At 45.3% G+C, this 72089-nt stretch overlaps 1 pseudogene; it reads right to left on the bottom strand.

The window, feature by feature from the left end:
* Positions 1 to 22084: 22084 nt before the first annotated feature.
* Positions 22085 to 60773, bottom strand: LOC130115256 (zinc finger protein 135-like; annotated as a pseudogene).
* Between the last annotated feature and the right edge of the window lie 11316 nt (positions 60774 to 72089).

The following is a 72089-nucleotide window of genomic DNA, read 5'->3' as shown; positions in this document are numbered from 1 at the left end:
CGTCAACACCTGCGACAAAGCAGAGTGAACACTCACACTACACACACACACACTTCACAGCAGACTGTTACCAGCGCTAACAACAACACACAAGCCCATCAGCAAGAGCATGCTGAACCTCCAGACACGAACAATCAGCGACAACCAGACACACAGCCTGGTTACACCACGAGGTCAGGTCGCACGGTCAAACCAAGACAAATCCTTGACTTATGAATGTTTAAAAAAAAAGATGAAATGTTATTACGGTGTCACATTTAGACAGGGAAGGAAATGTTTTACACTACTTTGTTGCAGTCCAGTTATATAAGAGTTCCACTTTCATATTCTTTCTTATTAAGATTGTATTCGCTCATAAACGTGCTCAACGTGGTCTGTATCTCTGCAGAGAAAGCAGCACTTTTCAGAAAAAGGGAGATGTAATATTTGCTAGTAATATTTGATTTGGTAATGTCCCTTACAGCTTTCCGTAGCGCCACAACAAAGTCACGTGATGTACATAACAACGTCAGTGGGAATCCGGTCGGTGAATAAACACCCAGCACGAGAGAAGTCGTCCTTGCTTTATTAATGTTATAAGTTAACATAGCCAGAGGGCACAGATCATTACAACACCATGTAATGTCCGTAGACGCCTTGTCTTACTGACATAAGAATAATTCAAGAACGAGCCGACTTCGTAGGTTCTTAACTGTGTAGCTTTTACTATCGTTCATCCGACATACAACCTTCATAACATGCGCTTCTAACTTCCTGTATACGTCACACGCACTGCACGTACACCCGTGAGTAGGTCAAGTTAAACACGTGACCTTTCATTCATTACAGTATCTAGTTGGTGAACGTTTTTTTCTTTTTCGCAAGAATCCATGCTACACGGAGTGAGGCTATTGTGGTCCTCTCTTGCTCAGAACATGACCGGGCCATGATAGCTAATCTCTGCTCATAGTTCATGGTTAGGCTCTGCACCTTCTGTCTGCGTGCATCCGACCCTTCTGGAAAATTGGTGTTGAAGCTCGAGTGTTGAGTGTTGAACTGTCTTCTCAAATTATATTCCTTTGAGACAGCAGTAGACTTGTTACACAGCAAACATATCGGCTTTGTTCTGATATTAGAAAGCATATATTTCTCAGTCCATTTGTTATTGAATTGGTGGTTTTCATTGTCAACTTTACTTTTTTTCAATGTGGACAGTGACATTTTGAGGTTGTAATGTTTGCTAGTTAGCAGCAGCAAGCAGGTTAGTGCGGCACACTCACTAGGTTGGCAGATGGTGGCGCACACATAGGGAGCGTCGGGAGCAGTTAGGGGCGGGACAAAGCTGTCTCCCATTGGAGGAGATTGAATGGGAGCACATTCTTGCCCAAAAACAGATTTTTGTTCACAGGAAAATGCATTGTTATTTTTTATGTTCTAATAAAAATTGATCAAAGGGCCGGAAAAAATAATCCTCGGGCCGGATTTGGCCTGCCGGATTTGGCCCACGGGCCGCCAGTTGACTAGGCCTGACATATGTCCAGGAGGAGTCACATAAGGACAGGGTAGTTAAAAGTTAATGGGGACACTGCCAAAGGGCACTGGCCATTTGCAGCGGATGTGGGCAGTGACCACTGTGACAAGAAGAAATGTGTATCTGTATAAAACTATTTGCTGAACCTCTGACAGGCAGCTTCTCTGCAGACAAGCTCGGCTCTATTACATTGTAATAATGTCTGACTCACAGCATCTTCAGGAGCCCAAGTGAACTTCTTCTATGAACAAGGCAAGCCATGACAATATATAAAAGGAATCATTACCTCAGGGGTGCAAGAGTCTTCACATTCCATTGGGAAGAAGGTCACATCCTTCCTCTCAGTCAGAGGTGGCCAAACTAATGTGTCTTTCAGTCCTTGTCTGATCTGCTTTATTTGGCGCGTTCTCCTCCCAAGAACCTGCAATATGTACCCAAAACAGGTAAAGTAGCCAGTAAGTTTCAAAGAGGACATTTTAATTTTAATCTTGATCTTATTTGTTGCTACTCCCTCAAAGATCTATATCTAAGTACTTAAAGGAGAAATGTGGATCAATGTGCACACCTGATTTACAGAACATACATGAGTTTAGAGAGTAAAGCAAAGAACGTGTCTGAAGAGATAAAATTATTGCTTATTCTACAAAGATATTCTAAAATGGCCAGGACATATTTGTTTTTATCCCCAGAAAAGATTCTTAATAATTGGATTATAGTGACATTTCAAACTAACTGTGTTCTTTATTTAGTATCACACACCCCCAATTTTTCGCCACAGCGGCTCATCCGTTTCCATTTCTTCCTGTCTTCTGCATCTTCCTCTGTCACACCAGCCACCTGCATGTCTTCCCTCACCACATCTATAAATCTCCTCTTTGGCCTTCCTCATTTCCTCTTCCCTGGCAGCTCCATATTCAGCATCCTTCTCCCAATTTACCCAGCATCTCTCCTCCACACATGTCCAAACTGTCTCAATCTTGCCTCTCTTGCTTTGTCTCCAAACCATCCAACCTAAGCTGTCCCTCTAATATAATCATTTGTAATCCTGTCCTTCGTCACGCCCAACGAAAATCTTAGCATCTTCAACTCTTCGACTTCCAGCTCCGCCTCCTGTCTTTTAGTCAGTGCCACTGTCTCCAAACCATATAATATAGCTGGTCTCACAACCATCTTGTAAACCATCCCTTTAACTCTTGCTGGTACCCTTCTGTCACAAATCACTCCTGGCATTCTTCTCCACCCTGCCTGCACTCTCTTCTTCACCTCTCTCCTGCACTCCCCATTACTTTGGACAGTTGACCCCAAGTATTTCAACTCCTATGCCTTCGTCACCTCCACTCCTCGCATCCTGACCATTCCACTCTCCTCCCTCTCATTCATGCATAGGTATTCCGTCTTGCTCCTACTGACTTTTATCCCTCTTCTCTCCAGTGCATACCTCCACCTCTCCAGGCTGTCCTCAACCTGCACCCTACTCTCGCTACAGATCACAATGTCATCCACGAACATCATCATCCATGGAGACTCCTGCCTGATCTTGTCCGTCAACCTGTCCATCACCATTGCAAACAAGAAAGGGCTCAGAGCCAATCCTTGATGTAATCCCACCTCCACCTTGAACCCATCTGTCATTCCAACCGTACACCTCACCATTGTCACACTTCCCTTATACATATCCTGCACGACTCCTACATACTTCTCTGCAACTCCTGACTTAATACCACACCTCCTCTCTCGGCACCCTGTTGTATGCTTTCTCTAAATCTACAAAGACACAAAGTAACTCCTTCTGACCGTCGCCATACTTCTCGATCAACATTCTCAAAGCAAACATCACATCTGTGGTGCTCTTTCGTGGCATGAAACCATACTGCTGCTCACTAATCGTCACCTCTCCTCATAACCTAGCTTCTATTACTCTTTCCCATATCTTCATGCTGTGGCTGATCAACTTTATACCTCTATAGTTGCTACAGTTCTGCACATCGCCCTTGTTCTGGAAAATCGGTACCAGTATGCTTCTTCTCCACTCCTCAGGCATCCTCTCACTTTCCAAGATTGTGTTAAACAATCTAGTTAAAACCCCCACTGCCATCTCTCCTAAACACCTCCATGCCTCCACAGGTATGTCATCAGGACCAACTGCCTTTCCACTCTTCATCCTCTTCATAGCTGCTCTCACTTCCTCCTTGCTAATCCACTGCACTTCCTGATTCACTATCCCTACATCATCCAACCTTCTCTCTCTCTCTCTCTCTCTCTCTCTCTCTCTCTCTCTCTCTCTCTCTCTCTCTCTCATTTTCTTCATTCATCAGCCCCTCAAAGTACTCCTTCCAACTTCTCAGCACACTCTCCTTGCTTATCAGCACATTTCCCTCTCTATCCTTGATCGCTCTAACTTGTTGCACATCCTTTGCAGCTCGGTCCCTCTGTCTAGCCAATCAGTACAAGTCCTTTTCTCCTTCCTTAGTGTCTAACCTGTCATACAACTCATTGTTTGAATGGTTAGCTGTATTGTCACAGTAGTAATGCTAACTTGCTAGCCCTTCATATGTACGGATAATATGGTTCACGGATAATGTTTATTTTGTTTTGTGTGTAAGAGCTCATTTTTATTTTGTTTCACATTAAGGATGGTGTGAAGAAAGCGGATGTGAATAAAAACGGCTTTGTGAGACATCAGTAAGCCTCACTATTGTCTGGCTGGGGTTCCCTACAGGTTCCTGCTGACGAACCTTTGTGTTGCTGGTGCTGGGCTCCGTCTGCTGGGTGTCTGTTGCACTTGCATCTTCTTTGTGTTCGCGGAGGTGTCGGCGGTTGCATCGATAGGTCCGTCCTTCTCTGGTTTTGATGTGGTAACTTCTATCTGTGTCTGCAGGCCGTGTTACCATTGCGGGTTTCCAGGATCCATCTTCCTGCCGGAAACGAATTGGTGCACCTACAGGCAGGTGGGGCAGAGGTCTGGCAGATCTGTTATAGTATGCCTATTGGCGGTATTGGCATACCTCTCTCCTCTCACAGTCTGCTGGCACGTGACCTGTGGCTGCAGTTGTTTTGCCATTGCTGGCAGGATCAAACACAGCCTCCGACTCATTAGAAGCTGTGCTGGTGATTTCAGGTTTTCTACAGGTGTGTTGCGATACTCCAGTAGACTCAGGTAGGGGTCTTTGTTCTCAGCCCCGGCTTTGTCCAGTATGCGTTTGGCTGTCTGGACAGTCTTCTCTGTGAGGTCATTGCTGTGTGGATAATGGGGGCTTGTGGTGGTGTGAGTGAAACCCCATGTCTCGGCGAAGTGCCAAAACTCACCTGAACTATAGCACGGTCCATTGTCACTGATGACAGACTCAGTGATGCCATGTCGAGCCATCGCTGCCTTGAGTTTGATGATGACAGCTGATGAAGTATAGCTGTATAGTCTCTCTAACTCAAAAAAACCTGCTATAATAGAATAAGTCTGTGCCTATCACTTGCCATGGTCTCTCAGGTATGGCACGTGATAGCATGGGCTCTTTTGAGTTCGCGCTGCGTCGCTCCTGGCATATGCTGCAGGCTTCCACTGCCGCCTCAATCTGTTTTCCTCATGCCAGGCCAAAACAAGAGATCCCTCGCTCGGTTTTTGCTTTTTTTCCACATCCATGTGACCTGCTGTATGCACTCTATCATGTTCGCCCTGAGCTTACGGCGAACAATGATTTTCTCACCTTCAAACAAGATGCCATCCATTTCAGAAAACTCATCTCTGTGATTCCTGGATGCTGGGTGGGCATCTTTTCTTTGCGTCAGGCCAGCCGGCCAGTGTGGCTTTTCTCAGTGCGGCAAGCTGTGGATCTTGTGTTGTTGCCTCTTTGATTTCTGTCAGTCTCTTGTCACTCACAGGGACGCTGCTGAGGACCATCTGCACCTGGGCCTCCATACCTTCGTGCAGGGCGTTATTGTGGTACTCATTACATTACAGTCATTTAGCCGACGCTTTTATCCAAAGCGACTTACAATAAGTGCATTTAACGTAGGAAATTAGGAGAACTACTAGTCATCAGAGGTCATATGTGCATCTAAACAAGCATCTAAGAGCAAAACCAGTGCTAAAGTAAAAGTGCAAGAAAGAGATTTTTATTTCAAAATGAGTGAATACAATAAGCGCTAAGACCAAGTAACAGGGTAGTAGTTCTTAAAGAGGTGAGTTTTCAACCTGTGCCAAAAGATCGGCAGCGACTCCGCTGTCCTGACATCAGTGGGGAGTTACTCCAGGACAGAAAAGAGCCGTGACCGGGTTGATCGGCAGCAAGGGCCACTGAGCGACGGAGCAACCAGGCGTCCTGAGGCAGCAGAGCAAAGTGGTCGGGCGGGGGTGTAGGGCTTGACCATGGCCTGGAGATAGGAAGGAGCTGTTCCTTTCACTGCCCTGTAGGCTAGAACTAGAGTCTTAAACTGGATGCGAGCAGCTACTGGGAGCCAGTGTAGGGACATGAGAAGGGGAGTTGTGTGGGAGAACTTAGGGCGGTTGAACACCAGACTCGTACTCAATTGACTTTTGTGACAGTGTGTCAGCCACCGGTATCTCTTTTCCGGGACGGTGGAGGATGTGAATGTCGTATATATGTAGTTGCAAGATCATCCTCTGCAGCCGTGGTGGCGCTGCTGCCAGTGTTTCTTTTAAGTATTGCTTCCAATGGTTTGTGGTCTGATTCCACAATCACTCTTCAGCCAAACATATACTCATGGAACCGTTTACAACCAACGAGTACTGCATAGAGCTCCTTCTCTATTTGTGCATAATTCTCTTCTGTGCTGTTAAGTGATTTTGACGCAAAGGCTTGCCATCTTGGAGCATGACGGCGCCAAGGACACTTTTGGAAGTGTCTACTTGGAGCCATAGCTCTTTTTGGGAGTCAAAGTACGCGAGTACTGGGCCTGCATGTTGCGTTATCAGATCTTTCATCTGTTGGAATGCTCTGTCATGTTCGGCATCCCATGCAAATTCACTGTCCTGTTTTAGCAGTTTTCGTAGTGGTGCTTTTACCTCAGAGAAATGTGGAGCAAACCTGGCCAGGTAGGTGACCATCCCGAGGACTGTTTCAAGCTCCGCCTTGTTCCGTGGTGGTTGCATCTCTTTGACTGCCTTCACCGTCTTGTGGGTCTGGTTTTGTGCCTTCGTTTGAGAGTGTATGTGTCCGAAGTTTGTCAAGGTTTAGCCTCACCCCTCTCTCCCTTGTGCGTTTCAGCACAGCCCTGAGGCGCCGGTCATGTTCCTGTTCAGTTTTGCCAAACATCAGTATGTCATCGACTATGGCTGCTATGCCATCAAGGCCTTCATATGTTTCATCCACTCGCCTCTGGAACTCGTCTTGAGCCAAACTAATGCCAAATGGCAGTCTGAGAAAGTGGTTATCTGCCGAACACTGTATTAAATGTGGTCAACAGCGATGACAGTGCTTAATTTTATAGCCCAATAGCCTGACCTAGCATCTAAGACACTAAAAAATTGTGCTCCAGCAAGCTTCGTGGTGACATCCTCTAAAGTAGGCAGGGGGTAGTGAGGTCTTTGTATCGCCTTGTTAAGGGATCTGGGGTCGAAACACACTCTTGAGGTTCCTGTCTTGTGCTTTTCACCCATTCTGTGGGTTGCGTGACCTTGCAGATTATGTTGTTTTTCTCCATGCTGTCGAGCTCGTCTTTTAGTCTGCTGCGTAGCGCTATGGAGATCCTGCGTGGTGGGCACACTACGGGCGTTGCGTCTGGGGCGACACGAAAGGTGCACTCGCCTGGAAATTCGCCTATGCCTTGAAATACATCTGCGTACTCCTCCAGTATGCTCTGTGAGCCAATGTCTGTTCCCTCATTTTCCTCATTCACAGCCATCACTATTTTGACTAAATTTAGGTTACGACACATTCTCATTGCTAGGACCAGCAGGGCATTGGTGTCTACAATGTAGAAATCTAGCAACGTTGAGCTGTCCTTGTATCGACATTTTAACTATGTGCGTTTTACGGTCAGTGCTCTTCCCCGTATTCAGTGAGCCTTATGTGCTGCTGGTTTCAGTGCAATGTTCTTGAGCAGTGTGTGCAATAGGTTTGTTGGAATGGTATTGGCCTGTGCCCCAGTGTCCAATTTGACTTTTTGTGGAGGTGAGCCAATTCCTACCTCTACATAAGCCTGCTCATTGCCTTTGCCTGTGCGCTGTACTGCAGTAAGATTTTGTCTGTGGTGGGAATTTTGATTTGCATGCTTTTGCAAAATGATTGATTGATTTTTTTTTCATTTAATACATTGTTTCCCCTTGGCTGGGCATACAACTTTGGCGCTATGTTGCCCTCCACAGTGGCTACATGCTCTGTTTGCTGTGAGCACCTGTGCCGTCTCGTCGGTGAGGAATGGGCGAATCCTCCTAATATTATAGAGGAGAAATCTGCAGGAGCGTGCAACGTTTGCAGCAAACGACAGTTGGTCATCCAGGATCACACCCAGATTCCTCACAGTCCGAGTTGACGTCACCATGGTGTTGTCAATGGTGATGGCCAGGTCTTGGTGCGGGCAACCTTTCCCCGGGAGGAACATCAGCTCTGTCTTGTCCAGATTGAGCTTCCGGTGGTGTGTCGCCATCCACTCCGAGATGTCGGTCAAGCACGCAGCAATGCATGTCTCTAGTTGTGTGTCAGAGGGAGGAAAGGACAAGATCAGCTGGGTGTCATCGGCATAACAATGGTAAGAGAAGGAATGCTAGCGAATAACAGAACCTAGGGATGTCGTGTACAGGGAGAAAAGGAGAGGACCCAGAACTGAACCCTGTGGAATGCCTGTAGTCAGTCTGCGAGGCTCCGACACAGATCCCCTCCATGTCACCTGGTAGGAGCGACCCGTCAGGTAGGTTGCAAACATTGAGAGTGCAGAGGAGGATCTGGTGGTTCACTGTGTCGAACGCAGCTGACAGGTCCGGGAGTATCAGGACAGAGGGGAGAGAGTTTGCTCTCGCAGAGTGCAGCAATTCTGTCACTGCAAGGAGGGCCGTCTCTGTCGAGGGACCCACCCTGAACCTAGTCTGGTTGGGGTCCAGGAGGTTGTTCTGGTGGAGGTACAAAGAAAGTTGGTTAAAGACAGCACGTTCAAAAGTTTTGGATAGAAAGGGTAGAAGGGAAACCGGTCTGTAGTTTTTGACGTCAGAGGGGTTAAGTGATGGTTTCTTGAGAAGGGGGGTGACTAGCAGTCTTGAAGGCAGATGGAAAGCATCCTGCGTGGAGGGAGATGTTGATGAGGTGGGTTAGATAGGGAAGGAGTTCAGGTACTATAGACTGAAAGAGGGGAGGGTACCGGGTCAAGGGAGCATGTGGTGGGGCGACTGGATGTGATGAGGTTTAGAACCTCGTCAGGGGAGAGGGGAGCGAGGTGGGATAGGGTGGGACGTGGGAGAGGTGAGGGAGAGTGCAGAGGGTGGGATAGTACAAGCAACACTAACCTGGTGGTGAGAAAAGGAGGATCTGATGTCGTTTCCCTTGTCAAAGAAGTTAGTGAAGTCATCATGGAGAACTGAGGAAGTAGGAAGAGGAGGTGGGGATTGAAGAAGTGTAGAGAAGGTTTTAAAGAGTTTCTTAGGATTAGAGGCAGAGCATATGATTGTAGAGTGATAGAATGCAGCCTTAGCAGCAGAAAGGGAGGAGGAGAAAGTGGAAAGAAGAGATTTGAAGTTGAGAAGGTCCTCTGGGAGTTTGCCTTTTCTCCATTTGCCCTCTGCCACTCTCAGGCTCCGTCTGTCAGTAACCTGAATAGTGTGTATATATATATATATATACACACACACACACACACACACACACACACACACACACACACACACACACACACACACACACACACACACGCACACATACACACACGTGTGTGTGTGTAAAAAAAAATATTAACCTTGGATATGTTGCAGCTGGACCTGGAACATTGGAACATGCCAGGGAAGAGGAAAAGAGGAAGGCCAAAGAGGAGGTTTATGGATGTGGTGGGGGAGAACATGCATGTGGCTGGTGTGGCAGAGGAAGATGCAGAAGATGCAGAGGACAGGAAGGGATGGAAACGGATGATCCGCTGTGGCGACTCCTAACGCGAGCAGCCGAAAGTAGTAGTAGCAGTAGTAGATGTTGCAACTGGAAATACTGGTGGCTGAAGGCAGAGTAAGTGTAGTACAAGTTTATGTCACTAGATGGTAACAAAACACCTATGGAAAATAAAGGTATTTGGAAGTGCAGTATATTTTTAAAGATCACTAGATGACGATAAAATATAGTACATGTTAATACCACGAGAGGACGCAAACAAAAAATAATAATGGGGTATAAATTCGAGGTAATTCTATTTATAAATAAGAAGATAATGGGGTATAAATTTGGGGTTATTCTATTTTCTAAAATCAAAGGCATGGTCGAAGATCAAGCCTCAGAATAGGTGTAACAAAGTCATGGCATAAAGGTGTGTGCATCAGGAGGTCAGACCAGTTGCTCCACGGACCAACACGGTATATTGTCGTACCCATTGAGTGTTACTAAAAATGAACCTATTCAAATCATGTTGCGTTAACTTTTTATTGTCTACCCTGCTTTGTTTTTGATTTTACGCTGTCTAATATAGTGCTGCTTGTTTTGTTTTTCCCCCCACTGTGTTCTGTAAGGTGTCCTTGAGTGTTTTGAAAGGCGCCCACAGATAATCATCATTATCAGACTAGAAGGTATTGAACATTGGTTTATTATTGGACCTTGATTGATTGACCTTGAACAACATTGTGTTGAGAAGAAATTCTCCCGCAAGACATTGATCACAAATTTGCAAAAATAACTACAGAGATAGGAGAGCAGAGAGAGAAGGTGGACACCGCTTTAACTCGCAATGAAGAAGTCAAGTCGTGGAGCATCGAAGCTAACTGTGCGCTGCAGGAATTAATGACGGAGCAGAAAGTTATGATGGACAAATGAGACGATTTGGAAGCGAGGTCCAGAAAGAATAACCCACGAATATATGGCATACAGGAGGACGCCGAGTCGAACAGCGACTCAGTTGCACGGTTTATGGACAAATGGCTTCGTGAGGAGCTCACAATAAACACGGACCTCCAGATACAACGCGCCCACAAGAGTTTTGGCACCAAAACCTAAAGCAGGACAGCGTCATAGATCAATTGTCCTCAACTTTCTGCAATTTACTGTGAAGATGTTATTGAAAAAAGCGTGGGGGGGGGGGACTGTTAAACTCGGTGAAAACAGGGTTTACTACGACCATTACTCTGCAAGGACGCTGCGACAATGTAAAGTGTACACAAACAGCAAAAATATCCTAGACATCAAAAAGATCATAGAACGACCGGAATTTCACTCCTACCTAAACAGACCACGGGTGGTCAAAATGACCGCCGGTTTTTAAACTCTATATTCTGTAAAGATAAATACACAATTGAGATATTAATGCATTGCATATGTTAGTATATCTGGTAAGAAATCACTGACACCAAATTTAACATTTTAACAACTTTAAATACTATTTTCAAACAATTTAAAATCGCCGCTGTCCAATGCCTGTAAATACTGCAACGCCTTGGTGGTAGTCATGGTGCGTCTGAAACGGCGGCTGTACCCAGACAAGTTGGAAATAATCAAAAATCAAATTCAGACTATTACTCTGCACTGGAGAACACTAGTGTGTTTCTAGGACAGAGCAATGAACTTCATGAAGGAAATGACTCGACCAACACACGTCATAAAAAGTGACATGACGTGCGCGATGACACGCAAATTACGTGCGGTCATTTTGGCCGCTCATAGTCGTTTTAGGTAGATCTTGTAACTTTTTTGTGCAATTGATCTAAAACTCATTTCAATGTAAACACATGCAATTTTAGCAGCATTGGGAGAGGGCAAGTCTGTATCTTTTTTCCACAAAGTTATTAAACTTTGAAAATCCAAAACGGTCAGTCAAATGACTGTTGGTCATTCTAGTAAGGGAGAAGGCATACGTATCAGGCTCACAATGACGAAGGATCCACAAAGCAGGCTGACACAGGTATTAAAAGTTCCAAAAAGGTTTAATCACACGGGGGTAAAGAACGCTCACACGGGGGTAATGACGAACTGACAACATGAGGGAGAAAACACATGGCTTGAATACAACACATGGGGGAGACAAAGACACACAGATGGAACACATTAGGACAGGACCGGTAATCACACAGGAGGGAAACTCGACAGGAAGAGACATCTGAAGCGAGAGACAAATATTAATACGAATATAAAACAGGAAACACTGGGAAATATGAAAAACACAAAACATGACCTAGGATCTGGAGCAGGTCATGACAGTACCCTCCTCTCTACGGCCAGCACCTTCAGGACACTGTCAGTGCAAATCCCTGATGAGGTCGGGGTCCATAATGAACCTGGCGGGGACCCAAGACCTCTCCTCCGGACCGTAGCCATCCCAGTCCACCAGGTACTGAAAGCCACGCCCTCGATGACGCACAGCCAGGAACTTCCTAACCATGTACACTGAGCCACCATCCACGAGCCGGGGGGATGGTGGGGGTCTGGATGCAAGGACCAAAGCGCTTTCCTTGACTGGCTTGACTCGGCTGACATGAAACTTGTGGTGAACTCTCATGGACCTCGGTAACTTGAGCCTTACAGAAACAGGATTAACCACCTTGGATACTGGAAATGGGCCAATGAACCGGGGAGCCAACTTATGGGACTCAGTGCGCAGAGGGAGGTCTCGGGTCGAGATTCAGACCTTCTGGCCGCTCTGGTAGAACAGTGCTGGTGTCCGATGCCGGTCAGCAGCCTTCTTATATGCCGCCGAGCCCTTGAGCAGGATCTGGCGAGCCCTGGTCCACTGGCAGTGACGCACCAGGGCCAACGCAGAGGGGATGCAGACCTCCTTCTCCAGGGATGGAAACAGTGGAGGCTGGTAACCATAGGCACACTGGAACTCACACTCAGTCCAGAGGAGGAACAAGGTAATGTATTATGTTCGTATTCAAACCAGATGTGATGCTTACTCCACGTTGAGGGGTTGTGCGAGGTCAAACACCATAGCCCAGTCTCCAACTCCTGATTTAATGTCTGTCTTTGTCCATTAGTCTGGGGATGGTGGCCGGACGAGAGGCTGGCACCGATGAGGTCACAGAAGGCCCTCCAAAATTGAGCCACAAACTGCGGCCCCTGGTCAGACAGGATGTTTCTGGGAAAACCATGGAAACAGAAAATATGGTGCAACATAACCTCCGCCATTTCCTTGGCGGAGGGAAGCTTAGGCAGGGGAATAAAGTCAACTAATTTTGAGAAGCGATCAACCACCGTGAGGATGGTGGTATTACCTTCTGAGAGAGGCAGTCCAGTAACAAAGTCCACAGATATGTCTGACCAGGGGCGGTGTGGCACAGGTAGAGGGCGCAGGAGACCCGTAGAAGGACACTTGGAGGACTTGTTCCTGGAACAGGCAGCCACATACTCCTCTACCTCCTTTCTCATGGCCGGCCACCAGAGGTGTTGACAGATGATGAACAGGGTGCATTTAACTCCAGGATGACAGGAGAGGAGAGAGGTATGGGCCCAGTGAATGACCTGCGAACAGAGCACAGAAGGCACAAACAACTGATTTCGGCGACCCCCCCCCCCCCCCAAGGCACAGTGTAGTCTTTTAAAGCCTCTTCAACCCTGTTTTCTATCTCCCATGTGACTGTTCCCAAGAAACAGGCAGCAGGAAGGATGGGAGAATTGGCCTTGGTTTCAGACTCAGGGTTTCAGACTCCAAGGCCATCTTGATGGCTAGTAGCTCCCTGTCTCCCACATGATATTTTTTTTGCTGCTGGGGAAAGTTTTTTTTAGACAGAAAGGCAAAGGGTGTAGTCTTTTGTCTTTAACAGACCTCTGAGAGACGATGGCTCCAACTTCCAGATCTGAGGCGTCAACCTCCACCACCCACTGGAGACCCCGATCAGGAAGGGTGAGAACAGGGGTGGAGGTGAACGCCGTCTTAAATCTCTGAAATGTGGTGTCAGCCTGTGGATTCCAGGAAAACGGAGACTTGGCAGAAATCAGGGCATGCAATGGCACACCAACAGTACTGAAGTTTCTGAGGAACTTTCTGTAAAAGTTAGCAAAACCCAAAAACCTCTGTAACTCCTTTCTTAATCCAAGAGTAGGCCACTCTTGAACCGCACGAACCTTCTACCAGTCCATTTTCACCTCCCCCTCAGACAAAATGAACCCCAAAAATGACACAGTAGAAACACAAAATTCACACTTCTCATCTTTAACGTAAAGCTGGTTGTCCAGCAGGCGCTGGAGCACCTATCACACGTCTGTCATGGATGACTTCATCAGGGGAGAAGATAAGGATATCACCCAGATACACAAACACAAAACAGTTTAACATGCCTCGAAGAACGTCATTAACAAGAGCCTGAAAAACAGCTGGAGAATTAGTCAAACCAAAAGGCATTACAAGATACTCACAGGGACCACTAGGAGTGTTACATGCAGTCTTCCATTCGTCTCCCTCCCCGATTGTAACCAATTGATAAGCATTACGCAAGTCTAGTTTTGTAAATACTTTAGCTCCTTTAAGGAGCGCAAAACCAGATGAAATCAGAGAGAGGGGGTACCTGTTCTTAATGGTGATGTCATTGAGACACCGGTAGTCAATAGACCACCGGAACACTTCCGGGTACCTTGACAACAGGACGCCAGGAGAGGGGGATAGAAAACCCAAGCCGCCAAGCCGCACTGTATTAGATACGCAGCCTAGCCGTAGCTACGATGCCCAAAAGGCCTGCCTTCCTTCCTTTTTGCGTTTTCTGAATAAAATTTGATGTTGCAGATTCTGTCGGCCTCCACCTTTTTAGTCGACACTTTATTCCACGCACAAGCTATACTGGTGGGTGCCACACTTGTGTAGCCTAAACGGACTGATGTCTCCAGTTTGAATAGCAATGCAGCCACATGAGAGCATGTCTCTCCGAGTCTGAAATGGAAGTGATTTTTTTTACTACAGTCATTTCATTCAATATGTTATTTTGAGATGTAGAACTCATTACTTTCCTCAAAAAATGTAGCTATTATTATTTATAGTAGTGTTGGTATTATTAGTCGGCTTACCCTGCTATGCAATCGCAGTGAGCACTCAGAATTGCTCCTGTGCTCCTGGCAGCAACCCATGTATTGTGGGGTTTCTCTGTGACTCTATACGATGGCTTCACCTGGGTCCTAAATACGGTAATGTAATTATAGTGTTCAACAACAGATACCCACCCACTTGAAAAAAACTTGTGAGCCTCCAGTGATTTGTAATTTTTCATTTTCTTCGCCGTGTAAATACCTGTATGGAAATTCAAATCAGGTTGAGGCACTGTGCTCACATTCATTATATAGCCTACATTACTTATACTGAAAGCTGTCGGATTTTAAGGGGAGTAAAGTTAACTTCCCTCCGCCGGACAAGGTGGTTATTCAAACATGATCAAATCACGTCTATTAGATAGGCCTAGCTAACATCAACCATAGCTAGTGTCCCAGTCAAAAGCAGGAGTCAACCGTAGCTACATTACAGGTGCAGCCTAATCTGCATTTCATTTCTGACACGACGACTGACCATTGTTTTGGCTACAACCCCCTACAACCGTGTTCAAACTTGCCGGCTTCTATCCCCCTCTAGCTCCCCCCGCTCTAACGTTCGAACGCGGAAGTGCAGTGGTCTATGCAGGGTCGGAGGGTCTTGTCTTTCTTTCCCACGAAGAAGAAACCAGCCCCTGCTGGCGAGGAGGAGGGCCGGATAATCCCAGTTTCCAGCGCCGAATCAATATACTCTCTCATGGCCTGTGTCTCTGGACCAGAGAGTACAGTCATCCCTTGGGAGGGGCGGTACCAGGCAGAATATCTATGGCGCAGTCATAAGGTCGATGTGGAGGTAGAGACTTGGCCTTAGACTTGTTAAAGACCTCCTTTGAATCCCAGTAGCATGAGGGAACGCCGGAAAGATCAGTGAAATCAGTCTCTTGATATTTTCTCCCAACAGGAGGTGGAGCTGAAAAGTGGCTGGGGAGAACAATGTCTTTCTCAGGAATTCTCACAGGAGCCAGAGAAGCAAGAACAGTTTGTTACCTCAGGAAGCAGGGATGAGAACAATCACCTCCCCGTTCATTATTTTTACCAGTAGACCAATTAATGTGAGGCTTGTGAAAGACCAGCCAGGGGTTCCCCAAAATCAGGGGGTGTTGAGGAGCTTGATAGAGGTGAAAACTAAGCAGTTCAATGTGAGCATCATCAAAGGTGAGACGAATGGGAGGTGTTACAGGGGTGATCCTGCACTGGTGTCAGTGGGATCAGATAGAGGCTGAGGAGACAGATTCGATCATTGGGCGAGTTCAGTGTCCATAAAGTTGGGGTCAGCGCCAGAATCCACCAGGACTGGCTGACTAAGAGTGACAGAGGGAGACATGAGGGACACTGATGGGAGTGAGCAAAAAAAACTTGGGAGGTAGGGAGGTTCGACTCACCATCTTGTTCCGTCGCTCTTGTGTGCCTCCTCTCCTGACTAGAAAGTGTCCCAATTGAGCACAATAGACGCGGCGTCCCTCATATAGCCGCCGCTGTCGCTCCTCAGCCAACAGCCTGGTTCTCCCGATCTGCATCGGCTCCTCCTTAACCGAAGAGGGAGGCTCAGAAACCTCGGTCTCGGAGGAACGCCGTCAGGAGGACGCTGAATGACTGGGAAAGCCACTGAGGAAGAGATGCACTGGTGTTGACCCGATACCGCACCTTGCCACGCCCAGACAGTCTTTTGTCGATAATAGTAGCAACGGCAATGAGGGCATCGACCGCAGCAGGCAGGTCCAGGGAAGCCAGATGATCCTTCAGGACTTCAGAAAGACCGTTAAAGAAAGCATCAGAGAGCAGATTGATTCCAGCCGCTGTCGGCTGCCAGGGTGCAAAACTAGTATAGTCTGTAACACGTCGCTTACCCTGCCTTAAGGTGACGAGGGACCTGGCAGCCTCCCGACCTAGAAATGTAGCCTGAAATATCTGGGTAAGAGTCTTAATAAACAGAACTAGTGAGTTACAAACCACTGTGGGCCAGGCCTCCGCTCTGCCCATGAGATGAGAGACGATGTAAGCAATGTTGGCTCTTTCAGAGTGGAATTAAAGGGCTTTAGATTCAAAACGTAACTCGCATTGTGTCAAAAAGGATCGGCATTTTCCGGAGTCTCCAGAGAATCACTCTCGTTTGGACAAGTGGATGGGAGCAGCCACGAGTGGTGCAGCAACAGGTGGCGGAACAGGACGAGCAGGATCTGGACTCACTCTAACCCTGAAGCCAAAAGCTGTATCACTGGAAGCAGGAAGTGTGTGCATCTTTTGCATTTGGTCGACTAATAAGATCTGAGTCTGCGGAGTCCATACAGTGGCCAGTTCATACTATCAGGGTCACAATGACGAAGGACCCACAACGCAGACTGACACAGGTAATAAAAGTTCCAAAAAGGTTTAATCAGGCAAAAAGGTCGGCGAAAATAATGCTGGAACGCTGACATGGGGTAAAGACGAACTGGCAATTTGAGGGAGAAAACACATGGCTTAAATACAACACATGGGAGAGACAATGACACAGGTGGAACACACTAGGGCGGGACCGGTATTCACACAGGAGGGAAACTTGACAGGGAGAGACAGCTGAAATGAGAGGCAAACATTAATACCAATATAAAACAGGAAACACTGGGAAATATGAAAAACACATAAAACATGAACTAGGATCTGGAGCGGGTTCCAGACGCCCCTCAATAAGATGCGCATACACTGGGACAACGGACTGAAAACTTAAAGCTGTGCAGAGAAGGCAGCCAACGACATGCGAAGAAGAGGATATGAAGTGCGGGACGCGGGGGGGAGATGCCGGGGACCCCCCCCTCCTTGAAAGGCTTCAGGAAACCGGGACCGCGACATGGAAACACATCAGAAGTGACCGGTTTCTGGAGACAGGGAGGCGTGCGAGAGGACGGCTGCAGGAATTCCAGCACGAGGATAACAACGCGAGATAAAAGACTGAGTCGACCTGAACTTAAGTGAGAAGAATAACAGACTCAAAACATAACTCAGGTGAAGGCAAAATTTCAGTTTTGAATGTGTTTGGCTTTGGAGGGTTATTGTCGGCATGTTGGCTTGAGAGGGATAAAAACACAGCTGCCTATGATACAGCTCTAGTGTGGATAGATTAACTCCTTTTGGGCTGAATGTCACAACTAGCTAGGGGCCCTCCCCAAGTGGAAGGCTTTCCCCCTCAAAACAAAATGAGAATCAACGTGAAGGTTGTTGACATCTCTTAGGAGGTCAACTTTTGTGTACATAGTTAAGCTTAGATGTTCTTACCTGTTGTTTATAACGCTGTTAATCACTCAGGAATATGTTTCTGTTAGCCTGTGGGGGAATTACTACAAACTTAATAGACCCCAAAACGACCTATAGATTTTAAACAAGAACAGATAAAGTTTATGTGTTTGAATGTTAATGGGTTAGGAAACCCAGTCAAAAGAGCTAAAATTATGGCTAAAATTAAAAAGGAAAAAACACAGATCATCTTCCTACAAGAAACACACCTATCACAAACAGTGGGAGCTATAAAAGATGTTTTTGAATCCAAATTCCTTCAATTTCTCATGCTCTAATACTCGCGAAAGAGGAGTAGCAATTTTAATATCTAATACGGTTAAATTTGAATGTCAAAAAACAAATAAAAGACAAAGAGGGACGATCTATTATTGCGAAAGGGACAATTGACCAATCAATTATTACTTTGGTGAACATACACTCACTGGCCACTTTATTAGGTACACCTTGCTAGTACCGGGTTGGACCTCCTTTTACCTTCAGAACTGCCTTAATCCTTCGTGGCATAGATTCAACAAGGTACTGGAAACATTCCTCAGAGAGTTTGGTCCATATTGACATGATAGCATCACGCAGTTGCTGCAGATTTGTCGGCTGCACATCCATGATGCGAATCTCCCGGTCCACCACATCCCAAAGGTGCTCTATTGGATTGAGATCTGGTGACTGTGGAGGCCATTTGAGTACAGTGAACTCATTGTCATGTTCAAGAAACCAGTCTGAGATGATTCGAGCTTTATGCCATGGCGCGTTATCCTGCTGGAAGTAGCCATCAGAAGATGGGAACACTGTGGTCATAAAGGGATGGACATGGTCAGCAACAATACTCAGGTAGGCTGTGGCGTGGACACGATGCTCAATTGGTACTAAGGGGCCCAAAGTGTGCCAAGAAAATATCCCCCACACCATTACACCACCACCACCCGCCTGAACCATTGATACAAGGCAGGATGGATCCATGCTTTCATGTTGTTGACGCCAAATTCTGACCCTACCATCCGAATGTCGCAGCAGAAATCGAGACTCATCAGACCAGGCAACGTTTTTCCAATCTTCTATTGTCCAATTTTGGTGAGCCTGTTCGAATTGTAGCCTCAGTTTCCTGTTCTTAGCTGACAGGAGTGGCACCCGGTGTGTTCTTCTGCTGCTGTAGCCCATCTGCCTCAAGGTTCGACGTGTTGTGCGTTCAGAGATGCTCTTCTGCATGCGTCGGTTGTAATGAGTGGTTATTTGAGTTACTGTTGCCTTTCTATCAGCTCGAACCAGTCTGGCCATTCTCCTCTGACCTCTGGCATCAACAAGGCATTTTCGCCCACAGAACTGCCGCTCACTGGATATTTTATTTTTTTCGGACCATTTTCTGTAAACCCTAGAGATGGTTGTGCGTGAAAATCCCAGTAGATCAGCAGTTTCTGAAATACTCAGACCAGCCTGGCTGGCACCAACAACCATGCCATGTTCAAAGTCACTTAAATCACCTTTCTTCCCCATTCTGATGCTCGGTTTGAACTGCAGCAGATCGTCTTGACCATGTCTACATGCCTAAATGCATTGAGTTGCTGCCATGTGATTGGCTGATTAGAAATTTGCGTTAACGAGCAGTTGGACAGGTGTGCCTAATAAAGTGGCCGGTGAGTGTGTATGCACCGCTTATTCTTAGTTTATTTGGACACAGCGTTTACTGAGAAAGAAACGTTTCATAACTCCTAACTGGCACAGTCTAAAGCCTTCTGAAATTCAATTGGTGATGGGGAACATTTGACTGTTGATGTTTACCGTAAACCAACACATACTGACCAGTACTGAAGGTTTGACTCATAATCCACTGGAGCACAAACTAGGAGTCATCAAGACGCTGTACCGCCAAGCTGACAACGTCCCTGGTTAACTGTGGTTATCCTAACTGGGCGTTTGTCAATGCCAGGAAGACGCCCAAACAGTGCACCAGCCAATCAAAGAGAGGAGAAGGACAACAGCTTCCTAAGCGTAAACCAGTGGTGATTCCGTATGTGGCGGGAGTGTCGGAAAAGTTGAGACGTGTATTCTCCAAACACCGTCTCTCAGTTGCTTTCAAACCCCCAAAACACGCTACGCCAGCAGTTGATCCACCCCAAGGATCGGGTACCCCCAGGCGTCTGGGTAGCGTAGTGGTCTATTCTGTTGCCTACCAAAACGGAGATCGCAGGTTGGAATCCCTGCGTTACTTCCGGCTTGGCCTGGCGTCCCTACAGACACAATCGAATGTGTCTTCGGGTGGGAAGCCGGATGTGGGTATGTGTCCTGGTCGCTGCACTAGCAGCTCATCTGGCCGGTCGGGGCGCCTGTTTGAGGGGGAGTGGGAACTGCGGGGAATAGCGTGATCCTCTCACGTGCTACGTCCCCCTGGCGAAACTCCTCACCGTCAGGTGAAAAGAAGTGGCTGGTGACTCCACATTATCGGAGAGGCATGTGGTAGTCTGCAGCCCTCCCTAGATAGGCAGAGAGGATGGAGCAGAGATCGGGACGGCTCGGAAAATGGGGTAATTGGCCAAGTACAATTGGGGAGAAAAAGGTGAAAAATGCCACACACAAAAAAAAAGAAAAAAAAGAATCGGGTTCCCCAGCACAGACATAGGGTACGCTGGTAAGTGTCAGGAGGATTGCCGTGACTTGTACATCGGGGAAACCAAACAGACGCTGGCCGAGAGGATGGCACAACACGGAAGCGCTAACACGTCAGACCAGGACTCCACAGTCTACACCCATCTACAGGCCAGTGGCCACTCTTTCAAGGTTGAGGATGTGCACATCCTTGATCGGGAGGGACGGTGGTTTGAACGGGGAGTCAAAGAGGCCATCTATGTGAAGAGGGAACGACCATCCCTGAACCGGGGGGGGTGCTAAGAGTATATCTGTCACCATCTTACAATGCTGTGATTGCAGACATTCCCAAATCCTTTGTGAATAGTACACATGGCCATTGTAACTAGTTAATGGTCATGGCAATTTGCATATGAAGCTGATCGTTGAGTGATGAACGTATCTGTCAATAAACGTGTCCATATGAACTGATTCAACTTTCTTCGACTCTCTTACCTGGGTTATTGTACATGCATAAAGACATATAAAAAAGGTACACCAATAAAAAGAGAAATCTGTTCAAAAACAAATGCTAGCTTACAAAAAAAATCCAGCTTTTTTACATTAAAGGTGCACAAATAAACCAGACGCACATCTACCTTCTTCCCTGTTTAAGTAGAAACCCTAGGATAAGATAACATAATATGTCTTTATTTATGCACAAGGGAAATGCCATGTTTGAGAGTGTACAGCAACACACACACAACTTAGATAAACAAACATAAAAGATCAGGCATCAGCTAGAAGTTGGGCTTAAAAACAAAGCAAGGATAAGAACAAGACAGTCCTGGGCGGATGGGTGTGGTGTGGTTCAAGGTGAAGGTGGAGGTTTAGTGCAATAAGTTCAGGTATTCTGGGGCAAGAGAAAGGTGGCTGCGGGGGGGGGGCAGAGTGTCTGTGCTTATTTAGTAGTGGTATGGCAGACAGGATGAGGCCGTCTCTCCCTCTATTGTTCTTGAAGTAGGAACATGATATCTCCTGCCACAGGGTAGGCTCTTCGAGCGGGTGTTGAGATCGTGTGTTTTGTCCCTGGCAATCTTTCCTGCTTTACTCACTGCCCACTGCTTGTACAGCAGTTGGAGACCTGAGCACCATTGTTTGCAGAGCTTAGACCTCAGCGTTGTCACCCTCCACAGCTTGCTCTGGTTGGCCTCAGACAGCCCTCCATACCAGGCCAGGAAAGAGAAAGTAAGGAGACTCCCAATATGGCAGATGTAAAAGCTGCAGAGGATGGGAGAGGCTACACTCAGACACCTCAGTCTCCGTAGTAGGTAAATTATCTGCTGGCAGCTCAAGACAGTACTTATTGTGTCGTCACTGAAGGTCAGCCTGCTGTCGATGGAGGTCCCCAGTTGAATATATATACTGAATATAGTATATATATATATATATATATATATATATATATATTGAGATACAGATGGATCTGAGAAAATAGATCTTAATTTTTCTTTTAATGGAAACCATGCCTACTAGTGTGATCATATTCATATTCTGAAAACATTGTACAGAATCATGAATGCTTAAAAGTCCCTAACCCCCTTCATATTCTCGTCACATCTGTATGTATTTTGATGTGTCTCTGCATGTTTCCTCTTTCAGAAAACCCTTTACCACACACGGAGCAACTGAAGGGTTTTTCTCCTGTATGTATTATCATGTTTCTCTGCATACTTGCTCTTTCAAAAAACCCTTTACCACAGACTTGGCAACGGAAGGGTTTCTCTTCTGTATGTATTATCATGTGTCTCTGCATACTTCCTCTTTGAGAAAACCCTTTACCACAGACTGGGCAACTGAAGGGTTTCTCTCCCGTATGTACTCTCATGTGTGACTGCATATGTCCTCTTTGAGAAAACCCTTTACCACAGACTGAGCAACGGAAGGGTTTCTCTTCTGTATGTATTATCATGTGTCTCTGCATACTTCCTCTTTGAGAAAACCCTTTACCACAGACTGAGCAACTGCAGGGTTTCTCTCCCGTATGTACTCTCATGTGCGACTGCATATGTCCTCTTTGAGAAAACCCTTTACCACAGACTGAGCAACTGAAAGGTTTATCTCCTGTATGTATTATTATGTGTCTCTGCATACTTCCTCTTTCAGAAAACCCTTTACCACAGACCGAGCAACTAAAAGGTTTCTCTCCTGTATGTGTTCTCATGTGTGACTGCATAATATATTTATGAGAAAACTCTTTACCGCAGACTGAGCAACTGAAAGGTTTCTCTCCTGTATGCATTATCATATGTTTCTTCATATTTCCTCTTTTAGAAAAATCTTTACCACAGACTGAGCAACTGAAAGGTTTCTCGCCTGTATGTGTTCTCATGTGTGACTGCATAACATATTTATGAGAAAACTCTTTACCACAGACTGAGCAACTGAAAGGTTTCTCTCCTGTATGCATTATCATATGTTTCTTCATATTTCCTCTTTTAGAAAACTCTTTACCACAGACTGAGCAACTGAAGGGTTTATTCTCAGCAGATTGCTCATTACTGATTTCATTGTTCTCTGTTGTGTCCAAACCTGAGTGAGGTTCTTTAGTCTTGTTTCGACCATCATCATTGTCTTCAGTCTCACTTTCACAAGAGTCTGAAGAGAGATATCCATCACTAGTTGGTTGTAAATCACCATCTTGATCGAAGTTACTGGCTGGTTCTATTGGTCCAAAGTATTCTCCATCACTTTCTGGTTTCACCTGCTCAGCTGAGGTGCTGGCTGGAGGCTCTGTCTCTCTTTTCTCCTCAATTTGGCTTTGATGAAGCTGAGAGGATTGAGCTTTCTCTTCATCATTTTCTCTCCTCACAGGGACAGGAGGAAATGACAGCTCGGTAATGTCAGCCTTCTTCTCCAGTCCTTCAAGCTGCTCTTCCTCCTGACTGCTCCAGAGTTTCTCCTCTTCCTCTTTAATGTGTGGGGGCTCTGGCTCCCACTGGTCCAGACTGGGGCTCCACTCCTGCTTCACAGAGGGAACCTTATCTTCAGAAACAAAGAACTGCTGGAGGTCTACAGGGGAGATACATATAAACATTAAGGGAAACTATGACTGGACACCTTTAATAAGATCATGGGCAATGCAATATTAAGTGATGTCCTTTAGAGCAGTCGCTGCTCCATCCCCTCTTCTGATGCGGGGAGGGCTGCAGACTACCACATGCCTCCTCTGATATATGTGGTGTCGCCAGCTGCTTTTTTTCACCTGACAGTGAGGAGTTTCGCCAGGGGGACATAGCGCGAGGAAGAATCACACTATTCTCCCCAGCGCAAGGAAGGATCACACTATTCCCCCCCATCCCCCCGAACAGGTGCCCTCACTGACCTGAGGAGTTGCTACTGCAGCGACCAGGACACATACCCACATCCAGCTTCCTACCCACAGACACGGTCAACTGTGTCCGTAGGGATGCCCGACCAAGCCGGTAGTAACACGGGGAATCAATACGGCAATCCCCATGTTGGTAAGCAACGGAATAGACTGCTACACTATCCAGATGTGACAAAAATCATTTTTGATATTTGGAAAAGAAATGCAGACAAGTTTGAATTTATATTCGAATATCAAGGCTACATACCTGATCTATCCCCTGGCCAGTGGTGACTTGTCAAATATGTTTTTCCATTTGTAATGTAATTGTATGGAGCAGAGAGGGTATGTGTCCTGGTCGCTGCACTAGCACTTCCTCTGGTGGATCGGGGCGCCTGTTTGGTGGTGGGGGGCGGTATTTGGGGGGACCTCCCCCATGCTACGTCCCCTTGGCGAAACTCCTCACTGTCAGGTGAAAAGAATTGGCTGGCGACTCCACATGTATTGGAGGAGGCATGTGGTAGTCGGCAACCCTCCCTGGATCGGCAGAGGGGGTGGAGCAGAGATCGGGACGGCTCGAAAGAGTGGGGTTGTTGTGTCCATATACATACATAATGATGTAGTGTTCTGTTAATGCTATTTACGTTGGGGACCGCTAGGTGGCAATATTGGTTAATATGTTCCGCAATATTGGTTAGTATGTTCCAGGTACTGTGAGTTACGCATGAGTAGAAAGAGAAGAAGAAAAGTGTGTCTATGAAGAAAAAGTGCTAAGTAAAGTACACGCTCCTCTGTTCCTCTGCTTCGTGTGTTGATGTCGGATACTGAACCAACTACACAACAAAGTGGTGACGAGAGTAGTAGTGATGAAGGGATGGCTTTGCTCTCCTTGCAATCTCCTGCCGTGTTCCTGGAGTGCCCAGTTGAACCCGAAAACCGCATTTGCTGCGTGGAAAAAGTTGCTCGAAAATTACCTGCTTGCTATCGGGGGAAGTGACTTGCTAGTTCACTGCTTAGGAACGGAGGGACAAAGAATCTACAGCACCTTGCCGCTCACAGCTGATACCTACGATGGAGCCGTGCAGACTTTGGAAGTGTATTTCACCCCGAAACTGAACTTTGTCGCCGAGAGGTACCGCTTTAGGCAACGAGCTCAAGCTGTGGGTGAGTGGCAGCGCTGTGCGAGCTCGTGAAGAAATGTAAGTTTGGCAATATGGAAAGTGAAATGCTGTGTGATCAGATCGTAGAGAAGAAAAATAATCCTCGTATACGTGAGAGACTGTTAATGGAGGAGGACCTGACACTTGATAGCGCTTTGGAAGTAGCTAGGCGTACTGAAGCTGCTATAGCTGATGCAAAAGTCATTGCTGATGGTGACACAAAGCACGTAGCCGCCATTCAAGTGCAAAAGAAGGCGCGTAAGCCAAAATACAAGACCGTTCAGAAAATGGATGCAACCCACACATGCTATCGTTGTGGTTTAGCTTACCACCTAGCCAACGATAAATCCTGCCCTGCAAAGGACTGCAAATGTAAAACATGTGGAAAGATGGGACACTTTTCTAGAGTGTGCAAATCCTGCCAAAAGTCTGTTAATGTAGTGTCTGTGCCTGATATTACTGTCTTAACTGTTAGTTCTACTACTGAAACAGCTGCTAAGCTAATGTGTACTGCTACTATTACTGCACCTACTACTGCACAGGCATGTACTGTTGAGTTACTTGTTGATACAGGGTCTGGTGTTTCTATGCTGCCTGAGAATGTTTACAGTGAATATATTGGTTCAAGTAACCAAAAAAGAGGAAGGCCAAAGAGGAGGTTTATGGATGTGGTGAGGAAAGACATGCAGGTGGCTGGTGTGACAGAGGAAGATGCAGAAGACAGGAAGAAATGGAAACGAATGATCCGCTGTGGCGACCCCTAACGGGAGCAGCCAAAAGTAGTAGTAATAGCAATTTTGGTTCAAGTAAGCTAAGTGAACCTAGAATGCAGCTTGTTACATATTCCAGAGAGAAGTTGAATGTGCTAGGATGTCTTAAAGCTGACATTACTTACAAGAGTGCCTCAACAGACTTTTACATAGTGAAAACAGGGACACCTATACTAGGTGTGGACCTGGGGACTGCTCTCCAGCTACAGGTCAAAGGAGGACAGTTAATACCTGAGACTGCCAATGTCTGTGCGATACTCCACCAAACCGAAGCTCCGCCCACTACCAGCAAACAGAAAAGTGAGACTCCAGCTGCGTTTGGATCTGCAAAGGACTTTGTACACAAAGTGAAGGTACGACCAGAAGTGAAGCCGGTACAACAAAAGCTTCGACGCTTATCACTTTCAGTCCGTGATGCCATTTCCGATGAACTCAATAACCTGGAGGAAAATGGGATCATTGAGAAAGTTGATGCATCTGAATGGGTATCCCCAATTGTAGTCACTAAGAAGACAGGTGGCATACGCATGTGCGTCGATTTGAGGGAACCTAACAAAGCAGTAGTCGTTGACAGCCATCCCTTACCACTGACTGAGGACATACTGTCTGAGCTGCGTGGATCTGTCATGTTCTCTACCCTGGATCTCAAATCTGCATACCATCAACTGAAGCTGCATGAAGAGAGCAGAGGGCTTACTGCTTTCATTACGCATGGAGGCCTGTACCAATACTGCAGAGTTCCTTATGGACTGAGTTCTGCCCCTGCTACATTTCAGAAGATGATGACAACGATCCTCTGTGGCCTCAAATGGGTGCAGTGTTACCTCGATGATGTAATTATCTACGGATCCACAGAAGCTGTACATGAGGCCAATCTCCGTGCTGTGCTGCACAAAATCAACGATGCAGGACTGAAACTCAATGTTGACAAATGTCAGCTCTGTCAAACTACTCTGAGTTTTCCTGGCCAAAAGATCAGTACAGAAGGTCTCATTCAGAAGGTCTCATTCTCTAAACCAGAGAATGATAAACCACCTGACTCTAACTCTGATAACCTGCTCGGGTTTACCAGGATTAGAAATCCACCTTGCTGGACCAAAGACTTTGTCATGGGAAAAAAATACTGCTGACTAATGTCGGGGAGGGAAAAGAAAATGTGAAAAGTGAATGATGTTATTGGGTTACATACATTATTCAGAGTGTAATACTGTCAGTTCTAATCTAAGGTACTAGAAGTATTCTTTGTTCAAAAGGGGAAGATGCTGTGTCCATATACATACAAAGCGATGCATTATTGTGTTCTGTTAATACTATTTACGTTGGAGACCGCTAGGTGGCAATATTGGTTAATATGTTGTAGGTACTCTTGAGTTACGCATGTGTAGAAGGAGAAGAAGAAACGTGTGTCTATGAAGAAAAAGTGCCAAGTACACGCTCCCCTGTTCCTCTGCTTCATGTGTTGATGCCTGATACTGAACTAACTACACAACAGGGGTAATTGACCGGATACAATTGGGGGGGGGGAAAGGGGGGGTATATATAGACATAATTTTAGCAATTTTATATGGTCTATTTGAGACGTAGCATCACTAATGAGGGGCGCGGGATTAATATTGCCCTCACCGGAGATTGGAATAATTCAGCGGAGGCAGGGATATATAGACCCGGCAAATCGCACCCTGGATTTAAGTAGTTTTCTGTTTTCTAATTTTCAGATTTAAAAAAGAAGTTGAGACATAAGTAAAATCCACTAAATATTGATAATAAAAAAGCTTTTTCGAAACATGTGTTCTTTATCAGTCTAGTCTGTGTCCAGTGGCCTCAAGATTTATCTACTAAACTTACTAACAAACAGACGCTGACAGACCATGGGGAGCACCGGGAAATTTCCAGGTGACCTAAGGGTTGTTTTGGACTGTCCTGAATAGTCAACTTGACGAGCGATAATAGCAAAAATAAATACAATAGCAAGCAGGACTGAGTTGACGAACCTCTGTGAATTCACGCATCAGGCGCGAATGCCCCCGGCGAGAGGGTGCGCGCACCAAAAACTACGTCAGCACGTCTCTCGGCGACGCACATAGCAACCGTCTACGTGCTTCTCTAACGACTACATGTTAGACAAGTCGCCAGGCGGAACTGACAGTCAGAAGAAAAGGCAAAGTGGAGGCAAGGGAGAGGATAAAAGAGAAAGGCTAAATGCCATTAAATAAGCGGCAAAAATGGGCGGCGTGGCTCAGGAAGTAGCGCGGATCATCCTGTAATGGGAAGGTCGCAGGTTCGATCCTCGGCTCCTGCGGAGAGCGTGTCAAACTGTCATTGAGCAAGACACCGAACCCCTGTTTCTGATGAGCAGGTTGGTGCCTGGGTGGCAGCCTCCACCACCAGTGGATGAATGAATGGGTGAATATTATGAGGCATACGCTGTATTTCGCTTTGAGTGGTCAGTAGACTGGAAAAGCACTATATAAATGCAGTCTATTAACCATTTATCATTTAAGCAACACGTTCAACAGTAAGGGACCAGGGCAGTCAAAAACACTCGCTAGAACGCGCGCGCGAACACGCACACAACTGGAACTGACCTCCCAGATGAACATAATGGCCAATATTATAACTCATCTGGTACCCGCTACAAAAACAAACAGGGTTAGCCTACAAAACTTATGGTCTAGTGTCTTGATGCATGCTCAATAATCCAGGTAAGAAAATCCAAGAAGGTTGAACCAGTTCATCTGATTCAGCAGGTTCAGCGGTCTGTCTGGTGGTTTTGCTCACGGTGGCCTGGGACGGACTCAAATTCCCGGCCTGACATATTGTTTCGGTCCGCCCCGCTAACAAAGATCAATTTAGAAAACATTGTGCTAGCTGAATGCTGCTGGTGGAATTAACTAAAAGAATAGTTTGGCCAGTTTATTCGTACGAACCTGATTTGTAAATCCGTACTTCAGGCTTATAAATGGCGTCCAGTAGTTTCCTCTGACGATAATTTTCCTCCTTTAGACGTAAGATTTCAGCCTCATAATCTGCGACCCTTCTTTCAAACTTCAAACGTATTTCAGTGATGGGCAGATCCATCATTGATCTCAGCGGTCAAACAAACACATTCAGACGACGACAAATTCCATCTCCTGAAGTCCCGATGTTGATATTTTCTTCTTCTTCTTCTTTTTTCTTCTTCTGCGTCTTCGTCTTCATCTTCTTTAGGATTATTGGCGGCTGGTAAATAACGATTTGGCGCATTACCGCCACCAACGGGAATGGACGTGGATCACAATGTACTTTAAAAAAAAAACCCTCGCGTCTTCTCAATTGAACTAGTTATTTTACAGATTTCTGGGAGGGACTAAAAGCCTCAACAGTGGCTGCACATCTTCTTCAGAAACTCCTACAGCACCCTCCTTGCTGCATCTACAATTCTATCAATTCTCTCAGATTTTCTTTCTACTCCAGGAGTACAGTTACTTGCCATTGCCAAAAAGGCCATTTGGTCCTTACAAAAGCAAAACTCAGCATGCTTTTTGACTGACTTGTCTGCCTTAGCATCTTAGTCTCACATCATGCTCATTGTTTCTCTCCATTCTTTTAGCAGCTTCAGCATACAACAATCCTTTTTTTGTGTGCTAATCTTATTCACTTTCTCTTCCTTAAATCCCTTTGTACACTGTGCTGACCCTGTAAAATGATGTCCCTTGCAGTGCAGGCACTTTTCTTGCACTTTCTCCACTTCACAATTTTCCCACATTGCAGTTGTCCTTCCCACATCTCCCACACCTTCTGACTCCCATTACATACTGCAGCAACATGTCCATTTTCTTAACAAAAACATCTGAGAGGAGCTCTCTCATAAGGCTTAACCCTGTAACTCACATAATCAAGTTACACTCTTTCCAGCAATTCCCCTCAAAGATCAAACACACAGAATTACTGCCCTCCTTCTTCCTTTCTTGGAATCTAGTTATTTACTTCTATCCCCACACACACCTGCAACATTCTGAAATGACCCAGCTTCTGCTGACAGTGGCACACCACACCACTTATCACTCCCTTCTTCTTTGCTCTTAATCCAAGTGACAAGCAAGTTACACAGAGACTTCTAAATATCTCAATCTTAGGGGCTCCATCTCTCTGATGCTTTGAGATACAATCAATGATAACATCCCACTTCTAGTTATCCTGATCGATCATACATCTCCGAGTTTTATCCCTACAAACTTTCCATCCCAAGATAAATGGGAAGGGTTGCATCAGGAATGGCATCCAGCCTAAAACCTTTGCCAAATCAAATATGTGCATCAAAAATCAGATTTCCATACCAGATCAGTCGAGGCCCGGGTTACCAACGACCACCACTGGTACTGTTGGACAGCAGGGTGCCGGTGGAAGCTATGCTACTGTTGGGTGAAGGAGAAGAAGAGGGGGAAGGCAAGAACAGGCAACGAAAGAGGAGAAAGGGTATGAGTGTGGAGGTGAGAGTCGGAGTGGAATGAGGAGTACAGCAAAGTATACAAAGAAAGTGGTTAGCAAAGAAGTGGGATAGTCACAGAGATGAAGAAAGTACACAAGTACAAGGGGATGTAGTGTAAAGTGAAGAGAGAGGTAATGAAGGCAAAGGAAAAGGGGTATGGTATATGAGAGGTTAACACACTAAGGAAGGAGAAAAGGACTTGTATTAGACAAAGTACTAGACTTGTGGCTAGACAGAGGGACCGAGCTGTGAAGGATGTGCAGCAGGTAAGGGCGATGAAGGATAGAGATTGAAATGTGCTGACAAGCGAGGAGAGTGTGCTGAGAAGTTGGAAGGAGTACTTTGAGGGGCTGATGAATGAAGAAAATGAGAGGGAAGGTTGGATGATGTGGGGATAGTGAATCAGGAAATATGGTGAATTAGCAAGGAGGACGTGACAGCAGCTATGAAGAGGATGAAGAGTGGAAAGGTGGTTGGTCCAGATGACATACCTATGGAAGCATGGAGGTGTTTAGGAGAGATGGCAGTGGAGTTTTTAACTAGATTGTTTAACACAATCTTGGAAAGTGAGAAGCTGCCCAAGGAGTGCAGAAGCATCATACTGATACCGATTTTCAAGAATAAAGGTAATATACCGAACTGTAGCAACTACAAAGGTATAAAGTTGATCAGCCACAGCATGCAGATATGGGAAAGAGTAATAGAAGCTAGGTTAAGAGGAGAGGTAATGATCAGCGAGCTGCAGTATGGTTTCATGCCATGAAAGAGCACTACGGATGCAATGTTTGCTTTAAGAGTGTTGATGGAGAAGTATAGAGAAGGCCAGAAGGAGTTACACTGTGTCTTTGTGGATTTAGAGAAAGCATAAAACAGCATGCCAAGAGAAGAGGTGTGGTATATAATGGAGTCGGGAGTGGCAGGGAAGTATGTAAGAGTGGTGCAGGATATGTATGAGGGAAGTATGACAACAGTGAGGTGTGCGGTAGGAATGACAGATGGGTTCAAAGTGGAGGTGGAATTACATCAAGGATCGGCTCTGAACCCTTTCTTGTTTGCCATGGTGATGGACAGGTTGAAGGATGAGATCAGGTAGGAGTTTTCATGGACTATGATGTTCGCAGATCACATTGTGATCTGTAGTGAGAGTACGGAGCAGGTTGAGGAGAGCCTGGAGAGGTGGAGGTATGCAACGAGGAAAAGAGGAATGACATTCAGTTGGAGCAAGATGGAATTCATATGCATGAAGTAGAGGGGGGACAGTGGAATGGTACAGATGCAAGAGTAAAGGTGACAAAGGTGGATGAGTTTAAATACTTGGGGTCAACTCTACAAAGTAACAGGAAGTATGGAAGATAGGTGAAGAAGTGAGTTCCGGCAGGGTGGAGTTGATGGGGAAGTGTGTCAGAAGTGATTTGCAACAGTAGGGTACCAGCAAGAGTTAAAGGGAAGGTTTTCAAGATGGTAGTGAGAGCAGTTATGTTGTATGGTTTGGAGATTGTTGCACTGACAAAAAGACAGGAGGCAGAACTGGAGAAGGCAGAATTGAAGATGCTAAGATTTTTGTTGCGGGTGACAAAGATTAACAGGATTAAGAATGAGTATGTTAGAGGACAGTTTAGGTTGGTTGATTTGGAGACAATACAATACAATACAATACAAACAACTTCATTAACCCCACTAGGGGCAATTTGTTTGGAGAAGCTTGCGAACACAAAACACAGTAACATGCAAACAAACAAATAACACAAACAATAAATAATAATACCCGAGGGAGATAAATGTGGAATAAAATTTATGAAATTATACAATAAGAAACAATAAAATAATCTTGATGAAGACAATAAAACAATCTGATAAAAAAAACACTATGGAGCATTTAATAATCATGTTGCAACAGGTATGAATGATTTAGAATAACGGTTAGTTTTACAAGCAGGTAAAACATAATGACGCCCTGATGGCAACAGAGAAAATTCACTTGCTAGAACATGTCCAGAAGAAGCCAAAACCATCAAAAAGACATGCATGTTAGGGTTAGTACTTCTGTCTGTGCCCTTGACCGAGGCATGGAAAAACGAACTGGAGTTGGTCCCGGATGCTGCACGGTAGCTGCCCACTGCTCCTAGCTACACAGCTGGGATGGGTTAAAAATGCAGAGCGTAATTTCCCTATGGGGATCAATAAAGTGTCTCAAAAGAAAAAAGAAAAACTTGCCTCTTTCTGTGGGATTTGTTGGTTGCAAATGAATTCAGATCTCTTTGTTTCACTCCAGTGATATTTTTACCAGATTTTAACAATGCTGTTCAGGCTGTTTTCTGTCTTTTACCGTGAGGCTGTGAAACCAGCAGATAAAAGAATAACTTAGAAGACTCTCAATAAAAGATTGATAAAAGCTACAGGGGTGACGGTACTAGCAGATAAGGAATTTAGTTTACAGAGTGCCAAGCGGGGCAGCTATGAAGAGGATGAACAGTGGAAAGGCAGTTGGTCCAGATGACAAAGCAAGAGAGGTGAGATTGAGATGGTCTGGACATGTGTGGAGGATAGATGCTGGGTATTTTGGGAGAAGGATACTGAAGAAGGTGGCATGGTGGCGCAGTGGTTAGCATGGTTGCCTCACAGCAAGAAGGTCCTGCACAGTAAAAACTTACTGTGTGGGTTCGAGCTCCGGGGTAGTCCAACCTTGGTGGGTCATCCCGGGTCATCGTCTGTGTGGAGTTTGCACGTGGGCTTCCTCTGGGACCTCCAGTTTCCTCTCACAGTCCAAAGATATGTAAATCAGGTGAATCAGCCATACTAAATTGTCCCTAGGTATGAATGTGTGTGTGTGTGTGTGTGTGTGTGTGTGTGTGTGTGTGTGTGTGTGTGTGTGTGTGTGTGATGCACAGGGCGTGTGTGATGCGTCAGTGCAGTAATACTGGGGTAGTAGTGCTTGTAGTTAGTGCATGCTGCATGCTGCTTCTGCTTGCTACTCTCTGCTCTCAGCTACTGCCGCCGGCTAGCCCTCTTTGTGGGGGTGAAAAGAGGAGCCGAGTGCGTAAGTCTCCCCTGCCGGTACATAGCCTCTCTACCGCCAAGACTCCTGCAGTGCCTCCTCGTGGCCACACACGGTAACTGGGTACCTTGCGGTCCCTGGCTAAACTGTAGGGGATCTCGGAGCTACAGTGGTCCCCAGAGGTCTAATGCGCAGGCCCATGTGAAGTGGATACGCCCTGGCATTGACCAACCACTGTCCCACTGCCTTGTGGGTAAGTGTAGGACGACAAAGGCTAGGGGAGCACACCCTGAGAGAAAAGCAATGTGCATGGCGGCGCACGATAGGCGGTCCTCTGACAGACTGGAGCTCCGGCAGCCTCCTGCAGCTGTGGAAGAGTGCTGGTCGTCTTGGGCCCCCCTTGCCACCAGATCCCACCCTCTCACAGTGAAGAAGTGCTGCTGGGACATGCGCACCCCCAGCGGCACTGTAAATAATCTCTTTGCGCAGGTATCCACCTCTGCCTCGGTGAGACCAGCAACCGGAATATGGATCAAAGTCTGGCGGCGATGGGGTGTCTGGTGACGGGAGCAGGTATGAATGCACTGGAAGCTCCTAATCAGACCCCTGCACGCCAGCGGCACAGGGCTATTCATGGTCGCCAGCAGCTGGGCTTGAGTGGCAGCTGCTCTCGGCAGACCCCTGTGTGTCTGAGCAGCCCTATTTAGGAGCCACACTGCTCACCCCAACTGGGGAGGGGCCTAGAAAAGGTGGCCTAAACATTGCCCACTCAAAACATCCTGGATAGGCTACCGCACCTATCGGGACATTCCACTCTGCGGTCGAAATAAAAAAAAGAAAATAATTCCCTTTAAACTGGCAACATGGAACATAAGAACTCTGCTGGACGTTAATGCCGAAAGACCTCAGCGAAGGACTGCACTAATTGCAGCGGAAATCAATCACTACAATATTGACATTGCTGCACTCAGTGAAACCAGGTTCCTGGATGAAGGCTCCCTGAAGGAGGACACCTACACCTTCTTCTGGAAGGGATACCCTGCAGGAGGACAACATCAGCATGGTGTGGGATTTGCAATAAAAAACAGCCTCCTACCAAGACTCACTGAAACACCGATTGGCATAAGTGAAAGACTCATGTCGCTCAGGATCCCTCTGGCCAAGAAACGTTATGCCACCCTCCTAGGTGCCTATGCACCAACACTGCCATCAGAGGATGACGTAAAGGACCGCTTCTATCAGTCACTAGATGAGGCTCTCCGTCATATACCCAAGGAGGACAAGATCTTTTTGCTGGGCGATTTCAATGCCAGAGTGGGGAAAGACAACAAGGTGTGGAGTGGTGTCATTGGTGGGCATGGCATTGGGAAAGTCAATGCAAATGGACTGCGCCTCCTAAGCCTCTGTGCTGAGCATGGCTTGACCATCACAAACACCCTCTTCCAATTAAAAAACAAGCACAAAACATCCTGGATGCACCCACGCTCCAAACATTGGCACCTATTGGACTACATCATTGTGAGACGTGCTGATACAAAAGACGTCTTACTCACTCGTGCAATGAGAGGTGCTGAGTGCTGGACAGATCACCGGCTCATCATGACCAGGCTCCAGGTGGAGGTACGCCCTGCTGTTCGTCTCCAAAGGTCAGGAAAGAAGAGGCTTGACTGTACCCGGCTAGAAAAGGCTGAGGTCCAGAACAATCTCCGCCTCTCTCTGGCTGAAAACCTGGAAGACATTGAGCTTCTCTTGAGCACGAATGATTCCATTGACAGGAAATGGTCTTCCGTGAGCTCCAGACTCTACAAGGCAGCATCCCAATCCATCGGTTACAAGAGCAGAAAACACCAGGACTGGTTCAATGACAACACAGGCACAATAACTTCCATACTCAAAGGCATGCATAAAGCACACAGTGCTGTCCTCAACAATCCCACATCAGCTACACTCTGGCAACAATGGCAAGCATCCAGGAGAGAGGTGCAGTCAAAATTGCGTGCCCTGCAGAATGAGTGGTGGATATCGAAGGCAAATGAAATACAATCCCATGCCGATAGAAATGATATGCACAACTTTTATGATGCAGTGAAAACCATCTACGGCCCAAGAAACTGCTCTGTCTCCCCCCTGAAGTCTGATGATGGTACCACCCTCATAAAAGACCAGAAACTCATCACAAAAAGATGGGCAGAACATTTTGAGACTCTTTTGAACCAGCCCTCCCCAACCGATCCCTCGATCTTGGATGAACTACCTGTCCGCCCCACCATCCAAGACCTTGACCTTCCACCAACCTTTGAAGAGGTTCATTGTGCAGTTAGGTCGCTGAAAAATAACAAGACTCCTGGCCCTGACAGTATCCCTGCAGAGATTTTTAAACAGGGAGGCTACCTCTGCACCCGTGCACTTTTCCTGTTCATCTCACACGTATGGAAGAACGAAACTGTCCCTCAGCAGTGGAGGGATGCTAACATCATCTCCATATATAAAGGCAAAGGAGACAAGTCCCTCTGTTGCAACAGCCGTGGCATTTCACTACTGGCTGTTGCTGGAAAAGTCCTGGCCAAACTCATGTTACACAGGCTGGTAAAACACATCTCAGAGGAGCTGTTGCCTGAGTCACAGTGTGGGTTTAGGAGGAATAGGAGTACTGTGGACATGGTGTTCACAGCACGGCAACTCCAAGAGAAGTGCAGGGAGCAACATCAGAACCTCTTCATAGCCTTCATCGACCTGTCAAAGGCTTTCGACACAGTCAACAGGGACATCCTATGGAACATCCTCCTGAAGTTTGGCTGTCCACGAAAGTTTGTCAACATCCTTCAAAGATTTCACGTGGGGATGATGGCACGTGTGACCATTGGAGGCCAGGAATCTGAGCCCTTCAGGGTGTGCACCGGGGTACGTCAGGGGTGCATCCTTGCTCCAGTTCTTTTTAACATCTTCCTCCTGTGTGTGACATTGCTGCTCCACAAGGAAATCAGGAAGGACAGTGGGGTTACTGTGGACTTCAGACTAGATGGAAACCTATTTAACATCCGTAGGCTCCAAGCGGTCACAAAAATGACATCGGAGCACATCATTGAGTTACAGTACGCAGATGACTGTGCAGTTGTGGCCCACACACCCGAGGCACTACAAGCTACCCTTGCAGCTGCTACAAGGGCGTATGGTAGGCTGGGGCTCTCTATAAATGTGACAAAGACTGAAGTAGTATGCCAGTGGGCATCTACTCCTCCATCTCATTCACCAACCTTCAACATCTCCGACAAACCACTTGCAACAGTGGAATCCTTCAAATACCTGGGCAGCTTTCTCTCTGACGACTGCAGCATCGACAGGGAGATGCAAAACCGGATTAAACAAGCGTCATCCTCTTTTGGCAGACTTAGGAGAAGGGTCTTTCAAAACAAAGACCTCAACCTCCACACCAAAATATCTGTCTACTTGGCAGTTGTCATCACGACTCTCCTCTACAGCTGTGAGGCGTGGACCCTGTACAGCCACCACCTCAGGATGCTTGAGGCCTTCCACATCAGATGCCTACAATGCATCCTGAGGATAACCTGGCGTGACCGAGTGCCCCATACTGAAATACTCCGCAAGACCAACTGCATCAGCATGGAGGCTACCGTCACCCAGCACCAACTTCGATGGCTCGGTCACGTCATCAGGATGCCAAAGGAGCGCTTACCGCGTAAAGTGCTGTATGGCCAGCTACATCTTGGCCGCCGCTTGGCAGGGGGCCAGAAAAAACGGTACAAAGACCAGCTGAAGACCATCATAAAGAAGTGCGGCCTGAACCCGAGCCAGCTGGAAGACACTGCCGCCCAACGCTCCATCTGGCGGCAGCTCTGTCAACAAGGGGTGCAAAACCTCGAGAAGGACCGCGGTGATCGACGGACCAGAAGACGTCTGAAGAGACATGAAGCCAGTACCACACCTACACCCCCAGTCAGTGATTTCACCTGTTCTGTCTGTGGCAGACATTGTGGATCGCGGATTGGGCTTTACAGCCATAAGAAGACTCACAAGTGACAGAGGCAGGATTGTCATCATCGGACACGACGGACAACCTAAAGCAAGCAAAGTGTGTGTGTGTGTGTGTGTGTGTGTGTATGCGCGTGTCGGCCCTGTGATGGCCTGGCAGCCTGTCCAGGGTGTCTCCCCACCTGCCGCCCAATGACTGCTGGTATAGGGTCCAGCATCCCCACGACCCTGAGAGCAGGATAAGCGGTTCAGATTAGGGCTGTCACTTTAAGAAAAAAACATATTCGATATTCGTGGCAGAATTGTACCCATATTCGAATTTGGATTCGAATTTCCACGTAAAAAACGGTCTTTAAAATGGCAAGACTAAAAATAACCCGTAATTTATTGACCAGTTATTATTTTGATCATGCGTTTTACCATTTGTATCCACAAGAGGGGACAAGCAGACAGACAACATATTTCGGTCGAAATAATTAGTGAAGTTTAAAGCAAATTATGAAGTCAAATGTTGCCATATTTTCAAAAACAATTACCACAGAGTATGCTTCTCAAAAAAGTAATAATGTCAATAATCCTCACCGCAATTGGGCTGCATTCAGCGCTGCCATGGCAATGTAACGTAGGCTACTGACAGAACGTGGTCTATAAGGAGCCTAGGCAAGCCCACCAAACTAAATAACTAAAATAAATAATAATAGTAATAATAAAATAAAAAATAGTGGGTTATGTGGCCTTTGTAAATACGATTATACATAGCCTACACATAGGCCTAACTGGACTGGGAGGCTACAAATTATTCGCCAGGAATATCAACTGGTTAACGTGTTCAGTGTCAAGAGCGGAGCGCTTCTTGTTAACAATATTCCCAGCTATGGAAAAGACTCGCTCAGAACGCACTGATGTCCCGGGAACACTCAGCTACTTTCTTGCAAGCTGCGCCAGGTGGGGATATTTTGCGCTACCCAGCGTCTTCCACCATAGAAGAGGATTGCTGTCTGCTGGCATCGTTGTCTGTCTTCGGTAGGACCACATCTCTTGGTGCAGTACATTTTCTTGGTGGTCTCTCGTCTCGCCCCTTCCCTTGTATGTTTCTCCAAACAGATCGCCCGTTGCCGTCAGGGCCGTTTTTCGTGCGCGAGTGTCTGAGCTTAACGAATGCTCATCTGTCCCACTTTCAAATCTCACGGCCATTTCTTCTTTAATGTTTGCGTGCACTTGGTCCTTCTGTTCCTCTGATAAATGCATTAAACTATGAAAGCGGGGATCCAGGTATGCTGCTTTATTCAATAACATGAATGTTGCTTCGTTATTTTTGTCATAACGCTTCCTCAAATCTGTGTCGATCTTTGCGGTCATTTCCCTCAAGCTGGGCATTGCATTAGGAATGGGTGAGCCAAGTTGACACAGTAGTACATGCTGTAAAGGCAATACAGCAGAAGCTGTGGGATATTTGTTAGTTGACAAAGCCTCAGTCGCTATCTTGAACGGTCTAAGTATTTCACGCATCTGTTCGACCATGGACCATTCAGTTGTGGTTAGTTCGAGATTTGACCATTTTTTCTCAAATATTACAGCTACAACAGCTGCCTGTTGTTCCGATGCCCTGCAGATCATTTCATATGTACTATTCCATCGCGTGATGCAATCGTTAATTAATTTATCAGTTTTCAAGCCCAGCAAACGCTGTTTATCCTCCAATAGGTAGCTGTCGGTAGGTGACCTGCTGAAATGTGCGGCTGCTTTCTTTAGCCTGCTAAGTGTCGTGTCTATGGCTCTGACGTCTAGCCCTTTACGTACAGCTAGATTGATTGTATGTGCCATGCAAGGTATATTAACGGTATCGAGGTACCTCTCCACAGCTGCATGCACATAGTTATGTGCATTGTCTGTTGTGACTGCGATCACCGATTCACGGGGAATGTGAAAATCCCTCAGTGTGCCAGAAATGCACTCCGCGACGTTTTCTGCAGTGTGGCTACTTCTCAAGTCTTTCGTTTGTAGGACAAAATCGTTCAGTTCCCATGCCTCCGACATTACGTTTGCTGTAACTGTAACATAAGAGTCTGTTGCTATAGACGTCCACCCATCTGTAGTGAGTGCAATTTCCTTATCGCTTAGTATCTGGCGTACATTTTCACGAGTAGTATCGTAGAGTTTCACAATGTTTTTAGTTATTGTGGTTCTGCTGGGATAGTGTAACGTGGCTCAATTTCACGGAGAAAATCTTTAAAGCCTCCACCTTCCGCGATGCTTATTGGCCGCATGTCTTTACATGTGAATTTGGTGAGTTGTGAAGTGATCGCCTCTTTTCGTGTAGAGGACAGAGCAGCCGAAGGTGAGAAAAACGTTGTCAGCCTGGGTTGTTTAGCAGCAGCAGACGCACCAGCAGGGTTCTGCAGTTCTTTGTATTCGGCCGGATGATGGAACTGCATGTAGGTTGGTGGTGGAACTATGGTATGCTAGTTCACGCTCACATAGTTTGCATATTACCTTGTCCTTGTTTTCAGTCTTTCCATTTACACTCCAAAAACCAAAGTGTTTCCCAATCGCACTCCCAAGATTCTCTGGAGTGACGATCTTTCTGGTATGCTGCTCATCGAGCTCGTTGTCGGCAGCACCAAATTCCTCCATTTTCTCGTTTCTGGCTGCAGCCTAGGCCTACGTTTCCGCTCCATGGACTTATGGGTAATGGACTTATGGGTAATTAGAGCTGGAATTCTTGCCGTAGCATACTTTTGGAATTTTTGACATTGATTAATTAATAATTTAAAAGTACAATCAATGTATTATTTATTTATTTATTTTTTATTTATTTATTCAATTCGAATTTCCCCATTTACGTTCGAATCTCATGTTTTAATGCAAATTCGAAATTAAATTCGATATTCGAATATAATGTGACAGCAGTAGTTCAGATAATGGATGGATAGATACTGAAGAATGAGCTGCCAGGCAAGAGGAAAAGAGGAAGGCCAAAGAGGAGGTTAAAGGATATGGTGAGGGGGGACATGCATGTGGTTGGTGTGACAGTGGAAGATGCAGAGGACAAAAAGAGATTGAAACGGATGATCCGCTGTGGCGACCCCTAACGGGAGCAGCCAAAAGCAGTAGAAGAAGATGAGCTGTTTCCCTAAAATACATCGTTTAATTTCCATTTTTGTTCTTTCAAGGCTTCTTTCCTTATCCTAAAGCCCTCATCTCCAAGTGACTTTGACTTATGAACATCCTGAAAAATCTCAACACATAGTGCCCGCTTTTTCTTTACAGCCTCAGTACATTCATCATTCAGAGCTGGAATCCATGTGTTGACAACTTTTTCAGACATTTTATGGATTCTGGACCATATCTACCTGACTGGGCTATCCAGATATAGTATCCCACAAACTGTCCTCCAACATTTATTTTTTCTGTTTCCATCCTTAACAGTCTTTCTTGCTAATGCTCTGTATCGTTTGTATTCATTTGCATTTGCCCGAGTAGGGTTCTTACATGAGGACAACAAAGATTTTGCTTCCTGAACACTTTTGGGTATATTTTAGTGATTTTGGGCTACTGATCACAAAAATCACCTTAAATCTTTCCTATCACATACAATTTTGTATATAACCAATTTTTGTGATGTCCCGTCATATTTTAAGTCTACTAGCCTGTTGCCCACAAAGCGAGCTGTTTTGGTCAGTCAAAGCATACTTCGGCATGTGTAGGTGCTATGCAAATGTTGTCTCGGGCATGCCTGGGCATGCTTAGTCAGGTTAGATGCTGGCAGACAGGCTATAAAAGCTGCTCATATTGACAGATGCTGTCTGGACACATGTTGATGCACATGTTCTTCAGACAACAGCATAGTGAGTAAACTTAACAAGAGGATTTATTGTCTTCAGGAAGATTTAATACAGCAGAAATGTCTCGTCAATGTTGTAACAGCTGCGATACATTCTGTTACGTCTGTGGTGAGTATACCCTTAAGGCTCAAAGACGTACCATGACTGCACTTATTAAGAAAGCCTATCAGCTTTACTTCAGATGTAAAATTGGTGACCAAGAGAAACCCTGGGCTCCTCGCATTTGTTGTGCAACATGTGAAGTCAACCTGAGAGCTTGGCTCAGAGGTATTCGGAAGGCAATGCCATTTGCAGCCCCAATGATATGGCGAGAACAGAAGGATCACGTGACAGACTGTTTCCTCTGTCTGACCAATGTGTCTGGCTTCTCTACTAAAAATAATATATATATACACTACCGTTCAAAAGTTTGGGATCACCCAAACAATTTTGTGTTTTCCATGAAAAGTCACACTTATTCACCACCATATGTTGTGAAATGAATAGAAAATAGAGTCAAGACATTGACAAGGTTAGAAATAATGATTTGTATTTGAAATAAGATTTTTTTTACATCAAACTTTGCTTTCGTCAAAGAATCCTCCATTTGCAGCAATTACAGCATTGCAGACCTTTGGCATTCTAGCTGTTAATTTGTTGAGGTAATCTGGAGAAATTGCACCCCACGCTTCCAGAAGCAGCTCCCACAAGTTGGATTGGTTGGATGGGCACTTCTTTGAGCAGATTGAGTTTCTGGAGCATCACATTTGTGGGGTCAATTAAACGCTCAAAATGGCCAGAAAAAGAGAACTTTCATCTGAAACTCGACAGTCTATTCTTGTTCTTAGAAATGAAGGCTATTCCATGCGAGAAATTGCTAAGAAATTGAAGATTTCCTACACCGGTGTGTACTACTCCCTTCAGAGGACAGCACAAACAGGCTCTAACCAGAGTAGAAAAAGAAGTGGGAGGCCGCGTTGCACAACTGAGCAAGAAGATAAGTACATTAGAGTCTCTAGTTTGAGAAACAGACGCCTCACAGGTCCCCAACTGGCATCTTCATTAAATAGTACCTGTTAGAGCCTGTTTGTGCTGTCCTCTGAAGGGAGTAGTACACACCGGTGTAGGAAATCTTCAATTTCTTAGCAATTTCTCGCATGGAATAGCCTTCATTTCTAAGAACAAGAATAGACTGTCGAGTTTCAGATGAAAGTTCTCTTTTTCTGGCCATTTTGAGCGTTTAATTGACCCCACAAATGTGATGCTCCAGAAACTCAATCTGCTCAAAGAAGTGCCCATCCAACCAATCCAACTTGTGGGAGCTGCTTCTGGAAGCGTGGGGTGCAATTTCTCCAGATTACCTCAACAAATTAACAGCTAGAATGCCAAAGGTCTGCAATGCTGTAATTGCTGCAAATGGAGGATTCTTTGACGAAAGCAAAGTTTGATGTAAAAAAAATCTTATTTCAAATACAAATCATTATTTCTAACCTTGTCAATGTCTTGACTCTATTTTCTATTCATTTCACAACATATGGTGGTGAATAAGTGTGACTTTTCATGGAAAACACGAAATTGTTTGGGTGATCCCAAACTTTTGAACGGTAGTGTATATGCAAAATACAAGTATGAATTATACACTGATAAGTTGCAGCGCTGCAATACCCCTGTTGTGCACAACACCCAAATAAACAAAATAATAAACAAAAGGAGATATTTCGTTGGGGCCCTTAACTGGAAGTTTTACTTGAATAAATCCAGGGAGTGAATGGCTACTGGAACAGTCTTACTTGAATAAATCCGTGGTGTTTCCTGGCTCACAGTTCGTCGAGTTCGCCAACAGGAGGCGCTACGCAGTAAACGATGGACGATTTAGGACGGATGAATCTGCTGACCACATCCGGTCCCAAAATCAAATAGCGGGAAGACGCAACCTTAATGGCTAGGTTGTGGGCCGTGTCCAAACAGCAGTTCGCTAATATAAGAAATAAAAATGTTCAGGCTTGTAACCACGGTAACGACTAGTGACCTGCCAGCTCGCATAGAATGTAATGCAGAAGAGTACAAGTTTAACTGCTATTGCAAAATACATACTACGATTGAAATTAACGTTAAGAAAATTACCACCTACAATATTTTCTACTCACAGAACAAAACGAAACAAACAATGTGACATTTGTAAACATTTCCGAAATACACCAACCTCTAGAAGATATTAAAACCACAGTATAGCAGAGAATTACATTCACATGTTGGGGCTAACGCTAGCTACACATAGTGTGGTGAAGGCTAGTAACCATAGGCTAGTCACATCAACGTTGCAAATATATTTATGAACCACGACATTTAAACTTTTACTTTTCAGGTTACTTAAGATATTCAACACAAAATTTGTTACACGTGGTACTGATAGGTTTACACATGCTTACCTAATATAAGAAATAAAAATGTTCAGGCTTGCAATCACGGTAACGACTGGTGATCTTCCAGCTCGCATAGAATGTAATGCGGAAGAGTACCGCCCAGCAAGCCTGACGTAGGATCACGGTCTCTTAAAGTGACAGTACCGAATTACGCATAAGTACCCATAAATGTAAATTAACTATTGTAATATGATAGGGGGTTACATTAGCACGGGCTAAATGTGTTTGAATGTTAATGGGTTAGGAAACCCAGTCAAAAGAGCTAAAATTATGGCTACAATTAAAAAGGAAAAAACACAGATCAGCTTCCTACAAGAAACACACCCATCACAAACAGCAAGAGAAATTGAAGAGATTTGGATTCAAAAACACCTTAGCTCCCACTGTAATACTCGCGAAAGAGGAGTAGCAATTCTAACATCTAATACGGTTAAATTTGAATGTCAAAAAACAAATAAAAGACAAAGAGGGATGATCTATTATTGCGAAAAGGACAACTGACCAATCAGTGATTACTTTGGTGAAATATATGCACCTCCTGAAAGTGATAAACAATTCTTTAAAAATAAGTAGGCAAGCACACCAGCTTTCCTGCCGGTGTTCAAACCTTATTGAAATACTTTATTACCTCGGAAAAATTGACATTATCCAAGGAATCCAACAGAACACATGAAATGTAAAAAAAGTCATGTAACCGGTTATTTTCTTGCTCGGTGCGGGATTCGATACGGGGTGTACTGTACCACAAGGCGGCATCACTAACCGTTCGGCTAAGGGGTCAGACCCATTAAGTAGGGGCTAACGTGTCTTATTACTAGTTTACAGTCGTCACCCTCCCCCGGAAGTGCGCTCGCGCTTTGTTATTCCCGCGCTCCGAAGAGACTTCTGAGGATCTGCACACTTCCGGATCCCACCGCTGCCACCAATGTAACAGGTTATTTTCTTGCCCGGTGCGGGATTCGAGATGAGGTGTACTGCACCACAAGGCGACATCACTAGCCGTTCGGCTAAAGGGTCAGACCCGTTAGCTAGGGACTAACGTGTCTTATTAGTAGTTTACAGTCATAAATTAAAATAAAAATAAAAACGTCTTTAAAACCCAAAAATGTAGAAATACTTGAAAATGTTAAAAACCAAAGTGAACAACAAGAACAAGTATGTATACAATGTTTATTGCTATTTGCCATTCTAAACCAAATCAAACAATCAAAAGTAACTATTTGCAATACATTCTTCAAGCAAAATGTATCTCTAAAAAGCTTAGCAAAGGACCTTAGCATATGGCCGCTCCTACGCAAATGTCTCCGCAGCAGCACCTTCTCGTGGTACCTCCTGTTTTCACAACTGCTGCGGGGGCGACCGAGTTCCCGGCGGTATAACCGGGTGGGTCGATTGGACTCGTTAGCCTTGTCAGGCAATTCATCTAGGAGAAGGAAAACTCTGATTTAAACCTCGGCGGCCTTGCGGGTATAGTCGTATACGGGAAAGGCTTCGGGAAGAAACCCTGAGAAAAAATCTGCATCCGTCTCCATTGCCAGTCGTCTTAGCTTAGTCTTGCCACTGGTAGTAGGTGGTACGAGAGTGGGAAAGATGATGCGAAACTCTTCCTCACTTTAATCATCGTGCAAGTCACCAGTCATCCATCACAGGATGACTATGGTCCTCGTCGCTGCGACGGACGAATAACATCCATAAAAAGCTAGAAAACTGTTCAAAACCCAATGTAGATGTTAAGTAACTACATAAAGTGTAAAAATATTCAAAGTTGAATCAGTTTATTTGGACTCAACGTTTATTGAGAGAGAAACGTTTCATAACTCATAACTGGCAAAGTCTAAAGCCTTCTTAGACTGTCAAATTCAATTGGTGACAGGGAACGTTTGATTGTTGATGTTTACCGTAAACAAACACATATTGATCAGTACTGAAGGTTTGACTCTCATCATCCACTGGAGCACAAACTATGAGTCATCGGGACGCTGTACCACCAAGCTGACAACGTCCCCACCAACACAGCGGCCGGGGAGAAATCCCACATTAAACAGGCCCTGGTTAACTGTGGGTATCATAACTGGGCGTTTGTTAAAGCCAGGAAGACGCCCACCAGCCAATCGACGAGAAGAGGACAACAGCTTCCTAAGCGTAAACCAGTGGTGATTCCATATGTGGTGGGAGTGTCGGAAAATAATCTGCTGTGTTTGATACAGCCTAAGCAAAAGAGGAGGAAACTCTTGGACCTGAGTCTACAAAGAAGATCTTGTATATCCGGAGTGATTCCTGCCTATAGTAGCTGTTACATCCTGGTAAGACCTCAATTTTAAATATATCTGAAAGTAATTGCTGCTTTGGAGTGAAAATACTCTTACATCTGAAGATGTCACACAGGAACACAAGCAAGAGTCAAGGTGAGGAGCCTGATTTTGTAACTATGGATATACTCAAGGACATGTCGGAGCAACAGAAACACTTTATGAAGAATTTATGAAGAATTTTTATGAAGAGAACCAATTCTCTGATGGCTGAGATTCAAGAGCTAAAGATTAGTCTGAAATGCTCTCAAAAAGACATTGATGAAATAAAGGCTGACCAGACAAAGCATTCAGCTGAGGCTAAGGATCTTGCAAAGCAGGTCCTACAAATCAAATCAAAGCTAGTGGATTCATATGACAATTCTGAGAGAGTGGATTATCTGGAGAACCAAACCCGGAGGAACAATCTCGTCATTGAAGGCATCAAGACCGACAAGCCACATGAGACTTGGGCTGAGACTGAGACCAAGGTCCAAGAGCTATTCTCCTCAAAGCTCAAACTGGACCCAGACACTATAGAGATAGAGCGTGCACACAGGAGTGGAAAGTTCAGGGGTGATCCTAAGAAGCCAAGGCCAGTTTGTGGTTAAGCTTTTATGCTTTAAAGACAAACACCTCATCGTGACAAGGGCAAGGGCTAACCTAAAGAACACTTCAGTGTATATAAGCGAAGACTTTTCAGATCAACTGCGCAAGAAGCGTGCTGAGCTGTTGCCAGCGATGGAGGAGGCAAGAGCTAGAGGGGACTATGCAGTTATTAGTTATGATCGCCTTATTGTGAAACCAAGGAGGGAGGGAAGGAGGATTGAGACCCACTAAGCTGTACAAGAGTTGAATGTTCTGATGTTTGTTTCTCAAATGGAAGATTAGATGAATTATTCACTGTTTTTTAAATTACCAAAGAAGGGTTTAAAATAGCACATCTTAATATATATGCAGTCTTAAATATAAAGTTCATGAGGTGACTTCCTTATTTGAAAATGAGAATTTACACATACTTGCCATTTCAGAATGTCACATACAGTGCTGCTTGAAAGTTTATGAACCCTCCCCACAGGGTCACTGTTTTTGTAAAAAACATTAAAATAAGCTTATTACACATACATCCAAATCCCAATTTGTAAAGCACACCTTCCAAATAATGGACACACACACACAAAAAGAGATATATTTTCATTATTTAATTCAACAAAGGTGGTTTATTTCACAAAACTTGAAAATTTAACATGTGCAAAAGTATGTGAACCCTTGTATTAGTAGCTTGTGGCTCCTCCTTTTGCAGCCATCACTTCAACCAAACGTCTTCTGTAACCCCTAACCAGTCTCTCGCATCTGCTTATGGGGCTTTTTGCCCACACCTCTTTGCAGAACTCAGCCAGTTGAGAGAGGTTGGAGGGACATCTGGTATGTGCCAACTTCTTCAGGTCTTGCCACAACATTTCAATTGGATTAAGGTCCGGACTTTGACTGGGCCAATCCAGAGTACAAATCCTCTTTCTCTGAAGCCATGCCTTTGTAGTTTTGCTGGAATGCTTTGGGTCATTGTCTTGTTGCACAATCCATTTTCGTCCCAGCTTCAACTCCCTGACTGATGGCAGGAGATTCTGGTCAAGAATTTGTTGATATGCCGGAGAATTCATGGTTCCTTGGATAATATGGAGTCGTCCAGGTCCAGAACCAGAAAAGCAGCCCCAGACCTTCACATTTCCACCAACATGCTTCACTGTTGGGAGGAGGTTCTTTTCTTCATATGCAGTGTTGGCTTTTCTCCAAACATGTTGGTTTTGATTGTGACCAAATAATTCTATTTTGGACTCGTCTGTCCAGAGAATGGACTTCCAGAAGGCCTCTGGTTTGTCCAAGTGCTCTCTGGCAAAGTTGAAACGGGCAGCTTTATTCTTTTTTGAGAGCAGAGGCTTCCTTCTAGCAACCCTCCCATGAACGTCATGGCTATTCAATTTTCGTCTGATTGTAGATGCATGCACATTTGTCCCAGATGCTATCAGAGAGGTCTGCAACTCTCTAGAGGTGATGTGTGGGTTGGCCTTTACCTGATGTATTATTTTTCTGGTGCTTCTGGGTGATAGTTTTGATGGGCGTCCACTTCTAGGCAGAGTTGCTGTCATGTTGACAGCCGTCCATTTGTAAATTATATGTCTTACAGTGGATGGATGGAGCTGGAATCTTTTGGAGATGGTCTTATAGCCCTCCCCAGACTGATGGGCTGTCACTACCCTCTTCTTCATGTCCTCGGATATCACCTTTGCTCTCGGCATTGTTGATTTGTATGGGACCACAGTGGTTTGGTTGGTTTCCTCTCTTTTAATTCATGCAGGCCAAACCCTTTCCCAAGGATGTCTCATTTCATTGGTCTGCTCAAATGATTAATTAAGCACCCAAATGTGTTTCACCTCAGTCTGTTACCTGCTTGACTTAACCAATGCAGCTGGGGGTTCACTTACTTTTGCACATACCCTAATTCCATGTTTCATGTAGTTTTTGGGCTACTTAAACAAGTCCCACTAAACAATTAGATGCAATTGATAAACATATATCTGACATTTCATATATAAAAACTGGTGATGATAAAATAAGAAAATCATGGTAAAACAACAGAAACATCTAAACTGCTCAAGGGGTTCACATACTTTCAAGCAGCACTGTAGATCCATCGGTAGATGTAAATGAAATTGCTGTGTCAGGATATAGTGTTTTTAGAAATGATAGAAACAGCTATGGTGGTGGTGTGGCAATATATATCCAGAACCATATACCTGTCAGGATAAGAGAGGATCTTTTGACTTCAGCTATTGAGCCCTATGGATTCAAATACATTTACCTCACACCAAACCATTTCTCTTAGGGTGTTGTTATAGACCACCAAGTGCAAATGCTCAGTACTTAGAAGATATATGTTACATGTTGCAGAAAGCTACAGACTGTGATAGAGAGATGTATTTTCTAGGGGATTTTAATATAGACTGGCTCTCTGCAAAATGTTCATTGAAAAGGAAGCTGAGTGATATTGCAAAGGTGTGTAATTTATTTCAGGTGGTGAATGTACCTACTCGGGTGTATACAACTGTGCAGGACAAAAATCAGCAACCTGTATTGACCACATTTTCACTAATGCTAAAGAAATGTGCTCAAAGGCTATATCAATTCCAATTGGCTTTGGTGATCACGATATGGTGGCAATTGTTAGGAAAGCCAAAATACCAAAAGTTGTACCTAGAGTTGTTGTTCAAAGATCTTTTAAATCTTTTTATGAGAATGATTTCATTAGGGACATAAATAGGGTACAATGGGTGTAAATACAATGGGTGTAAATAATGTGTTTAAATACATGATGTGGATGCAGCACTTGAACTTTTTACAAGTATGTTTTTAGAAGTGGCTGACAAACATGCTCCCATTAAGAAATTCACAGTAAGGAAAAGAAAAGCAGCTTGGATTGATGAGGAACTGAAAGCCTTGATGGCCCAGAGGGATAAAATGAAAACTGAGTCAACTAAGTCGGGTAATGCAACTGGTTGGAAGTCATACTGTTCACTAAGAAACCAAATGACAAAAATAAATAGAAAAAAGAAAAGAAGGTATTATCAAAATAGGATGAATGAAATTAAACATGATGAAAAGAAACTGTGGAAAACTTTAAATGAGCTAATGAGTAGATCGGGGGGGGGGGATACACCCTCCTTCCTAGAGTCAGATGGTACCTTCCTAACTAAACCTCAAGATATTGCTAACTATTTAAGTGACTATTTTGCTGGAAAGATTGAGAAACTAAAAAATAAAACAACAACTTCAGATAACAAACTTTCAAAACAATTGATTGACAATTTTATGAAAAATAGAGGTTGTGAATTTGACTTTCAAGCTGTTCAAGTGAATACAGTAGAAACACTTCTTAGTAGTGTAAATAGTGAAAAACCCTCAGGGTTAGATAACCTTGATGGGAAACTCTTAAGAATGATTTCTGGCCCTATTGCATTACCCATATGCCATATTTTGAACCTAAGTTTACAGAAGGGTGTATATCCATGGCATGGAAAGCTGCAAAATTTATTCCTTTACCCAAAAACAAGAAGGACATGTTTACAGGTGCTAATAGCCGTCCTCTCAGCATCCTTCCGGTGCTAAGCAAGCTTATGGAAAGAGTTGTGTTTGACCAGGTTTTATCTTATTTTTCTGTTAACAAACTCTGAATTTCAGCATGCCTACAAAAAAGATCACTCCACAAGTACTGCTTTGATGCAGATGACTGATCAGTGGCTGAGGGATATAGGCAGGAAAAGGATTGTGGGTGCTGTGCTAATTGATTTTAGTGCTGCGTTTGATTTAATAGACCACAACATCCTTTTAATGAAACTTGCTGCTTATGGCTTTAATAATTTGACCCTTAATTGGATGAGGAGCTACTTATCAAACAGAACAGACTGTTTACTTTAACAGTAGTTTTTCTATTGTAAGGACAGTATAGTGTGGTGTTCCTCGGGGAAGTTGTTTGGGCCCATTACTCTACTCTATTTTTCCCAATGATATGCCACTTGTTTTGAGTAATGCTAGCTTAGCTATGTTTGCCGTTGATTCCACAGTGTATATGTCATCAAACAGTGTGGATGAGTTAAATGTTCTATTGGAAAATTATATGAAATTAATTTTGGACTGGGTGACCAAAAAACATCTAGTTTTGAATGTATCAAAGACGAAATGTATTGTTTTTGGCACAAACCATGCATTAAGAAGTCAGAACCAATTAAGCATATCTATCACGGGCAGCTGCATAGAACAAGTTACTGAGGCTGAACTTCTAGGAGTCATTCTTGATGAACAACTATCGTGTCAGAATCACACAGACAAAATAATTGGAAAAATGGGGAGAGGAATATCTATGATAAGAAGATACTCCTCTTTCCTTACGCCAACTACCATCTTACAGGTTATACAAACCTTGGTTTTGTCACACCTTGACTACTGCCCAGCAATCTGGCCAAGTGCAGCAAAACAGGAGCTAAACAAGCTTCAGATAGTGCAGAATAGAGCAGCACGTTTTGCACTCAGGTGTTCAATGACAAAAGGTATAGACCAAATGCACCGTGATCTTGCCTGGTTTAAAGTAGAAGACAGATTAACACGCAGTCTTCTAACGTTATTCAGGAATATAGTTGCGTCAAAACAACCCTACTGCCTGTACTCAAGAATAACTTTTTCCCAGGACAGACAGGAACATGGAATAAGACAAGTTAGCAGGGGTCATGTTACAATTCCTCAACCCAGAACAAATGCAATGAAAAGAACTGCTATGTATAGGGCCATTTCACAGTGGAATAGGTTGCCATAGTACGTTATTACTCAAGTAACAAGTAAAGAAAGTCTTAAAAAGCAACTTAAGAGGTTATTTTTAGGTACAGACATACAAAATGTCTAAAATGTCCAATACATAACTTTTTATATTTTTACTCTGAAATGTGTAGCTCAAAGCAGTTGGTAGGAGTAGTCTGTGATAGATGCTACTGTAAGTGTGTGTGTGGGAGGGGGGGATTATGTATTTGGCTTCTCTAATAATAATGGTTTAATTGAGGTGGGTGGGATGGGGTGGGGGATGAATTTAATTTATGATGCAATTGTGTTTATTGTGTTTATTGATGTATGCGTGCATGTGAAAGCATGTGTATACATGGATGTTGTTGTAGGAAGTTTTTAATGTGGACCCCAGGAAGACTAGCTGTTGCCTTGTGTAACAGCTAATGGGGATCTAAATAAACATAAACATAAAGTTGAGACAGGCCCAAACACCGCGCTCGGTTGCTTTCAAACCCCAAAACACGCTAAGCCAGAAGTTGGTCTACCCCAAGGATCGGTGCTTTTTTTACATTAAAGATGAACAAACAAACCAGATGCACACCTGCGTTCTTCCCTGTTTAAGTAGAAAAGCTAGGATAAGACAACATAAGATAAGATGTCTTTATTTATCCTCAAGGGAAAATCGTTTTGTTCAGGTCAGAGTGTACAGCAACACACACACAACATAGATAAACAAACATAAAAGATCAGGTATCGGCTAGAAGTTGGGTTTAAAAACAAAGCAAGGATAAGAACAAGACAGTCCTGGGCAGGGTGGGTGCAGTTGAAGGTGAAGGTGGAGGTTTAGAGCAATAGGTCCAGGTATTCTGGGGCAAGAGAGAGGTGGCTGGGGGTGTTCTTCAAGTAGGGAACACGATATCTCCTGACACAGGGTAGGCTCTTCAAGCAGGTGTTGAGATCGTGTTTTATCCCTGGCAATCTTTCCTGCTTTACTCACTGCCCACTGCTTGTACAGCAGTTGGAGACCTGAGCACCATTGTCCATAGAGCTAAGACCTCAGCGTTGTCACCCTCTACAGCTTGCTCTAGTTGGCCTCAAACACCCGTCCATACCAGGCCAGGAAAGAGAAAGTAAGGAGACTCCCAGTATGGCAGATGTAAAAGCTGCAGAGGATGGCAGGGGCTACACCCAGACACCTTAGTCTCCGTACCAGGTAAGTTATCTGCTGGCAGCTCAAGACAATACTTATTGTGTCGTCATTGAAGGTCAGCCTGCTGTTGATGGCGGTCCCCAGTTGAATATATATACTGAGTATATAAATTGAGATACAGATGCACATGAGACAATACATCTTAATTTTTCTTTTAATGGGAACCATGCCTACTAGTGTGATCATATTCATATTCTGAAAAAATTAGTACAGAATCATGAATGCTTAAAAGTCCCTAACCCCCTTCACATTCTCGTGACATCTGTATGTATTTTGATGTGTCTCTGCATGTTTCCTCTTTCAGAAAACCCTTTACCACACACGGAGCAACTGAAGGGTTTATCTCCTGAATGTATTATCATGTGTCTCTGCATACTTCCTCTTTCAGAAAATCCTTTACGACAGACTGGGCAATGGAAGGTTTCTCTCCTGTATGTATTCTCATGTGTGACTGCATATGTCCTCTTTGAGAAAACCCTTTACCACAGACTGAGCAACTGAAGGGTTTCTCTCCTGTATGTATTATCAGGTGCATCTGCATACTTCCTCTTTGAGAAAACCCTTTACCACAGACTGGGCAACCGAAGGGTTTCTCTCCTGAATGTATTATCATGTGCCTCTGCATACTTCCTCTTTGAGAAAACCCTTTACCACAGACTGGGCAACTGAAGGGTTTCTCTCCCGTATGTATTCTCATATGTGACTGCACATGCACTCTTCGAGAAAACCCTTTACCACAAACTGGGCAACTGAAAGGTTTCTCTCCTGTATGTATTCTCATATGTGCCTGCATATGTCCTCTTTGATAAAACCCTTTACCACAGACTGAGCAACTGAAAGGTATCTCTCCTGAATGCATTATCATATGTTTCTTCATATTTCCTCTTTCAGAAAACTCTTTACCACAGAATGAGCAACTGAAAGGCTTCTTTCTTGTGTGTATTATCATGTGTGTTTGCATAACGTGTTTATCAAAAAATCCTTTACCACAAACTGAGCAACTGAAGGGTTGATTCTCAGCAGATTGCCGATTACTGATTTCATTGTTCTCTGTTGTGTCCAAACATGAGTGAGGTTTTCTAGTCTTGTTCCGACCATCATCATTGTCTTCAGTCTCACTTTCACAACAGTCTGAAGAGAGATATCCATCACTAGTTGGTTGTATATCACAATCTTGATTGAGGTTACTGGCTGGTTCTATTGGTCCAAAGTATTCTCCATCAGTTTCTGGTTTCATCTGCTCAGTTAAGGTGCTGGCTGGAGGCTCTGCCTCTCTTTTCTCTTCAGTTTGGCTTTGATGAAGCTGAGAGGATTGAGCTCTCTCCGCATCATTTTCTCTCCTCACAGGGACAGGAGGAAATGACAGCTCGGTAATGTCAGCCTTCTCCTCCAGTCCTTCAAGCTGCTCTTCCTCCTGACTGCTCCAGAGTTGCTCCTCCTCCTCTTTAATGTGTGGGGGCTTTGGCTCCCCCTGGTCCAGGATGGGGCTCCACTCCTGCTTCACAGAGGGAACCTTATCTTCAGAAACAAGGAACTGCTGGAGGTCTAGAGGGGAGAGACATATAAACATTAAGGGAAACTATGACTGGACACCTTTAAATAAAATCATGGGCAATGCAGTATTAAGTGATATCCAAAGGAATTGAATCAAGTGCAATTGGACTTGGTATATATCCGTGAAGACGTTTCGCCTCTCATCCAAGAGGCTTCATCAGTTCGTGCCTTTCTGACTAGACCAAGCTAGTCTGACTGGCTGGTGATGAAACTCAGATATTTATCCTCTTTGGAGTCGTTATCAGAGCTATTGATGTCCATGGCTCTTTGTGTTCCGATGTTTAGCAACGCCCGTCGTTATCCGAGGTATTGATATGCATGGCTCTTTTGGGTTCCGATGTTTAGCCACGCCCGTCGTTATCAGAGCTATTGATGTGCATGGCTCTTTGTGATCCGATGTTAAGCAGCAACAGTCGTTGAGGCTGACATGTCGTTGAGGGTGTTAGTTTCGACTTCGTTAGTGCTCCATTCAGTGGTCATGAGTCGTTGGAGCCGTTAGTGACCGACTGTTGTTCTTGGAGGCTAAGCTTCTTGATTCTCCTGGGTAGAGATGAAAGGATGGCATTGTAAGTGGGAGATAGGTGGTGTCGCAGACCTCCTCCTCTGTTGAGGGATGGTTTTTCCAGTTTCGCATAGATGGCTTCCTTCACCCATCTTTCAAACTATCTATCTTCCCTGTCCAAAATGTGTACGTTGCTGTCCTCGAAGGAGTGTGTCTTCTCCTTTAGGTGTAGATAAACTGCTGAGTCTTGTCCTGAGGAGTTTGGCCTTCTGTGTTGGGCCATCCGTTTGTGTAGTGGTTGTTTGGTTTCTCCTATGTAAAGGTCAGTGCAATCCTCATTGCATTGTACAGCATACACCAGATTGCTTTTTTGGGTGTGTGGTACACCGTCTTTGGGATGAACCAGTCTTTGTCGGGAGTGTGTTGCTGGGTTTGAAGTATACCAGGATGCGGTGTTTGTTAAAAATTCTCCTGAGTTTCTCGGAGACCCCAGAAACATATGGGATGACTATGTTATTCCCTCTGTTCCTTTTCTCCTCATCGCTCACCCAGTTGGTCTTTTTGGAACGTGTTGCACTTTTCACAAAGGTCCAACTGGGGTAGCCGCAGGTTTTTAAAGCTCCCCTCAGGTGTTTGTGGTTCTTCCCGTTGGGCCTGAGTGCTGCTGGGCACATTGTCGGCTCTGTGTTGCAGAGTTCTGATGATGCCCAGTTTGTGTTCCAGAGGGTGGTGCGAGTCGAAAAGTAGATATTGGTTTGTGTGTGTAGGTTTCCTGTAAACCCCAATGTGGAGGCTCTTGTCTTCCCCAATGTGGATGTCACAGTCCAAGAAGGGCAAACTGTTGTTCTTTACGTCTTCCCTTGTGAACTTAATGTTCTTGTCCACTGAGTTGATGTGTTTGGTAAATGCTCGCACCTCTTGTGTTTGGATTTTGACCTGTGTCGTCCACATATCTGAACCAGTGGCTCGGAGGTGTTCCTCTGAAGGAGTTCAGGGCCCTGTGTTCTACCTCTTCCATATATACACTCACTGGCCACTTTATTAGGTACACCTTGCTAGTACCGGGTTGGACCCCCTTTTGCCTTCAGAACTGCCTTAATCCTTCGTGGCATAGATTCAACAAGGTACTGGAAACATTCCTCAGAGAGTTTGGTCCATATTGACATGATAGCATCACGCAGTTGCTGCAGATTTGTCGGCTGCACATCCATGATGCAAATCTCCCGGTCCACCACATCCCAAAGGTGCGCTATTGGATTGAGATCTGGTGACTGTGGAGGCCATTTGAGTACAGTGAACTCATTGCCATGTTCAAGAAACCAGTCTGAGATGATTCGAGCTTTATGACATGGCGCGTTATCCTGCTGGAAGTAGCCATCAGAAGATGGGAACACTGTGGTCATAAAGGGATGGACATGGTCAGCAACAATACTCAGGTAGGCTGTGGCGTGGACATGATGCTCAATTGGTACTAAGGGGCCCAAAGTGTGCCAAGAAAATATCCCCCACACCATTACACCACCACCACCAGCCTGAACCGTTGATACAAGGCAGGATGGATCCATGCTTTCATGTTGTTGACGCCAAATTCTGACCCTACCATCCGAATGTCGCAGCAGAAATCGAGACTCATCAGACCAGGCAACATTTTTCCAATCTTCTATTGTCCAATTTTAGTGAGCCTGTTCGAATTGTAGCCTCAGTTTCCTGTTCTTAGCTGACAGGAGTGGCACCCGGTGTGGTCTTCTGCTGCTGTAGCCCATTTGCCTCAAGGTTCGACGTGTTGTGCGTTCAGAGATGCTCTTCTGCATACGTCGGTTGTAATGAGTGGTTATTTGAGTTACTGTTGCCTTTCTATCAGCTCGAACCAGTCTGGCCATTCTCCTCTGACCTCTGGCATCAACAAGGCATTTTCGCCCACAGAACTGCAGCTCACTGGATATTTTCTCTTTTTCGGACCATTCTCTGTAAACCCTAGAGATGGTTGTGCGTGAAAATCCCAGTAGATCAGCAGTTTCTGAAATACTCAGACCAGCCCGTCTGGCACCAACAACCATGCCACGTTCAAAGTCACTTAAATCACCTTTCTTCCCCATTCTGATGCTCGGTTTGAACTGCAGCAGATCGTCTTGACCATGTCTACATGCCTAAATGCATTGAGTTGCTGCCATGTGATTGGCTGATTAGAAATTTGCGTTAATGAGCAGTTGGACAAGTGTGCCTAATAAAGTGGCCGGTGAGTGTAAGTTGGCCACAATGGGAGATACTGGTGAGCCCATTGCACAGCCGTGTTTCTGTCTGGAAAACTGGCCCCTGAATTGGAAATATGTAGTGTTCAGGCAAAGGTCCAGTAGTTGGCAAATCTGGTCTGGGCTGAGGTTGGTCCTATCCTGGAGGGTGTCGTCCCGTAGCAAATGTTGCCCCACAGTTTCCAAAGCCTCCATGGTTGGGATGCAGGTGAATAACGAGGTCACGTCGTAGGATACCATGGTTTCATTTGGTTCCAGTTTTATGCCTTGGACCTTGTTCACAAAGTCAATGGAGTTTTGGATATGGTGAGGTGTTTCACCCACTAAAGGGGTCAAGATGTTGGCTACATGTTTGGCAATGTTGTACATGGCCGAGTTTAGAGAGCCATGGACATCAATAGCTCTGATAACGACTCCAAAGAGGATAAATATCTGAGTTTCATCACCAGCCAGTCAGACTAGCTTGGTCTAATCAGAAAGGCACGAACTGATGAAGCCTCTTGGATGAGAGGCGAAACGTCTTCACGGATATATACCAAGTCCAATTGCACTTGATTCAATTCCTTTGGATAACCATGACCTGGACGAGTGAGAACATTCACAGACAATATTAAGTGATATCCTTTAGAGCAGTCACTTTAACAACCCCCCCCCCTCTTTCTCCCTAATTGTACTCGGCCAATTACCCCACTCATCCCAGTCTCGCAGGTCAACTGCCAATGGCTTATTTGAGCATTTAAGCAAAGGCAAGACTGTGTTGGGCCTCACACTTGCCTCTGCTGTTATTGGAGAGCTTGAACGCCTAAACATTTCACTGCAGAAGAAAACTCAAACTGTCTCTGGTATGCAGGCTGCAGTCGAGTGTGTGCAGTCATCTCTTAGGGGGAAGAGAAATAACGAAAGCTACTTTGCAGTGTTTGAGAAAGCAAAAACATTGATTGACTCCATTGAATTCATTGAGACACACTCAAGACGATTTGCCAGTAAAGCAGTGGATCACTGTAGGGCAGAATTTTTTAAAGTGTTGGATGGTGTGGCGGTTGAGTTTGGCGACCGTTTTGACCAGGACAGTCTAAATGTCCCGCAAAAGTTGGAAAGGGCGCTTTTCACTGGGAAGTTGGATGAGTCTCTAGATCAGTACCCTGAACTGTAGCAGCAGTGGAGAGGCAGCAGAGGTCCTCAGGAAGCTTCCAGTGGAGGTGCGGGGGTTGTTTGACCAAGTTGAGGTGCTGATCAGAATTTTGTTTGTGGTGCCAGTGTCTTCATGTGAGGCTGAGAGGAGTTTCCGTGCACTCCGCAGGTTGAAGACTTGGCTATGGGCTAGCACGGGCCAAGAGAGACTGAACAGCGTAGTTGTCTGTAATGTACACAAAGACAGACTGGACAGTCTCAAGCGGGAAAATATCTGCCAGCAATTTGTTGGACCCATTGTAACCCGCAAACATATGTTTGGTTGTTTTGTTCATTAGTTCAGTAGTGTGTATAGCAGTGGTTCTCAGCCTTTTTTGGGTACTGGAACCCCTGCATATTTTGAAGCAAGGCAGACAAGGTTTTGAGTGGTCCTAAGGGACCATCACCTCCTCTACGTTATATGTAAAGTTACTGGAAACCTTATGGTACTGAATATGTTCAGGACACTTTTTTATTTCACGGACCCCTTGCAATTACACCAGGCACCCCTGTTTGAGAACAGTGGTGTATAGTATGATTTTGATTCTTTTGTAGTTTTCGGTTTTTTTACTACATGACAGTACACTTAGTAATTATTTATTTTATGTTATGTTATTTTATTTTAAATTGCAAACTTTGTGTGACATACTTGTCCATAGCTGTTTTTGAAGAGTTGAGACAGAGTGAACAATAAATTAAGTATTTTTTAAGGATATTTTGGTTTATTTGTTTGGGTTATTTATTTCGCTTTTAGAACTGTAATTATTTTGTAACTTTTTGTTTCTTATAAAGCTATTGTAGTAGACTCAGGTCACTGGCACATATTTAATGACTACATAAATGTATCAGAAAAAGTAAAATAAAAAGGTCAATTCAATACTGAGACCAAATTTGTGACGTTTCTCAACGGACATTCTTTTAGATGAGATCACACCATGCTTGTTGTATTTACGAAAACTGCACCAATACAGTGTATAGTATCATTGCCACCTACTGGCCTTTCTTGGTATTGCTGGTTGTAAATACAAATACCTGCGTACATATTGGACTTATAAGGAACACTGCTATAACTATTAGTAATAGTAGTAGTAGTATAATGATTTAAACTTTTGAACAAGTTGTGACAACCCTTTACTTAACTACCTATCAATTATCCAGTAGTAGTAATTATGGTTCCTTAATATACATTTAACATATTACAACGTAGGCTATGAGTTACATCACCACTTTTGGTGTCCCCCTCAGGAATTGCGCTTGAGAAAATTTAATGTAATTGTCCCCTCCAAAGTTGATAGCAGATTTTCGCCCCTGAACACGGGGATTCAATATGGCGATCCCCGTGTTGGTAGGCAACAGAACAGACCGCTACACTACCCAGATGTGACAAAATCCTTTTTGATAATGGAAGATAAATGTAGGCGAGTTTGAATTTATATTCGAATATCAAGGCTAAATACCTGGTCTACCGCCGGGCCAGTAGTGAGTTGTCAAATATGTTTTTCCATTTGTAATATAATTGTATGGAGAAGTGGGCATTAGAGCACAAGCAGAGACAGGGTATGTCTCCTGGTCGCTGCACTAGCACCTCCTCTGGTCAGTCGGGGCGCCTGTTTGGGGGGAGGGGGAGGGGGAACTGTGAGGAATAGCGTGATCCTCCCACGTGCTACGTCCCCCTGGTGAAACTCCTCACTGTCAGATGAAAAGAAGTGGCTGGGAACTCCACATGTATCAGAGGAGGCATGTGGTAGTCTGCAGCCCTCCCTGGATCGGCAGAGGGGGTTGAGCAGAGATCGGGACGGCTCGGAAAATAGGGTAATTGGCCAAGTACAATTGGGGAGAATTTTTTTAAAAGGTCTAATCAGCAAAATTAGCTGTTTTTAGAACCAGGTTTTCTAATAATTATGAATGTTTATTTTCACTCAGACTTTTGTGGATGCTTAGGGTGCGCGCACCAAAAACTACGTCAGCACGTCTCTCGGGGACGCACATAGCAACCGTCTACGTGCTTCTCTAACGAGTATATTTTAGACAAGTCGTCAGGCAGAATTGACAGCCAGAAGAAAAAGCGAGGTGGAGCCAAGGGAGAGGATAAAAGAGAAAGACCCTTATCACGGATGCAGCTAAATGTCAGAAAATAAGCAGCAAAAATAATGGGCGGCGTGGCTCAGGAGGTAGCGCGGATCATCTAGTAATCGGCCGCAGGTTCGATCCTCGACTCCTGCGGAGAGCTTTTCAAACTATCCTTGAGCAAGACACTGAACCCCTAACTGCTTGTGATGAGCAGGCTGGTGCCTTGCATGGCAGCCTCCACCACCAGTATGTGAATGTGAGGCATCCACTGTAATGTACTTTGAGTGGTCAGTAGACTGGAAAAGCACTATATAAATGCAGTCTATTAACCATTTATCATTTAAGCAAAACTTCGCCAGTAAGGGACCTGTCAGTCAAAAACACGCGCGCGCGTGCGCGCACTCAACACAAAACTGGAACTATCCTCCCAGATGAACATAATGGCCAACATTATGTTGATCTGGGTACCAGACTACCCGTACAAAAACAAATAGGGTTAGCCTACAAATTTAGTGGTCTGGTGTCTTGATGCATGCTCAATAATCCAGGTAATAATCTTCAAGGAAGGTTGAACCAGTTCATCTGATTCAGCAGGTTCAGCGGTCTGGTGGTTTTGCTCACGGTGGCCTGGGACGCAGTCAAATTCCCGGCCTGAATTATTGTTTCGGTCCGCCCCGCTAACAAATATCAATTTAGAAAACATTGTGCTAACTAAATGATCCTGGTGAAATGACCTAAAAGAATAGTTTGCCCAGTTTATTCGTACGAACCTGATTTGTATATCCGTACTTCAGGCTTATAAATGGCGTCCAGTAGTTTCCTCTGACGAGAATTTTCCTCCTTTAGACGTAAGATTTCAGCCTCATAATCTGCGATCCTTCTTTCAAACTTCAAACACATTTCCGTGATGGGCTGATCCATCATTGATCTCAGCGGTTAAACAAACACATCTTCCGACGACGACAAATTCCATCTCCTGAAGTCCCGATGTTGTTGAAGTTGTTGTTTTTCTTCTTCTTCTTCTGCTACTGCTCCTGCTTCTTCTTTAGGATTATTGGCGGCTGGCAAATAACGATTTGGCGCAGTACCGCCACCAACGGGAATGGAGTGTGCTCAGAACGTGTACTTAAAAAAACTCACGTCTTCTCAATTGAACTAGTTATTTTACAGAGGGAGGGACTAAAAGCCTCAGCAGTGGCTGCACACCTTCTTCAGAAACTCCTACAGCACCCTGCAATGTCCTTGCTGCATCTACAATTCTGTCAATTCTCTCAGATTGTCTTTCTACTCCAGCAGTACAGTTAATTGTCATTGCCAAAAAGGCCATCTGGTCCTTACAAAAGCAAAACTCAGCATGTTTTTTGGCTGACTTGTCCGCCTTAACGTCTTGTCTCACATCCATTGTTTCTCTCCATTCTTTTAACAGCTTCAGCATACAACAATCCCTTTTCTTTTCTTTTTGCACTAATCTTATCCACTTTATCTTCCTTAATTCCCTTTGTACGCTGTGCTGACCCTGTATAATGATTTCCCTTGCAGTGCAGGCACTTTTCTTGCACTTTCTCCACTTCACAATTTTGCAGTTGTCCTTCCCACATCTCCCACACCTTCTGACTCTCATTACATACTGCAGCAACATGTCCATTTTCTTGACAACAAAAACATCTGACAGGGGCTCTCTCACATGGCCTAACCCTGTAACTCACATAATCAAGTTACACTGTTTCCAGCAATTGCCCTCAAAGATCAATCACACAGAATTACTGCCCTCCTTCTTCCTTTCTTGGAATCTAGTTATTTACTTCTATCTCCACAGACACCTGCAACATTCCAAAATGACTTAGCTTCTCCTGACAGTGGCACACCACTTATCACTCCCTTCTTCTCTGCTCTTAATCCAAGTGACAAGCAAGTTACACAGAGACTTCTAAATATCTTGATCTTAGAGGCTCCATCTCTCTGATGCTTTGAGATACAATCAATGATAACATCCCACTTCTAGTTATCCTGGTCGATCATACATCTCTATGTTTTATCCCAACAAACTTTCCATCCCAAAATAAATGGGGAGGGTTGCATCAGGAACGGCATCCGGCCTAAAACCTATGCCAAATAAATTTGTGGATCAAAAATCAGATTTCCATACCAGATCAGTCGAGGCCCAGGTTAACAACAACCACCACTGGTACTGTTGGACAGCAGGGTGCCGGTGGAAACTATGCTACTGTTGGGCGAAGGGGAAGGCATGAACCAGAAACGAGAGACGAGAAAGGGTATGAGTGTGGAGGTGAGAGTCAGAGTGGAATGAGGAAGTACAGCAAAGTATACAAAGAAAGAGGTTGGCAAAGTGGGATAGTCACACAGATGAAGAAAGTACAGAAGTACAAGGAGATGCGATATAAAGTGAAGAGAGAGGCAATGAAGGCAAAGGAAAAGGGTTATGGTGTATGAGAGGTTAGACACTAAGGAAGGAGAAAAGGACTTGTATTAGACAGAGTACTAGACTTGTATTAGACTTGTGGCTAGACAGAGGGACCGAGCTGGGAAGTATGCGCAGCAGGTTAGGGCGATGAAGGATAGAGATTGAAATATGCTGACAAGCGAGGAGTGTGTGCTGAGAAGGTGGAAGGAGTACTTTGAGGAGCTGATGAATGAAGAAAATGAGAGAGAGAGAGAGAGAGAGAGAGAGAGAGAGAGAGAGAGAGAGAGAGAGAGAGAGAGAGAGAGAGAGAGAGAGAGAGAGAGAGAGAGAGAGAGAGAGAGAGAGAGAGAGAGAGAGAGAGAGAGAGAGAGAGAGAGAGAGAGAGAGAAGGTAGGATGAAGTGGGGATAGTGAATCAGGAAGTATGGTGAATTAGTAAGGAAGACGTGACGGCAGCTATGAGGAGGATGAAGAGTGAAAAGGTGGTTGGTCCAGACGACATACCTATGGAGGCATGGAAGTGTTTTGGAGAGATGGTAGTGGAGTTTTTAACTAGATTGTTTAACACAATCTTGGAAAGTGAGAAGATGCCGAGGAATGAAGAAGAAGCATACTGGTATCAATTTTCAAGAATAAAGGTAATATGCAGAACTGTAGCAACTACAAAGGTATAAAGTTGATCAGCCACAACATGAACATTTGGGAAAGAGTAGTGGAAGCTAGGTTAAGAGAAGCGATGATGATTAGCGAGAGGGCAGTACGGTTTCATGCCATGAAAGAGCACTACAGATGCGATGTTTGCTTTATGAGTGTTGATGGAGAAGTATAGAGAAGGCCAGAAGGAGTTACATTGTGTCTTTGTGGATTTAGAGAAAGCATATAACAGCGTGCCAAGAGAAGAGGTATGGTATATAATGGAGTCGGGAGTGGCAGGGAAGTATGTAAGAGTGGTGCAGGATATGTACGAGGGAAGTATGACAATGGTGAGGTTTGCAGTAGTAATGACAGATTACATCAAGGATTGGCTCTGAGCCCCTTCTTGTTTGCCATGGTGATGGACAGGTTGAAGGATGAGATCAGGTAAGAGTTTTCATGGACTATGATGTTCGCAGATGACTGTGATCTGTAGCGAGAGTAGGGAGTAGGCTGAAGAGAGCCTGGAGAGGTGGAGGTATGAAATGAGGAGAAAAGGAATGAAATTTAGTTGGAGCAAGATGGAATTTATATGCATGAACAAGAGGGAGGACAGTGGAATGGTGCGGATACAAGAGTAAAGGTGACAAAGGTGGATGAGTTTAAATACTTGGGGTTAACTGTTCAAAGTAACAGGGAGTGTGGAAGAGAGGAGAAGAAGTGAGTTCAGGCAGGGTGGAGTGGGTGGGGAAGTGTGCCAGGAGTGATTTGCGACAGAAGGGCACCAGCAAGAGTTAAAGGGAAGGTTTTCAAGATGGTAGTGCGACCAGTTACACTGAATGGTTTGGAGGTCATTGCACTGACAAAAAGACAGGAGGCAGAACTGGAGAAGGCAGAGTTGAAGATGCTAAGATTTTTGCTCGGGGTGACGAAGATGAACAGGATTAAGAATGAGTATGTTAGAGGGACAGTTTAGGTTGGTTGGTTTGGAGATAATACAATACAATACAAACAACTTTTCTAATCCCACTACGGGCAATTTGTTTAGAGAAGCTTGTGAACACAAAACACAGTAACATGCAAACAAACAAATAACACAAACAAGAAATAATAATACCCGAGGGAGATAAATGTGGAATAAAATCTATGAAATTATACAATAAGAAACAATAAGATAATCTTGATGAAGACAATAAAACAATCTGATAAAAAAAACACTATGGAGCATTTAATAATCATGTTGCAACAGGTATGAATGATTTAGAATAACGATTAGTTTTACAAGCAGGTAAAACATAATGACGCCCTGATGGCAACAGAGAAAATTCACTTGCTATAACATGGCCAGAAGAAGCCAAAACCATCAAAAAAAAACATGCATGTTAGGGTGAGTACTCCTGTCTGTGCCCTTGACCAAGGCATGGCAAGACAAACTGGAGTTGGTCCCAGATGCTACACGGTGGCTGCCCACTGCTCCCAGCTACACAGCTAGGATGGGTTAAAAATGTAGAGCATAATTTCCCTATGGGGATCAATAAAGTGTCTCATAATAAAAAAAAAAGAAAAACTTGCCTCTTTCTGTGGGTTTTGTTGGTTGCAAAAGAATTCAGATCTCTTTGTTTCAGTCCGGTGATCTTTTTACCAGATTTTAACAATGCTGTTCAGGCTGTTTTCTGTCTTTTACCGTGAGGCTGTGAAACCAGCAGATAAAAGAAAAACTTAGAAGACTCTCAATAAAAGATTGATAAAAGCTACAGAGGGTGACGGGACTACCAGAAAAGGAATTTAGTTTATGGAGTGCCACGCGGGGCAACTATGAAGAGGATGGAGTGGAGAGGCAGTTGGTCCAGATAACAAAGCAAGACAGGTGAGATTGAGATGGTCTGGTTGTGTGTAGAGGATAGATTCTGGGTATTTTGGGAGAAGGATACTGAAGAAGGTGGCACGGTGGCGCAGTGGTTAGCATGGTTGCCTCACAGCAAGAAGGTCCTGCACAGTAAAAATTTACTGTGTGGGTTCGAGCCCCGGGGTAGTCCATCCTTGGTGGGTCATCCCGGGTCGTCCTCTGTGTGGAGTTTGCATGTTCTCCCCGTGTCTACCGTGGGTTTCCTCTGGGACCTCCGGTTTCCTCCCACAGTCCAAAGACATGTAAATCAGGTGAATCAGTAATACTAATTTGTCCCTAGGTATGAGTGTGTGTGTGTGTGTGTGTGCGCGTGCGTGCGTGTGTGCGTGTGTGTGTGTGTGTGTGTGTGTCTCCATACGCGCGTGTCAGCCCTGTGATGGCCTGGTGGCCTGTCCAGGGTGTCTCCCCACCTGCCGCCCAATGACTGCTGGAATAGGCTCCAGCATCCCTGTGAACCTGAGAGCAGGATAAGTGGTTCATATATATATAATGGATGGATGGATGGATGGATGGATGGATGGATGGATACTGAAGAATGAGCTGCAAGGCAAGAGGAAAAGAAGAAGGACAAAGAGGAGGTTAAAGGATATGGACATGCATGTGGTTGGTGTGACAGCGGAAGATGCAGAGGACAAAAAGAGATTGAAACGGATGATCCTCTGTGGCGACCTCTAACGGGAGCAGTCAGAAGCAGTAGAAGTAGATGATGAGCTGTTTCCCTGACATACATAGTTTAATTTCCATTTTTGTTCTTTCAAGGCTTCTTCCCTTATCCTAAAGCCCTCATCTCCTAGTGACTTTGAATTATGAACATCCTGAAAAATCTCAACACATAGTGTCTGCTTTTTCTTTACAGCCTCAGCACATTCATCATTCAGAGCTAGCATCCATGTGTTGACAACTTTTCCAGACATTTTATGGATTCTGGACCATATCTACATGACTGGGCTATCCGGATATAGTGTCCCGCAAAATGTCCTGCAACATTTCTTCTTTTTTTTCCCCCATCCTTAACAGTATTTCTTGCTAATGCTCTGTATCGTTTGTATTCATATACATTTGCCTGAGTAGGGTTCTTACGTCAGAACAACAAAGATTTTGCTTCCTGAACACTTTTGGGTGTTTTTTATAGATTTTGGGCTGCTGATCACGAAAATCACCTTAAGTTTTCCTATCACATACAATTTTGTATATAACCAATTTTCGTGACGTCCTGTCATATTGTAAGTCTACTACCCTGTTGCCCACAAAGCAAGCTGTTTTGGTCAGTCAAAGCATACCTGGGCATGCACGCAGTGTAGGTGCTATGCAAATGTTGTCTTAGGCATGCCTGGGCATGCTTAGTCAGTTAGATGCTGGCAGACAGGCTATAAAAACTGCTCCCATTTACAGATGCTGTTTGGACACATGTTGATGCACATGTTCTTCAGGCAATAGCATAGTGAGTATACTTAACAATAGGATTTAATTGTCTTAAGAAAGATTTAATACAACAGAAATGTCTCATCAATGTTGCAACAGCTACGATACATTCTGTTACGTCTGTGGTGAGTATACCCATAAGGCTCAAAGACGTACCATGACTGCACTTATGAGCTTTACTTCGGATGTGAAATTGGTGACCAAGAGAAACCCTGGGCTCCTCACATTTGTTGTGCAACATGTGAAGTCAACCTGAGAGCTTGGCTCAGAGGTATTCGGAAGGCAATGCCATTTGCAGCCCCAACGATGTGGCGAGAACAGAAGGATCATGTGACAGACTGTTTCTTCTTTCTGACCAATGTGTCTGGCTTCTCTACTAAAAATAAGAAATCTGGGGCACCCCGGTGGCTCACCTGGTACAGCGCGTGCCACATATAACGCTGAGTCCTTACAGCAGCGGCTTGGGTTCGATTCCAGCCCAGGCCCATTGCTGCATGTCATCTCTGTTCTCTTCCCTGCCTCTCTTCTCTCTCTCAACTACTACTTTTGGCTGCTCCCGTTAGGGGTCGCCACAGCGGATCATCCGTTTCCATTTCTTCCTGTCTTCTGCGTCTTCCTCTGTCACACCAGCCACCTGCATGTCTTCCCTCACCACATCCATAAACCTCCTCTTTGGCCTTCCTCTTCTCCTCTTCCCTGGCAGCTCCATATTCAGCATCCTTCTCCCAATATACCCAGCATCTCTCCTCCACACATGTCCAACCCATCTCAATCTTGCCTCTCTTGCTTTGTCTCCAAACCGTCCAACTTGAGCGGTCCCTCTAATATAATCGTTCCTAATCCTGTCCTTCTTCGTTACTCCCAGTGAAAATCTTAGCATCTTCAACTCTGCCACCTCCAGCTCCGCCTCCTGTCTTTTCGTCAGTGCCACTGTCTCCAAACCATATAACATAGCTGGTCTCACAACCATCTTGTAAACTTTCCCTTTAACTCTTGCTGGTACCCTTCTGTCGCAAATCCCTCCTGACACACTTCTCCACCCACTCCACCCTGCCTGCACTCTCTTTTTCACCTCTCTACTGCACTCCCCGTTACTTTGGACAGTTGACCCCAAGTATTTAAACTCAAATGCCTTTGTCACCTCCACTCCTTGAATCCTTACCATTCCACTGTCCTCTCTCATTCACGCATAGGTATTCATTCTTGCTCCTACTGACTTTCATTCCTCTTCTCTCCAGTGCATACCTCCACCTCTCCAGGCTTTCCTCAACCTGCACCCTACTCTCGCTACAGATCACAATGTCATCCGCGAACATCATCATCCATGGAGACTCCTGCCTGATCTTGTCCGTCAACCTGTCCATCACCATTGCAAACAAGAAAGGGCTCAGAGCCGATCCTTGATGTAATCCCACCTCCACCTTGAACCCATCTGTCATTCCAACCGCACACCTCACCATTGTCACACTTCCCTCATACGTATCCTGCACCACTCCTACATACTTCTCTGCAACTCCTGACTTCCTCATACAATACCACACCTCCTCTCTCGGCACTCTGTGATAAGCTTTCTCTAAATCTACAAAGACACAATGCAACTTTTTCTGGCCTTCTCTATACTTCTCAATCAACATTCTCAAAGCAAACATCGCATCTGTGGTGCTCTTTCGTGGCATGAAACCATACTGCTGCTCGCTGATCATCACCTCTCCTCTTAACCTAGCTTCTATTACTCTTTCCCAAATCTTCATGCTGTGGCTGATCAACTTTATACCTCTGTAGTTGTTACAGTTCTGCACATCGCCCTTGTTCTTGAAAATCGGTACCAGTATGCTTCTTCTCCACTCCTCAGGCATCCTCTCACTTTCCAGGATTGTGTTACACAATCTAGTTAAAAACTCCACTGCCATCTCTCCTAAACATCTCCATGCCTCCACAGGTATGTCATCAGGAACAACTGCCTTTCCACTCTTCATCCTCTTCATAGCTGCCCTCACTTCCTCCTTGTTAATCCACTGAACTTCCTGATTCACTATCCCCACATCATCCAACATTCTCTCTCTCTCATTTTCTTCATTCATCAGCCCCTCAAAGTATTCCTTCCACCTTCTTAGCACACTCTCCTCGCTTGTCAGCACATTTCCATCTCTATCCTTGATCGCCCTAACTTGCTGCACATCCTTTGCAGCTTGGTCCCTCTGTCTAGCCAATCGGTACAAGTCCTTTTCTCCTTCCTTAGTGTCTAACCTGTCATACAACTCACCATACGCCCTTTCCCTTGCCTTTGCCACCTCTCTCTTTGCTTTACGCTGCATCTCCTTGTACTCCTGTCTACTTTCCTCATCTCTCTTACTATCCCACTTCTTCTTTGCCAACCTTTTCCTCTGTATAATTTGCTGTACTTCCTCATTCCACCATCAAGTCTCCTTGTCTTCCTTCTTCTGTCCTGATGACACACCAAGTACCTTCCTAGCTGTCTCCCTCACTATTTCTGCAGTGGTTGTCCAGCCATCTGGCAACTCTTCACTACCACCCAGTGCCTGTCTTAACTCCTGCCTGAACTCCACACAACAGTCTTCCTTCTTCAACTTCCACCATTTGATCTTCGGCTGTGTCTTCACTCGCTTCCTCTTCTTGTTCTCCAAAGTCATCCTACAGACCACCATCCGATGCTGCCTAGCTACGTTCTCCCGTCACCACCTTGCAGTCTCCAATCCCTTTTAGATGGTGCCTTCTACATAAGATATAGTCCACCTGTGTGCACTTTCCTCCACTCTTGTACGTCACCCTGTGTTCCTCCCTCTTCTTGAAATATGTATTCACCACAGGATGTTAAGTAACGACATTAAGTATAAAAATGTATTCAAAGAAAGTTGAATCAGTTTATTTGGACACAACGTTTATTGAGAGAGAAACGTTTCATAACTCATAACTGACACAGTCTAAAGCCTTCTTAGACTGTGAAATTCAGTTGGTGATGGGGGACATTTGATTGTTGATGATTACCGTAAACTAACACATACTGATCAGTATGTCTGTGAATGTTCAGCTTCCTAAGCGTAAACCAGTGGTGATTCTGTATGCGGCAGGAAAAGTTGAGACGTGTATTTTCCAAACACCGCGTCTCAGTTGCTTTCAAACCCCAAAACACGCTGCGCCAGAAGTTGGTCCACCCCAAGGATCGGGCACCCCCAGGCGTCCGGGTAGCATAGTGGTCTATTCCGTTGCCTACCAACACGGAGATCGCAGGTTCGAATCCCCGTGTTACCTCCGGCTTGGTCGGGCGTCCCTACAAACACAATTGGGTATCTGCTGGCGGGAACCCGGATGTGGGTATGTGTCGTGGTCGCTGCGCTAGCAACTCCTCTGATCGGTCGGGGCGCCTGTTGGGGCGTGACTGGGGGGAATAGCGTAATCCTCCCACGTGATATTGTATTTTTTAAATCACTTCAGGACACAGCGCTGTCGCTCGACACAGCCTCTCCGTGGCATTCTTTATTTAGACTGACACAGCATCAAAGGCAGACCCGATCAAACAACCCAGAGCCCGCAGGCATCACCAATTGATCCCAGCACAATAGAACAGCACCAAATCAAATGCAGCACTGTCGATGTGTGCAAACATAACATTTCCTCCCCCTGGCAGGATTATAAACATGAAAGGTTGACACAAAGTCCTCTAGGTGGCCAGGGCGTGAATGTGTGCGAACAGGTCGCAGGGCGGCCTGAGGCTGGGCAGGCCGAGGTGGGGAGGGAGAAGGCAGGGGAAGCTGAGGCCCAGGAATGTCTGGGGCCCGTGTAGGAGCTGCATCAAGCCCCGGGGCGTCTCGCCATGCTGAGGGAATGGCTATGGTTGTGTCACCAGCTGTGTGTGGCGGAGCTGACACCTTCCGCAGACGACTGGAGTGCCACCGAGTGCCATCGCTGAGGAGGTAAGTGGCTGGGCCCAGCTGACGGGTGACATGGAGAGGAGAGGACCAGTATGAAGCCATTTTATTGTCCCTGTGGGGCCTGCGGACCCTGACCCAGTCTGACACATTGATGTCTGGCACCCTGGTTCGTTTTGACTGGTCAAACCGTTGCTTCATCCGTGTCTGCTGACGAGTGACTGAGGCTCTGACCCCAGAGGGAGGTGCCTGAGGTGTGGAGGGGCAGAGCCTGTCAAGGGGCATGCACAGTTCCCGACCTAGCATGAGAGAGGCTGGGGAGACGCCTGTGGTCGAGTGCTGTGTGGCCCGATAGTGCAGCAGAGTGTGACGGATGGCCTGCGTGAAAGAGCACCCTTGGGCCATGTGTGCTCTGAGGCCGTTCTTCAGTGACTGGTGAAAACGTTCAACGCCACCATTGGCCTGGGGGTGGTAGTACGCAGTGCGTATATGACGGATGCCCTTCCTTTCGAGATAAGCAGTGAACTCAGCAGAGACCAGCTGTCTGTGGTGATGGTCTTTGGGAGGCCCCAGCGAGAGAAAAGAGAGTCCAGGAAGTCGATGATGATCTGTGAGGTCACAGTGCCGGAAGTGGTGAGTTCAGGCCATTTTGAGTGTAGATCGTAGGCGACCACCATGAAGCGTTGGTGGTGGGGAACTCCATGGATCTCACCACAAATGTCCAACTGCAGGTGTTCCCAGGGCTGAGAGGGCCAGGCGAGAGGTTGCAGGGGTGGGGGAGCCTGGTGGCCAGTCTTGCCACTCACAAGGCAGGCAGAACAGTCCTTCACCAGAGCCTCAATATCTCTGTCTATCCCCGGCCACCACACCAGGTCTCGGCAGCGCTGTTTCAGTTTCACAATGCCCAGGAGGCCTTCATGCGCCGTATTCAAAACACGTGCAAGGAGAGCAGCTGGGACCACTGTGCAAAACCCACGTGCCACGCAGGTGTCATTCCAGCAGGAGAGCTCCTGTCTGACTCGGGCGAACGCAGCCAGCTCCTCTGGGACCTTGTGAGGCCAGCCATTCTGGATGTAGGTGCGGAGCTGGGAGAGGACAGGGTCCTGTTCGGAGGCTGCCCTCAGCTCCTGCAGAGAGACAGTGGCCTGGTGGGGTGTGTGTAGCATTTGGACAATGTCCTTTTCCACACAGCCAGTGTCCGTCTGTGGAGCTGGGGTGGAGACAGAGCGAGAGAGCAGGTCGGCGACAACATTGTCTCTGCCTGGGGTGAACTGCAGGCTGAAGTTGTACTGGCGGAGGCGGTCAGACCAGCGGTGCAACCTCAGGGGTTTGTGGCCTGTCCCAGATGTGGACAGCAGCGCTGTCAGGGCCTGGTGATCTGTCCTGAGGGTGAAGGAGCGGCCATAGAGGTAGAGGTGCCACCTTTCACAAGCCCAGATACAGGCTAACGCCTCACGCTCACCCACGGAGTACCGCTGCTCGGTCAGGTTGAGGGCACGGGAGGCAAAGGCAATGGGCTTCTCCACACCTTTCTGGGTTTGAGACAGCACAGCCCCTATCGCTGTGGCTGATGCGTCACAGGTCACAAAGGTGGAGCTGAAGATGTCGAAGTGAGCCAACACTGGTGGTGAAGTCAGCTGAGTCTTGAGATCACGCACAGCGTCACTGCATGCCTTTGACCACACCCATGGCTCGTCCTTACGCAGCAGCTGGCGCAGGGGGGCTGTGGTCGCAGAGTACTGGGGAAGAAACCTCAGGTAGTAACTTGTCATACCCAGGAAGGAGGCGACCTGGGCGGCCGAGCTGGGCTCAGGGATGGCCTGAATGGCGTCCACGTTGGACTGTAGTGGAGTTACACCGCTCGCTGACAGCCGGAACCCCACGAAGTCGATGGCTGGAACAGAGAGGACACATTTCTCAGCATTGAGAGTTAGCTTGTGCTTGGACAGGGCTGCGAAGACCATGTTG

The sequence above is a fragment of the Lampris incognitus genome, chromosome 7 (genome assembly GCF_029633865.1).
Source record: "Lampris incognitus isolate fLamInc1 chromosome 7, fLamInc1.hap2, whole genome shotgun sequence".
Lineage (NCBI taxonomy): Eukaryota > Metazoa > Chordata > Actinopteri > Lampriformes > Lampridae > Lampris > Lampris incognitus.
The sequence above is the reverse complement of the archived record's forward strand: the minus strand, read 5'-3'. Positions and strand labels throughout refer to the sequence as shown.